Here is a 72089-nt window from a genome sequence, read left to right on the forward strand (position 1 = left end):
AAGCTGGGGAGATCTAGGGTCTTTAACAAGGTAAGGCAACAGGAAGTGGTGGGTTGTGGGGACAACCTATAGAAAGTGCCACAGGCAAGCACAGAAGGAGCACTGTAGGGAGCTGGGCACAGCTATGGAGGCTCGGAGGATCTGTAAGGACACTAAGGCAGTGTAGACCCCTGCACACATGCCTCCTCTCTGTGATGCCCCGTTCCTCCTTCTCCTCCTCGTACCCCGCTTCATCATCATTCTAAACACCATGCCCAGGTTCTGGGTACTTCCTACTTGCCAGGTCTGGTACCAGGCACTTACCATGACTTATCCATTCCTCACAACTGTCCTCTGAAGGAAGCACTGCTTCCAATGCCGTTTTGCAGATGAGAAAGGCTGGCCTTAGATCACTCAAAACAATTTGCCCAAAGTCATCAGGACACAAACCCTGCTGGTCTGATTCTAGAGTCTGGTCTTGACTACTGTGTACCGTCCCAGGGTATTCATTGTTACTACTCCTGGCCTGTCTCAGCACGTCCCCTGGGCCTGTTTACCTCTCCCGGCCCCTAACAATCTCATTCATTCATTCACCTGTCAGTCTGTCCAATCATCCACATGTCCATTCATCCATCCATCTATCCATCCATCCATTTACCTATCCACCCGTCCATCTATTTATTCATAAACATGTTCTGAGTTCCTCCCACATCCCAGACCCAGTTCCGGCCCTGGAACTACAACAGTGAAGACCAGAAGGCATGTGCCTTGTGAAGCACCCATCTGTGCAGGGGGGACAGTCACAGGAAGGTGGCACCCATGGGACAGGCTGTGACCGGCTCAGACGTTGGGAAAACTACTCTGACCCCAAGCTGGAGATCAACCTGGACCTGGGAAGAGTCTGAAGACAGAGAATGGACGATGAAAGCAGGAAGGACTGGGGTCATGGAAGCAGGTTTAGAGGCCCACGAGAAGAGAGGACACATGAAGCGTGTCCCCTGCAGAGGACCGGGCAGGTGGACGAATCTTAAACGAACTGGACTGACTTGACTTTTGAGCTGAACTCATCCTGGCTGCTCACAGCCCCTCTCAAAAAGGGAGAGACCGCAGTCAGATGACAGTTTCATTTCCCCCAGGAACGTTCCTGGCCCTTTCCTTCTTCTCTTTTCTCCCCTCTCTCTGGGGTTCGTTTCCTTCTACGGGGGAAGTGCGCCATGCAGAGCCCTGGCCCCTCTCCAATGTTCCAGGAGAAGCCTGGCAGCCGCTTGCTGCCTCCAACCTGAAATTTCTGTGAGGATGAAGAGATGGAACACCAGCCACCTGGTCTTTTACAAAACCTGAGCTGCATGCTGGGTGCCAAACGATGCTATCAATTGATTAAAACACAGCCTGCCAGTTCCTCCGGCTTGATACAGGGGAGCATAGCCGGACGGGAGGTCTCCAGCCCATCCCTGAGGTCGCCGCTAGCTCCTCCCCACGCGCCACTGGACAAGCTCTGCGCACAGGTCCGAGAGGAGTGAAGCACGGAGCATGCGCACAGGGAAGCAGCGGGGTGGCGGAGGCGGAAGGCGATCACCAAGGGCCAGAACCACAGCGGGCAAAGATGCTGTCACCGTGCACCGAGGAGGGGGGCAGGGGACAGGCTGTCGACTTCTCACAGCGCATGCCAGGCCCCCAGAGGGAACGCATCACTCCTCTTCCTTCCATAAATGTAGCATCAGGGCCGCCATGACAGACACTGCGGGAGGCGATGGGAACCGGACGGGGCCGAAGGAAAAGGAGGGGGCTGATTATTGCTGGGAAGAGGCACGCGGTATCACGAGAGCATATAACGGACAGGAGAGACCAGATTAGGAAGCTTCTCTGAGGAAGCAACCACTGAGAATGAAAATAAGCGTTTGCTCTGTTCTAGAAGAAGTGACTACAGATTCAAAGACCCTGCTGGAAGAGGGAGGTTATGCATTCACTTCATTCAAAGGTTACTGCGGCTGGGTCGAGAGAGGGGCAAAGGTGGCCGTGATTTGGAGCAAACAGGCACCAAGGTCCCCAGGGTCCCTGAGGAATGCTCTGGTCTCCATCCCAGGTGACGATCGTCCTGGCCCCTCGTGCCCTCTCTTGACCTGTCCCCAGGTGGCAGGGCAAGAATGTGAGCTGGCCCTCATAGAGCAGTGGCCTTCTTGACAAGTGCCAGCTGCCCAAAGGGTAGAAGAGGTTGGGGGGAGCTGGGGTGGAGACTGATAAAAAGGCTTAGGGAAGAAACGACACCCCACAGGCTCCAGCATGCTCCTGGGCAGTTTCCATTTACAATCTCATGTCATCACCAGCATCCTTTGACGGGGTCTGTTATTAAAACCCATGGCCCCACCCAAGGGACAAGGAGGCCAGGAGAGGGAGGGGGCCCTGCCCACAGCCATATAACAAGCAATCAGAGAACCAAGGCAGGACTCCAGGTCCCCTGAGAGCCAAGCAAATTCCCTCCTCACTCAGCAACTGGCAGTGGGGCTGGGGTTGGGGAGATGCTCATGGCTTCTCCAGGTTACCAACTTTCTTGGCCAGATCAGCCCTTACTTCCCCATACGCTGGAGCCAGAGTGCTCAGGTGACCCAGCTCCATGGTGACTGAGAAGGGAGCAGGGCAGGCTATCTGTAGATGACCTCAGGGGTGACTCAGCCTTTCCACTGGGCAGCTACTGGGCATTCTCTGGGCCGAGTCCTCATCCAAGGTCAGCCAGGCTCCCTTCTGCAGCTCGGGGTCCCTGCTCTGATGGGAAGTGGAGGGGCTGGCCCTTACCTTCAGAAAGGGATGCAGGAGACAGTTTCCCTTGGACAGTTTTTCAGGGATGTTCCCAGGGACAGCCCTGACCAGGTGTTGCCATGAAGGTGGAGATACCCATACCCTGGTCACTTGAGCTCTGGGCCGAGTTCTGATAGAGGGTCAGGTGAGGCCACTCCCATGGGCCCCTTTGTGACAAGGCTCCATATTTGGAATGAATTGAGCCACTGGCAGCTAGGAAAGAGATGTGCGTGTGTGTGTGTGAATGTAGTTTTACAAAATGCTAGTTAGCTAGAGAAAGAAGCTATAGACTTGGCTTAATGTGCACAGTGCAGCTGAATAGAATTTAGAATCAAGCAGAGCCAGATTTGAACCTTGGATCTGCCACTTAGATGCTCCACGACTCTGGGCAAGCTACTCAGCATCCCTGAGTCTCAATTCATTACCTATAAAAGTGGCTATAATACTTGCCTTAAAAGCTTTTTTGAAAATTAAACCAAATAGTGTGTGAAATAATTTATCCTGAGACCTGGTATACAGAATACACTCGATAAAAGCCAGTTTCCTCTTGAAAGCTGCTAATGGCCCCACCTCTGCCACTGACTAGCTGTGTGATCCCGGGCCGATGTCTTGACCTCTCTGTGCCTCAGTGTCCTCACATTTAAACAGAAATAATAATATTACGTACCTCACGGAGGGCTGAGGAGTAAGAGTCAGTACATTTAAGTGCTAAGCACGGCGACAGGTCGCATTAAACACTGTCTTTTCCATCAGCACCACACGTCTATGATTATTTTGTGAGTAGTTTTTTTGTTTTTTAACTATATGGCCTGAATCTCCAAACAAGCGTGTCCTCCTTGACAACCAGGGCTAAGGTTTCTCTTCCGAGAATCCCTCTTCAAATCCAGCACAGGATAAAAGGACTAAAAATGTGTGCTGATTATATATTGAATTTAGCCCATGAGCACAGATTCACAATCTGAGATAATAAAACGGTATATGAAGGCCTTCTTTTCTCAATCTCTTGCAAATGTTAGATCAGGTGATACAAAAGCATCATGAAACTTGCAATGTGTCTTCTTTGAGCAATAAAATCTGTTTGGTCCCCCCAGAACTTTCCCTCTCTCCGAAGGACTTAATACAATTAAAAGCAGCAAGCAGACTTCCTGTCTGGCCAAACAAAAGCAAGCTGAAAATGGGCCATGGATGCCCAGAGGCTGGCAGACCGCATAGGAATGAATTAGCAAATTAGCAGAAACAACTTCTGCTGAAAAACGACTAAGATGTTCCTCTGATAATGGGACAGATTTGTAACGGATGAAACTGTGGGATTCCTGCAGATGGGAAATCTGGGCCTCTGTGGAGTACAGGAGGAATTTTGGAAGCAATTATTGATTGCTCCAAAACACATCTCAGAGAAAAAAAAAGGTTAAAAGAGATGATAAACCCTGATTACAGACTGTCTCGCATGACTCGCTGATAACTATCACTTCCCCACTCACCCATGACCTTCTCTTGCCAGCTCAGGAGCCTTTGAGTTCCATTTTGGGCTCATTTCTCTTGATTTTTAGAGGCAGCAGTGTAGTTATATGGGAAAGAGAAGCCTTTCTGGTGCTTCTGTGATGCAAAATAATTAGCTTCAGAATAAAGTAAAATGAAGTTTACATAAAACCAATAAAATAAATTTCCCCCCAATGGGTATTTCCATTCATATTCTGAAAAAGTTTTGAAAGTGATATTACCTTCACTTTGATAATTTAAAGATGTTTTAAATCTCAGGATAACCTGAGAAAATAACAGATGGAGGCCTTATGTTTATCATAAAGTGAAAGTCGCTCAGTTGTGTCCGACTCTTTGTGACCCCATGGACTATACAGTCCATAGAATTCTCCAGGCCAGAATACTGGAGTGGGTAGCCTTTCCCTTCTCCAGGGGATCTTCCCAACCCAGGAATCAAACCAGGATCTCCTGCATTGCAGGTAGATTCTTTACCTACTGAGCTATCAGGAAAGCCCATGTTTATCATAAGTAAAATGTAAATGTAAAATTCTTCTACCCAAAGACTGACTTACTGACTGCTGGCTTTTCGTACCTAAGTTACAGGAAAATGAGTTCTCTGAGACAGAAAGAATCTCCATTATAAGAGAGTTCTGTGGTAAAGATGTTTAGCTGATGCTGACGCAACCACATCACTATCTTTTCAGCAGGACTTAGCAGCTTTAATATGCTAATTGACGATGAGCATTATAAATCTCCAAAACAGAGACAGAACATGAAATACTTCTCAGATTCACTGGACCACTAACTTTCCTCTACAACATCATTCAGAAGAATTGTTAACCCTCCTTCAATAAATAAATCCGTATTGTTACTCACCCTGGGTGGGCCAGATCTGCCTGAGGGAGAGACAAACTTTATCACCAATCAGGGCTCGCAGTTTCTCTTGGGTCATTTGGCTAAGTTTTTGAGGGGCCCATGCAGCTCTTCCAAAGTGGATTTTGAGTAGATCAGTTCATATACTTTAAACAATCCATCCTAAATAGGCTGCCCAGATTTGGTGCAGGTTAATCCTGTAGTTTTCATTTACAGGGGTGGGGGTCAGATCAGATCAGATCAGTTGCTCAGTCGTGTCCGACTCTTTGCGACCCCATGAATCGCAGCACGCCAGGCCTCCAAAGCCTTAGAGTTCCTCCCCTTTTTGCAAAGAAAATCAGTTGTTTCACATACTTGCATTAAGACCTTTTAACCAGAGACCATTGGTTATATATGGTTATGTATTTGGTTAGAGAACACCCGGCTTTCAGTGCTAATTTCGTGTCCAATGATGATGCAGCACCAAGAAAGCACATCCTGTGTGCTCTGCTTTCCTGAAGCTGGAACCAGACAAGACTAATCCATGATGATGGCAGTCAGAACAGTGCTTACTTGAGAAAGGGACATGGGGGTGTCCCCTTTTGCTTCTGGGAATATTCTACATTTTGATCTGGGTAGTATATGGTAAAAATTCACCAAGCTGTTATGCACTTAAGAATTGTACACTTAAAAAAAAAAAAAAAGAATTGTACACTTTACTGCATTGTACAGCTTATTAAAAAAATAAATGTAAAAGAACTAGGATGACTGGTCCCTGTTTGGGGCAACTCTGTGAAGTTATTTTAAAATGAAGAAAAAGAAGAAGTCCTTTATCTATTTGAATCTCTTCAAGAGATATGATAATTCTCAATGCATCTTTTGGGAGAAATCTTTATTTTATTATCTAAGATATAAAAGGTTAATGTGAAGGTGAAAAAAAAAAAAACAAACCCAAAATGCTCAGTGTCTACACTGACCTAATGCCTCTTAGATTCAGAAGATGTGACCCGTGGAGAGAACTCTGGGAGTCTCCGTGCACAGCTAGGTCACTAGGAGTCTCTGTGGCCACTCCCTTGTTCCTGATGATGGCTCTTCTCTCTCCAGCCCGCATCTCCATCGGAAATGAGAGCTTTCCAATGCAGAGGATCGGGCCCGCACTCACAGCGCTCGAGTGGAAAAGACACGGGGAAATTAGACAGCCTGTCAATCCATTTATGTGAGATGGATGCGGTTACAAATCAGGGAGAGAGCATTTGCATCAAGAATGGAAAAGTAGATGGCTCGGGACTTAAAAAGTCAGTCCCTGGAGACCCCGAGTGGCACGCTGGGGCACCTGGCACTGCCACCTGGATCCCTCAGCCCACTCATCCCTCACCTCTGCCCTCCAGGAAGAGCAGGCAGAGAGGAGGTGGCTGGGGAACACTCCCCAGCCAGCCAGAATCCTTTTTGATCCAGCTTCTTTCCCACTTAGTGGAGAAAACGAAACTTTCGGCCCAGAAGGATTCGATTCTCCTTCCTTTGGGAGCAGCTGGACGGCAGGTTCAGGGGTCGCACTGCTTAGGACTGGAGCCCAGTCCTGCTGCTTAATACCGGGGTGACCCTGGGCAAGTTCCACAGCCCCCAGAACCCTCGCTATAAACGGAAGGCTGTATCCTACGTGGTACCCACTGCTGGGGTCACCCCGAGGATGACAGGGACAGTGATGGGAGCGGGCGGAACGCGGTGTGGAACACACATCATGCGTGGTACAGAGGAGGTGCCTGTTATTACTTGATGGTTCATCTTATCACCATGATTAGAGAGACCAAAGGGGCCCGCCTGCAAGGGAAAAGCTGCCTTGGCCACTGGTTAGTTCACCTGTACCTTTTATTTCTGGCCCGGGCGCCATGACAGCTTGCATGGCAACCAGGGGCACCCACCTCCACCTTCTATTCATGAGCTTCCCACAGCTCATTGAGAAAACCAGTCCTTCCGCAGACACTGAGGGAGAGGCTCCCGGCGTGGTGCCCTAGACAAGGGGAAGACAGAATTATTTCTCCTTCCAGACTCTGCCACCCCTCTGCTGATCTTCCAGGGCGGAGGACATTGTGCCATGAAGCAAAGGGGAGGATTGGAGCTGCTTCAAATTACCCAGCTCCATTCCACTGATGCCTGAAACAGAGTGGCACAGGCAGGGATTCAGACTCTCCCATCCTTCCTTGCATCTTATCTATCCATCCACCCATCATCCATCCAGCCATCTGTTCATCCCGTGTACCCCAAAGATGTCTTACACATCGGTTCCTGTGACAGGAGCTGAGGATATAAAGCTGAGTAAGGCAGGGTCTTCCCCTTGGAGAATTCACACAGAGAGTGCACATGGATGGCTTCACTGCATGAGGTAAGGTCAGTGGTAGAGAGAAAGGGGCTGTCTCATTGGAAAACAGAAGTATCTAGTCTAGTCCAGGTGATCAGGGGAGCCTTCTTACAGAAAGAAGTAGCTTCTCAGACTTAAATAAAGAGGTGGGAAGGATGATCCAAAGAGAAGCATCAGTGTAGCTGAAGAGACAGCAGTGAGAAACTGAGCATCTAATACCGGTGCAGAGAGGGGGTGAGGGTCAAACAGAAGGCAGAGCGTCCGAGTAGGGAAGGCGTCCTGTTCTTGGGCTCTGCTCCGCAGGCAGTGGTGAGCCAGGGGGAAGGGGTCTCTATGGGATGTGGTTAGACAAGCTTCTCCTGACAGTGACTCTGCATGGGCTGGAGAAAGACAAGCGTGATCAGTGGCCATCATCAGAGAAGTGACGACAGGCCTGGACTGTGGGGCAGGCATCCTGGAAATGTGCTGGAGGCAGGGCATGCGGTGGATGGAGAAAGTCACCAAGGATGAAAGCCAGTGTCTTATGAGAGTCTAGGGAGTGGGATTCTGGAGAAGGGGGACCTTGAAGGAAGGATGGGTCACCTGCATCCATGGTCAAGATGTCTTACACCTGAAGGTAGAGAGGCCCAGGAGGCAGTTACATTTCAAACTCAGCAAGATGATCCAAGAGTTGAGGAAGTGGATGAGACTGTACAGAGTGGAAAGATAAAGGGGCCAAGGATGAACCACTGGAGGACTCTAATGTCTATGTGGTCCTGATTCTGCAGGCTATCTACCTGAACTCCTTCATGTCTTTAAAATATCCTGGACACGGGCACAGCTGGAAGTCTTTCTTGGCCTTGACTGAACAGCCAGTCATGAAGACGAGGCAGAAATGAAGACACCACCTCAGAGACTTAGATTCATCAAAATTGTCTGGACCAGAGGAAACCCAAGCCCTGTGTGGGCTGGGGCTAGCCTCCTGCAGAGATGCTGGAGAGAGAATTCCTCTGCCTGAAAGCACTCGCTGTGTTGTAAGATTCTCTGGGTATAACTGGATAAATAAACAATGATACACTTATACAGTGCAACTGACCACAGCCATTAAAAAGAATAAGACAAATCTCTATGTACTGACATGCAAGGGTATCTCAGATGTATGGTTAAGTGAAGCATGTGTGTGCGCGTGCGTGCGCGCACACACACACACACACACACACATACATGATTTGGGTGGGGCTTCCCTGGTGGCTCAGGGGTAAAAACTGCCTGCCAGTGCAGGAGACTCGGGTTTGATTCCTGATCCAGGAAGATCTCACATGTCACGGAACAACTGAGCCCGTGCGCCACAACTATTGAGCCTGGGATCTAGAGTCTGGGATCGGCGACGACTGAGTCCACGTGCTGCAACTGCTGGAGCCCAGGAGTGCCCTAGAGTCCCTGCTCTGCAACAAGAGAGGCCACCACAATAAGAAGCCCGCGCACTGCAACTAGAGAGCCACTACTCCCCATTCTCCACAACTGGAGAAAAGCCAGAGCAGCAACAAAGACTCAGCACAGCCAAAAATAAATAATAAAAATTATATTTATATAAAGATTTGGGTGAACATATACCAAACTGCTGGAGAGGCTGGGAAAGACTGCAAGGTGTTTTCACTGTCTAAGTTACGTACATTAAGATATACAGATACCTGTTTCCTAATGAGAACACAATGGTGACTATCAAGGCATGAAGATGACATGATCTGCTATTTCTAACTGTGCGGATCCCTTTCTTGGGCTGTCCCATCTTCCAGCCGCACGTGGGGCTCAGGGCTCTCTGAGCAGGGGAATGAGGAAGAGGAACCACATCCTGCAGCTTATCGAGGATGTCTGATCACATTCTTGTAGATGAAGCGTCCCAGCTGTGATAACAAGGGGAACCACTGTGTGAGCTAAAGAAATCACGTTAAGAATCGGAAAAAAAGAAAATGATGAGTCTACAAACGGGAACATGTCACACACAGTCAGAATTCAAGACAAGAATGGAAAGCGGAGGTGAGATGGGAGGGCGAGTGGCTAGACTTAAGTCGGGACTATGTGGGAGCCCACCAGCTTGATGCGACACAGAGCTGACTATGCACTCTGGGGTGCCAGCCGTTTCAAGCAACCGCGAGGACCAGACCCGGCACCGCCAGTATCACAGATGGCGGGGAGGGAGCGGACGGCTGGGAGCTGACCGACTGCAGCAGCTGCCTCGTGAAATTAACCAGAGCGCAGGTACGAAGACAGAAATCCCGGGATGATTGGAAACAAGCAAACAAAAATCCTTCTCTGTGGGGTGATGGCATTCTTGGTGCAGATTCTTCTTCGAGGGGTACAGAACAGAAGGACCAGCTTTGCAGCTCCAGGTTCCAATCATCTCTGAAGCCATCATGCCTCTGCCCTGCTTTCCCCCAGAGAAGTCAACCACCATCTCAATTAGACCCTCAGTTTCCAGCTCCGGGTCTCCCCCAGCCTTGAACGAGCCTGGATTTGCACACGCTGCTCAAGTGCTCAGAACACCAGACCACCGGCACGGAACAAAATAGAAAACGCTCTGCTCCAGACGAGTAAATTAGGCTGACTGATGAACAGTTTTTCTTAAGAGGATTTGCTTACCTAAACCCAATAAACCCAGCCCTGCAAAGTCTCATCCTATCAGGCTGATACCTGCTCCACTAAGCCGTGGGACAGAGCTGCCTAAAGAGACAGGAAATGGGTGATGGAGAGTCTCTTCGTGTTGAAGAAGCAGAGGAAAGGAACGTTTTAGTAAGCAGCGTCGGCCCTGATCTGGCTGTGAGTGCAGCCCCTCCACCCACCTCTACCCAGCCAGACCTTCCTAAACAGCATTTGCCCTCTCCCCTCCCCACTCTCTTTTCTAACAGTCCAGAAACCACTAATGCAGACATGAGAAGCCACCTTGGCCGCCCCAACCCAATTAATAAATTAAATGTTTCACTTGAAACAGTCCATGTCCTTCCTGCCCCCTCCAGGCCAACAAATTTCAAATCACCTTGCAAAGGTCTTTGTGAGTAAAAATGTGTATTTGAAAATAAAACGCGCCCTGCCATGAGGTCCTGTGGGCCCAGGCATGAGCTTTGAGGACCGGGGGTTTTTCTCACGCACTGTTTAAGCTGGTACAGCCCCGATGGATCTTTCGGGAACAGACACCAAGCTTTCAGACAGCAGGCAGCTACCGGGTGTCTTGGATCTGCTGAGGGCTGGAACCAGGGTGAAGTGAGTTGACCATGGGTGAAAGCTTCACCTTGGGTGCAAAATGTAGGGGAGCACCCCAGATCAAGATAACAATTAACACAAAAGTGAGTGCACAGCAGTCCTCCATGAGCAAATATCAGAATGTTAACTAAAGACAAGGACTTCCCTGGTGGCTCGGTGGTGAAGACCCGCCTGCCAATGCAGGAGAGGCAGGTTCGATCCCTGGTCCGGGAAGATCCCATGCGCCACAGTGCAACTCAGCCCATGTGCCGTAACTATTGAGCCTGTGCTCTAGAGCCCGGAACCACAACTACTGAGCCCACATGCCACAACTGCTGAAGCTCGTGTGCCCTAGAGCCTGCGCTCCGCAACAAGAGAAGCCACCGCAATGAGAAGTCCACGTGCTGCAACTAGAGGGTGGCTCCCACTCGCCCCAACTAGAGAAAAGACCACTGGCAATGAACACCCAGCACAGCCAAAAACACATAAGTAAAAAAATTAAAAAAAAAATACAGACAGGATCTGACCCTGGATTCGCATAACTCATGTCTCGCATCCTGTGCCGTCCCAGGTCAGCAAGTCCCAGTATCTAGGCAGAACAGGAAAGGATGCCCTTACCCCAGGAATCCCCCATCCCAGGTGTGGACCCAACAGAAATGCTTTCACCAAAAGACACGGACAATAACTTCAGAGCAGCACCGCTGACAACAGCCCCAAAGCAGAACAAGCGGCATGGCCATCAACGGGAAAAGTCTGAGTAAACTGTGGCCTCTCCATGCCACTGTCAGAGAGCAACAAGACTAAACCAGCTCTTGCTTCGGGCAACACGCAAGGAATCTCACGGGAGTGTTTCTACCACGTGGAAGTCCCCTGCTTTGTGCTTTTCCTGTATATTTGTTATACTTCTATACATGGATTATTTAAAGAAATGCAAAAGAGCAAAGTGAACGGCAGCCAACTCCTCTTTCATTAGCACTTATTTGTCACGGCTGGAGACTTCTTTATGCTGGACTAAAAGGAGGGTATCAATACTTCCTGAGACCACGCGTTCCAATGGAAGACTTTCTCGTCCCTATTATTTTATCATGAATGAAGATCTGATCCTGAGTCTCTAACACATGTGGATGGTATTAATAAAAATGGAATGTTCTTTTCTGAGGTCCACAATTCCTGGTTCTATCCAGACTTCCCTGAATATCAGGCTCTTTCAAAAGACCTGCAACTGATGATCCTCGGGTCATTTCCGTGGTCCAACCCTGGAACCACACCCAGAAAAGGCTCTCCCTTTGGACCTATCCAGAAAAATCCAAAATAATCCCCTGACTCAAGGTCCGTAACTTTAATCACAGCTGTAAAGCTCCATTTTTCCCAGTGAGATAACAACTTCAGTTTCCAGAGATCAGGGCCTGGGTATCTTTGCATGCTAAGTCGCTTCAGTCATGTCCAACTCTTTGCAACCCTCTGGACTGTAGCCCACCAGGCTCCTGTCCATGGGATTCTCCAGGCAAGAATACTGGAGTGGGTTCCCATGGGATCTTCCCAACCCAGGAATCAAACCCACGTCTCTTATGTCTCCTGCATCGGCAGGTGGGTTCTTTACCACTAGCGCCACCTGGGAAGCCCTTATTCTGCCTACATAACTGTTAACATAAATATTTTCTCCTAAATAGCTTTTATACTCTCTCAGCCTTTGACATTCAAAAATTCTCCAGGTTCATTTACAAGAAGAAAGAAAAGAAATAAGACACATGCAGGACTTCTCTGGGGGACCAAAAGCAGGCTCCACATTGACTCATTCATTTAACAAATACTTGCGTTCTTTCATTGGACAAACACCAGGCAGCATGGATACAATGAAGAACAAGCCAGAGAGATCCTGGCTCTTCTGTAGTTTTTATTTCAGTGGGTTAGAGATGATAGACAAATACATAATGTAAAATATGTAATTTGCAATGTGGCTTCTGAAATGGCTCCCACCAATTCCCACTGGATCCTTCCCTGTTTGACTTTTGGGATAGCCACAGTCCGGGCCCACACTTTGATGGCAGCCTTGTAAGAAGCCATGAGCTGCAGGATCTGGGCAGCTAAGTCAGAGGCAGGTTTCTGATCCACAAAAGTCATGTGGTAATAGATTTGTTGTTTCAAAGTCACTATGTGTCAGGGTATTTGTTACAAAGTATTAGCTGACTGATACACCTGTCAAGTCAGATGGTGATAAATCTTAGCAGGAAAAAAATAAAATAAAAATAGAGCAAGGGAAGGAGAACAGGGAATTCCAGAGGCAAGTTGGGCTGCATTTTGTAAAAGGGCCGTCAGGAAAGATTCTATATGCTATCATAACAAACCAAGGACTCAAGGAAGCCTTCTGGGAAGCCACAATTTCTGGGTAGAGTGGGGTTTGTGGGTATTGACTAATGCAATCAGCAGGCTGAGAAATGTCATACAGAGTGAGTTTCAAAGACACAACTTGAATTCTTTCACTGGACTTTATTACTCTCCCTGCGTGACACTCCCTAGGCTCTGTTATCACAGCTGCTACTAGAAATTCCCTGAGTTTTATTAACAGAGCAGTTTCTCACTGTGGTATTATATAACATGCTGTGAATATCTGCCTTCATCTATATAGGCTGAGAATTCCATATGGATTTAGTTTTCAAAGGAGGGGGTTCCCATAAGGCAGGTCTTCTCTTCAAAATGTAGATGACATAGCCCTCCTGGTGGTCTCCTGGCTAGGATTTGGCACTTTCAAAATGTAGACAACAGAGTCTAGAGATGCCTCCACTGCAAGGATGCATAATATACAACGGGGCTATGAAAAGAAACACACCAGAGGAAAGAGAAGCGGGTTTTGCCCAACATCCAGGGTTGTTTTAACGTACAAGCCCCCCACACATGCAAATTCATCTCCGTAGCAAAGTGTGTTTTGATTTTCCAGGGTCTGATTTTCCAATCATGATAAATCCTTCCGATTATTTCTTTTACTTGCAAGTTACAATTTAAGGTTCTTTCTATACGGTAGCAGTGGGCCTGAGAATATTGGTAGATGTGATTCTTCGTCTTGGTTGAGGCAAAAACTCAAGTGAGTGTAACGATTTATATGATCAAATAAAAGCTTCTGAATAATAATAATAATAATAAAAACATCTTCCCTGCATCTCCCAACTCTCTCGAGTCATTTAGTGCCTCTGCCAAAATGCAATGCCAGTGACTGTATTGAAAAGGGCCTAAACGGTGGCACATAAATTCTCTCTCTCCTTTAGGAAGGAAGCTTCAGAAATAGGCAAAGGATTCATTGAACTCTCTATGCCTCAGAATCACCGTATTTATTGATACAGAAACAGGAACAACAAAACCCCCAAAAGGCTTGCTCTGTAGCTATTTTCACTGCTATATGTACCTGCCTCCTCTGAGAAGGCTCCCCTTCTGAGGTGCCTCTTTTGGCTCACACAGGGCTGGGTCAGATGCTGCCTTGGGTGCCTTTTAATCCCTCCCTGCCTCATCCTCCATGTCTGTCCTGTCCCTGCCAGCTATTAGGAGTCCCAGGAGACTCAGCGCTGGCTACAGTTGTACGAATTGTGCCCTGCACAAGGCTGCTGGCCTAAGGAAGGGGGCTGGGCTGATACGCAAGTCGCTGATACGTTGTTACACGCGCTGAGCCATGAACCCTGCCCAGAGGAACGGGGTGCCTTCATCTAATTCACTCCAAGGCCCCATCTGGGCCTGCCCTGGCCCTAAGACCAGGAATTTGATGAGGTCTAGACCAGAGGTTCAGTCTGTTCATGGTTTGAGCCCCAGCACCCAGCATGATCCTTGGTGTGTGACGAGGACTCAATAAATATGTGCTCATGAATTACTGAATGGATTAGTTAATCAGCTGGAAGGTCTAATGAAGCAGAAAGAGCAGCTGGTGTCTGGGTGGCACTCCTGGCTAAGTGGCAGGAGGGCAAGAGGAGAGAGCGAAACCCACGAAGAATAGATACACGTACGGGTATCACTGAATCACTTCACTGTACACCTGAAACTAACACCACTCTTTGATCAACTCCACTCCAGTACAAAATAAAAATTTTAAAAGGAGAAAACGATGCATGAACACTTAGAGACAACTCCACCTACTGCCCTGCAAGGCAGTGCAAAACCACTTGGCTGGAAGCTAGTCTATCTGCACCAGGTCGGAGATAACGGACCCAACCAGTCTCCTTGAGAGGTTGGGTGGCTCCAGGTGGAGCAGGGACCCAAGCGGCTCCTCGTTCAGAGTCTCCTGTGCTTGGAGCACACTCTCTGGGAGGCCACTGGGGGCCCCTCTTCTGCCCTGCGTCAGCATCGCTTCAGCTCTTCACCCTCCAAGCAGAACCAGCATCAGCAGGGGTGCAGACTGGATTCCTGCCTGCAGCTCCAGGACTCACTGGGGCGTCTGCTCCTCAGTTACTGGAGGGGACGAGCAGCTGACGCTTCTCAGAGGGCGTCTGGAAGGATCTCTACTGCTGACCCAAGACACTGCAAACCCAGATTCCCTGGTAGGCAAAGTCACCTCCTGGATTCCGGGGTATTTCTACCTTGTGAGCTGGGGCGGGTTGTTTCCAGATGCAGAAGGGGACTAACATGGCACCGGTGTAAGGATGCCATAAAGGGCGCCCTTCATAGGTGGCCTCGAACAATGGAGATGTTGTTAGGAGGCCAGGAGTCCTTAATCAAGGTGCCATAGGATATCACCCCCCACTGACAGCTCTGAGAAAGGATTCTTCCTTGCCTCTTCCAGAGTCTGGGGGCTCCTGGCAATCTGTGGGGTTCCTTGGCTCACAGGTACATCACCCCAGCAGCCATCTCATCACTGCGCCCCTCTCCCCTCTGTCTGCATGTCTCTGTGTGTTCTCTTCTCAGTAAGACACCAGTCATCGGCTTTAGAATCTACCCTTATCCGGGATGACTTCAAGTAATTACATCTTTATTACAGATGTATTACAGCAATATTTCCAAAAACTGCTACATTCTGGGGTTCTGAGTGGACATGGTTTTAGAGGGGATGCTATTCACCCCACGACAAATGGAAACAGGTCTTTTCTGCCTTAACATTGGCAGTGAAATATGTAGAATATATACTTCTACTATCTATATATATATATTTGTACTACACACACACACACACACACACACGGTGGGAGACTATATTTCCCCACAAATGCATAAGCCCACACTGTATTCAAAGTCTAACTTAGATTTTTCTGATCAATAAATTCTCACTGTATAAATCTCATAGAGACACCCTGATTCCATAACTTCAGCGTGGATGCTGAAATTATGCTGAATGTCAAAATTACATCAAACAACTGCACTTATTTCCACCAGAAAAATTTGATTATTTCACTTTGATTTACATGGCATTCCCCCCACCCTACATACACGCTGACTTTGAAATCCCCTTCAGCACTGGACAGTGAGAAGCAGGCTGTGTGTTCGCTGGGAAAGAGAACTTTCATTACATTTGATACTGTATTTTTCTCTCCTTGATTTGAATGTTATAATTGGATTGGTGAGATATTTATTAGGCACTCTGTGTTTTTTTTTCCTCCCCCAACTGCTTGGAGGGTGTCCCTTAATTTGCTTCTGTCTTTTGACTTCTGAGAACTGGCTGTGAGGTATTATTCCCAACAAAACTCATTTCTTTCAAACATTTATTTAAGGGTATCATTTTCTTAATCATTCTGAGGATAATTCAAAATAATTGCCATCGCCACTGCAATTTTTAATTTCAGTGAAATGTGTGTCACAGACTCTCCCGCTGGTTCCTCTCGCAAGAGCCCCTCGGTCGAAAGTACCAAACTCACTCAGACAAGACACGCAGGAGGAGCAGCACCCACCCCTGGGGCCGGCGGGGGTCCACCGGCCCTGCTGTTGACCCAACTATGACAGGTCTGCTGGACTCGGTCTCCCTGCTGCTGGGGTAAGAGGGCTATTCTTCATGAGTGGCTTCAAAGCATTTATGTTCTGTTCCATTTTAAAAACAACGTGAGGGACTTCCCCCGTGGTCCAGTGGCTAAGACTCTGCGTTCCCAAAGCAGCGGGCATGGGCTCGATCCCCGGTCAGGGAACTAGATCCCACAGGCCACAACTAAGAATCTGCCAGCTGTGACTCAAGATCCCACATGCAGCATGAAGATCCAAGACCCCGCACACCACCGCTAGGACCCAGCGCAGCCATCTGTGAATGAATAAATTAAAAAGAACACCCTGATTAATTCCATCAAATAATATAATGTGTGTGTGTGTGTGTAACTAAACTTTTTTTTAAAAAAAAAGAACAACATGAAAAGCAAATTAGGAATCAGCTTAATCAAGGATCGCCTGAGGAGGGAGTGGGGTGATTCGGGGTGAAGAGAATTCTCTGAGAAGTTGGAAGCGCTCTGTGTCGTCTTTGGGGTGGTGTTACAGGGGGTAGTCCACCCATCGAAATTCATCAAGCTGTTCACTTCCACTGCGCACACCTTATTATATATAACTATGCCTCAATGATATTGATTAAAAAGTGATGTGCTTTTATCAGACGAAGTAGGTGGAAATATGTGAAAAAAAAATCAGGAAACCCTTGTTTTCCAGTGCCAGCCCTGTAGGAGTATCTGAGCATTACATTCAAGGCATAATGTTGCTGAGAGAAGTGGCTTGATGCAGTGACAGACACTAAATTCAGAAATCAATTTTTTCCTGAATTTGAAGAATTTCCAATACTCTACTGGACTCATCCTCTGTTTCTCTTTGCTCAACAGTTGCCTTGTTGATATTCTATTCCTTCACTCAGCAATTTTTTACTGAGTGTCTATGACGCTCCAGAAACTATGCTAAGTGACTAAAACTCCTCATTAAATGCCCTGATATATTAGCACAACCACAGAGTTACCAGAATTTTAGATGAGCTACAAATTGTATTTTTTACAAGCCTACATTTTCCAAGACCTTTTAAAAAAAATTTGCTAATAAAAATTTTTAGCTGGAAAATTAAAGTAAACCAAATTCCCAGAGACTGAGAACATAAGCCTCTGAGAATTCCTAGCTTAAAATCCCTCCTTTTCCATAGGAAACACATGCCCACGCTGGACTGAGCTCAGTGGTCACTGCTGCCTTCTTTTCATTGTTCTGTGGGAATCACTGTGTCTGGATTCTCGGAGTCTACGCGCTAGAGTGTGGACTTCTCTCCATCTTTGTCCCTAGAAAACTGCCCCGCTTTCTCTTTCTGGACTAGGGAAAAGTCACATGCCTGCCTGTTTCTCTTTTCACAGTGCTCACCAGGACGCTGCGGGCCGAGCGCGGGGACCAATCAGGGCGCCTGCACAGCACTGTCTGGCCTGCACGGCCGTCAGCCGGCCGTTCCCTGGTCTGACTCCTCTGCACAACGTGCTACTTCTGTCGCTCTTTTTGGTTTTCTCCTAAGCATCGCTTTGTTTCATGTATCCCATAAACCACATATGGAATTAGGCCAAGTGTTCAAAAGTGAGCGCCATGATTAACCTGCAGTTCCTGTCTCTAATGTACACAGCATGCTGGAGATACACACTATGCATTAATATGTCACACACACACACACTGTACACGGCAGGAGAGCACAGCAAGGACTCGGTCAGCATTTCCCAGCGTTTCCCCACTCTTCCCAGTTTCCACGTAAGGACAAGCACTTTCACTCGGGTTAAATACTACCTATCAAAGAGTATCTGAGAATTAGACATTCAGATGCGACTTTTCACCTCCTGTTTGAGCTATCTCAATGCAACCGGAATTTAGAGATACTTTAGACGTTAGACATTCTTTCTAGAAGGAGGCAGAACTGAACCAGCGTGTCTGCTACAAGCCTCCTCCTCCCCTTCCCCTTAACCTTTGCAGCTGACAGCACCCCCCGGTCACCTCCTCTTTCTGCTCAGCCCCCGGGCCCAGGAGAGCAGGGTGCCAAAGAAGGTGCTCAAGCTTGGAGTCAGACACAGGAGCCCCAATTCCACTTCAGCCTCTTCCAGCTGCGTCACTTGGACAGGTTCCTAACTCCGTTGAGCCTCTGCTTTCCTACCCAGCAGGAGACAACAAGTGTCTTACCTCCTGGGGTTCTTGTGAGGAGGCTTCAGTGAGAATCCCGTGTCACTCCCAGAGCATAATGTCTGGCACAGAACAATTACCAGTAGTTTTTCGTTGAGTGGGTGGAGGGAGGGAAGGATGGAAGGTGGATGGACGGACAGACGGACTGATGGATGGATGAATACAGAATGGACTATGCCCCCTAGACAGGCCAATGCTATACATCAGGTGAGGGATATCTTTGTACTTTCTTGCCAAAATCTGGAAGGGACAACACATTGTCTCCTACATCTCTGTCCCCATAGTTCAAGGCCGTGACTACGGGTGCGTGCTCACACACACGCACGCAGAGTCACAGTGTGGAGTTTCGCTCTCCCAGGGGCTCTGTGATTCTGTTTGGGAGCTGCCGTTTGTGTCCTCCTGGGGCACCATCCGTGGCATGTGTACCAGTGTGCATGCGTCTTGGAAAAACAGCAACCAAAGGGCAGCTGAGAGTGACGACCGCCACCTGCGTTTTCAAACCCCAACCTCACCTCAAAGGTGAGTTACTCGATTACCTCGCTTTTACCCTAAAAATTCCAAATAAGAGGCAAACGGGTGAAGGATCTCAACACTTAACTGAAATTCTGTCTTACAGCATGGACGCTTTTGTTTTCTGAGCAAAGATGACAACGCGCAGCTCAGAACATCCCCTGCAAATTCAGACGGTGGGTTTCGCTTCTGGCGCAGTGAGGCAGCCGGGAGGGTGCTTCCATGGGGGCAGCTGACAACTTGAAAGGTTTGATGGATGTCATGGGGCTGGTTCGCCCTTGTCCCTTCGTCACGGGACAGGGGGAAGTGTGACAAAGGAGGAAGATGAACATTTATAAAAAGGCCACGGAAAAGGGACCTGTTGTTCCTCGGGGAAGAGTCTTCCGATCACCAGTTGGTCCGGAAGCTCTTGCTTCCTGTCCCAAACCATGGTGCGGAGACCAGGGGCCACTCCCAGGGCACTGGGGCCGAAGCAGGCATACCGCCCGGCATGCCAGCGCAGACCCTGGGGCCCAATCCTTCACCAGGGCCTGTTACACGTCAGCAAGTGGTCTGCACCAACCATCAACCGAGACCCCCGGGTTCCGTGCCTGGTGTCCCCACAGCCTAGCCCTCCCCAGAGAGTGAGGAGGCCAGAGGTTTGCCCTTGGGAACAAGGAACCAGGGTACAGAGGCACTCAGGAGAAAAGAGAGATTCGGCCAACCAGTGGGCAAAGGGCAGCTCCTGGGACACACGCAGACTCAACCTGCACGCCCAACACGAAGGGCAATCGATGGCAGGAAAGAGCGGAGGAAAGAAAGAAGGGAAGGCAAAGGTGAAAAGGAGGAGAGAAGAGCAAGAGGAGGGAAAGAAGAACCATTGGGAAGACGCATTGGTTTTCCCTGGCAACTGGGAAGGAGCTGTCTCCCACTTAGTGGAATTCAGTGCCCCCACAGTGGAAAATGTAGTCAGACAGAGCCTGGCATTGGCCTCACGCTAGCACAGCATGGTCAAAGGGAGTGAAATCGAGTGGATGCCTGTCCTGTAACCAGGTGCCACCTGCATCCTTTCTTTGCACGCCCTTTCGAGCATCCTCTGAAATGGACACCTTTTTAAAGAACTTAATTTTCTGGCTGCACCGTGCAGCATGCAAGATCTTCCCAGGACTGGGGGTTGAACTGATGTCCCCTGCAGTGGAAGTGTGACGTCTGAGCCACTGGACGGCCAGGGAGGTCCCTGAAACAGACTCCTTCTTCTGCCCCATCTCAAGGCTAGGGAAGCTGTACCTCAGAGAAGCAAGAGTCCTTGGAGAGGTTGGCCTAACGTTTTTCATTTCCTGGGCGAAGGGTTTAGAGTTCACACAAGAGCAGCCAAACCTCAGAGTCCGCACCAGGACAGCAATCTCATCATGCCTCTGCTGAGAAAAGCAGCAGCTGGAGAGCCCCAGCCCAGCGCCCTTTGGGGTTAGGGTACCACGGCTGGGATGCTGGAGTGACGTGCCAGCAGTTGGGGATGGTGGGGATGCCATGATGCCAGCGGGTGCCTGTAGAACAAAAGGAAGATGCTGGAGCAGGAGCCCCAGAAGTGGGGGGCGGGGCCTGGAAGGAGACCAGGAGGACAACCACGGGAGCGTCCGGGTACGCACAGCACGGCCCCTTGTGGACAGCTGGACGGAGCGGAGCCAGGACCACTCTCAGGCTGCGAGCACAGGATGGGCAAGTGCGGGCCTGAGAAAGCCCCTGGGGGCTCCTGCCTGAGGGACAGGGGCGACCAAGGAGACTGCAGCTGAGGACCAAAGACGGGGGCGATGACGCCCGAGGTGCAGCCCTGTAGGCCATGATAAGATACCTGCATCTGACTCTTGGTGAGACGGGAAGCAACCAGAAGTGTGAGTGCCTAAGAAGTGCCGGGCTGATCTGGGGTGGGGTATACGGGAATGCTTTGTACGTGGTTCTCAATCTCCGGTATCCCCAAACTGTTCCAAATAACGAGTATAAAATATCCACCTATCCATTCTTCCTTCCTTCCTTCCATCCATCCATCCATCTATGCTTCTTATACGTATCGTTAGTGTTATATTTTTAAAAATCGACATATTTTGCTCACTTCTCTGCATCTAGACTTTTATTTTTTTGGTCATGCCATGCAGCTTGTGGGATCTTAATTCCCTGACCGGGGACCAAACCTAGGCCCAAAATAGTGAAAGCACAAAATCCTAACCACTAGATCACCAGGGAATTCCCACTGCCTCTCTACCTAACAGTGTATTTTGAAAATTCCTATAAATCAACTGTGGTAAAGCCTGGCTCATAAGTTTCGGAGAATGGACACTTACTTGAAAATTACTATGTGACTCCTAAATGCAGTTACTGTTTTTATTTAATTGTTAAAGTACTTTTGCTTACATCATTTTAACATAAAAATAGAAGGTTAGGAGGCTTTCTAAAATGATAATATGGAGGTCCATGCCCTTCAAATTGCATAGGAATACATGCAATTTATATAAATACACTATCCAGTGGAACCAAGTGAACCATATATTCCTAATTATCTTCCTTTCCATCTCTGATGGCTCAGTTGGTAAAGAATCTGCCTGCAATGCAGGAGGCCCTGGTTCAATTCCTGGGTCTGGAAGATCTAGTGGAGAAGGGAAAGGCTACCCACTCCAGTATCCTCGGGCTTCCCTTGTGGCTCAGCTGGTAAAGAATCCATCTGTGATGCAGGAGACCTGGGTTCAATCCCTGGGTTTGGAAGATCCCCTGGAGAAGGGAAAAGCTAACCCCTCCAGTACTCTGGCCTGGAGAATTCCACATGGGGTTGCAAAGAGTCAGATATAACTGAGCAACTCTCACTTCAATTCACTCCATAAATCAACTGAGAAACATATAAGTCATTGTACTAAGAGCTGCTAACATCCCATCTTATTTTAGTGTTCATAACCATTTTCCTTGTCAAGGTTTCTGTGTGAACATCATGAATACACATATAAAGGATATAATTATTATTATCTGAAACAAACTGGAATTGGGTTTCAGCAAAATTCCTTCTTTCTAAACAATTTTTTTTCTTTGAGGATTGTTGTATTTATTTTTTAATTGAAGGATAATTGCTTTATAGAATTTTGTTGTTTTCTGTCAAACATCAATCAGGTAAAGTGTCTGTGTCTAAACTAACATTCACGATCGCCACTGTCTGAACCTTTATATTTGTGCCTTTGTGTTCCCTCCAGGCCTTCATCCCGGACACCCACATGGGTCACATCACTGAAATATTCTGGCTTTTCTGCTGCTCGGGGAAACCATCTTCAAGGCACAGAAGTAAGGCGAGCACACCCCAGTGTCCTCAGCAGAGGCAGAATAAAAACAGGACACGTCTCTGCGAAGGGGAAATAGGGCCGTGCACCACGTGGGTCTCGCAGAAAGCGTGCAGGCCCGTGGCTGTGAGCGACGAGAGGCGGCGGCGGTGCCGAGGCAGGGAGGCCGCATGCAGGTCCGGGGAGGTGGGGAGAAGCCTTTGTCTCTCCCCCGAGTCACCAGCGCTGCCAGCAGCCCTCGGATGTTGACTCAGCTTGGCTGGCAAGCGCCTTGGCAGCGGGGCCCTTGCTGGGTGGGACGCCAGGCCCTGCTGGGGCTCGGAGACCAGCGTCCCTGAGGCCTCCTCCTGCCTTCCCGCCCGGCCTCCCCTTCCTGGCTGGATGCGGCCGGGTCTGGGCCAGCGCGGGGCAGGAAGGACCTGGGGATATTGGCCGAGGCCTCTGTTACCTTGGCCGAGCCTGCGGCTCCTTCACAGCGGGAGCCTGGGGCCCGGCTCGGTGGATGCCTAGTCCTCCACTTCCCTGGGGATGCGTGCTTTCTTAGGCCCTGCTGTTGTGATCCTCTTCCACACAGGGACCAGACCTATTTTGTTTCTTAGGTTATAACAATTCTCTCTTTTTCCCCCAATACCTCTTCTGTGTCTACTGGTGAGAATTCACTTGGCAGAAAGATCCATCTCCAGCTTTCACGGAGAGACAAGATGGACAGCAGATATCAGACTGCCCCAGAGCACACAGGTGGCTGACCGTAAGTACCCACAAAGCTGGGAGGAGAAACTGGGGACCCTGCCCCTGAACTGCCCTGGAAACGGCCAGGCACTGACCAACGAGGAATCCAGGGTCGGTTCAGAAGGCGGCTCCATCGCTGCGGTCAGCTATGTGATCTTGGGGGAATCTACTGAACTTGAGGGAGCCTCAGTTTCTTCTTCTGTGAAATGGGTCTAGCCGCCGTTGCTGACTTCCTGTGCCGGTTGTGGGTTAAACGCACGTAGAGTGCTTAGGGATGCAGTAGAGGTGAACTGCAACCATAGATAGCTTTCCCTTCCCTCCTGGCCTCAGAGGCCACACTTGGAAAACAAGACTGTGAGAAGAGAGGGCTTCCAGGGGCCTCCTGCAATCATAAACCTGTATCGTTCTGAGATTTTAGTAAGGATTGCTAATTCTTCCCCAGAGGTCTCCCAACACTCTGTGGACCATCGCTGAGCCGCCGCTCAGAACAGCCTTCTGCCTCTGCCCACGTGTGTGGGACATGGCTTCACTTCACTCGGCTGGCTTACGGGGCTCCAGGAGGGAAGGTTCTAGCGACTGCCACTCACCTGGGAGGTAGCTGCTGATCAAAGGGACCATCTAAAACCACCAGGCGCTGTTTGCTGTCACAGCCACAGGGCCTGTGGCTTTTAAAGGCAGCAGCTGGGGACGGCTTCCCAGGCAGTCATACGGGGCCCCTCGTTGCTAAGTTCTCCGCGCATCTAACGCTCTGCTGCTGCTGCCCTGGGTGTTTCTGAGCCAGGGTTCCCACATTTCCGGTTTGCACTGAGGCCTGCACACCAAGCATTGGGCCACTCCTGCAGGTGGATGCATGTCCAAGGTCACGACTGTCGACACTACCCTGTGTGTGTAGTCCTGGATGTGGTTGGGGAGACAGGAATCCTTTGGAATTTTAAGTTGCTGCACTAAAGAGATGCCTCTGTTAGCACCCCTTGCAGGAAAGCAGCACGGCTCTAGCAAGGAGAGTTCCCTGCACCAGGCCTGGCCCCACCGACAGGAGGAAGCCTGCGCCGCGGCGGCCTCAGCTCGGCACCCGGGGAGCAGGAGACCAGCTGACTCATGGAAATCTCCCAGCTCACGTCGCAAGATGGTGATTTTTCTCTGCCCAGCTCCTGTGTCTCTCCCAGATGATGTATGAATTGCCTTATTTACCTTTTCCCTCCAAACCTTCTCCTTTATTATTTTTATTAATGCCATGCCAACACTGAAAAGGTGTTTCCTTTGCAAAAAAGAAAAAAAGGTGGGGGGGAAGGAAAGAAAATAACCCTCAACACCTCATTCCATTCACATAGCAGAGGGAACATCTATTTAAAAATAGTAATATTTATCTGTGTGTGTGTGAGAGAGAGAGAGGACTTAAAATGGGTTGGTTATACGAGAGTCTAAAATCGGAATACCAATAATAATAAATTCAGGTCTTTATTTCCAAAAGGCCACAATACTCAGGAAAGTTTTACTATCTTTATTGACAATAAAAACGTTGCTGCATTTAATACCTTTTACTTTTAGGAGGAAGGGGAGACATGCTGCCCTTAGACCCAGGGCAGCATCATAAAATCCACGTTTTTGGGTGCCAGTACCCACCACTCCAGGCCCGTACCTGCATTTATGGGTGCCAGTACCCACCGCTCCGGGCCCGTACCTGCCATGGTCATCTGCCACTAAGCACTGGAATTTATTGGCCCATTAAATCTGCGCAACTCCCCATAAGACAGGTGTGTCCCGATGTCTAGAGGACAAAGCTGAGGCTTAGAGACACTCAATAAACTTCCACGAGGTCACCAGCTCCTGTCAGAACCAACACCGGAACGCAGATCCCTCTAGCCCAGAGGTCACCACATGAGTTCTCACTATCCTCCTTGGCCTGGGTTTATAAACAGGAGCTACTCTGATTGTCTATGGCAAAAGCAACAGTCACAGGAGCCCTGCTCAACAGGACTACTGATCGGTTACAAACGCAGCATCTCCGGGGAGGGAGACTTGAGAAGCCATTGTTCTAACCTGCCCCTCAAAGCATGGGCTTCTCCAATGCGTCCCACTAGAAATCCTTCCTTTTTTGATTCTTCCCCATGACAGAGAGCTCACCACCTACAGAGGCAGCCTCTTTTGTGACCCATAGCTCTGTGAGTGAGAGCGTCTGTCTTCACCTTAAAAGACACATCTTTTCGCCTCTGCTCTTAAATCCAAGCTGGAGGCACAAAGATCAAGCAAACCCTTGTGTTCAGCAAAGGCTCCCCTCCAACCCCCCTCACCCCCAATGCCCCCCACCCCACCCTCCACCCACCTCTTGGACTGGACATGTCCAAGAGGACATGGAGCCTCCTTCATGCTGCCTACCATTTTCCCCACAAACCAATCACCAGGCAATTTTCAAACCAATTCACAGTACCCATCTCTGGCTGAAAAAGACGTTCCCAGTTCTGCGTATCTGCATGTAACCTCTGGGATTTGTGGGTACATACTTGGGCCTCCATTCCATGCAGGGGATGTGACCCAGGGCTTCTGAGGAGGAGGGATTGCTTGGCTTCTGAACCCTGAGCCCAGCTAGAGCCACAATTCAACACCCAAGCTGCATTCTTCTGAGTGGAGACCCCTCTCTACCTGGCAGTGGGGAAGCCCTTCAAGGACCCCGGAAGGTGAGGCTTTGCCAACTGTGAAAACGCTTGTTGGACAGAGCCGAGAGCATGCCTATTTGAAGAGGGGAGGGAGGGGGAAATTATAAAAACATCAGAAAGAAACAGATGTGCCCGAGTCAGGTTTTGTGGCAGGAAAAACTGTGGGTTTGCTGGTATCGATTCCATTCTTTCAACGGAGGAGGATGAATGACTGTGCGCTCCCGGGACACAGGGTCCCGCGGAGCCCAGCTTCCCGCGGGGCGCTCCAGGCGCACACGCCCACCTATGCGCAAGCAGCACCTGGGTCAGTGGCGAAGCTGCCTGGGGCAGGCGTCGGAGGGGGCTGATGTCCCATACGAAGGTGGTAACTACTACCCCAGAGGCGTGCCTTTCCACCTTTTCCTGATGTGCATCGCTGCCAGCAGCAGCAGCAGCGACGGAGGAAGCACAGCGATCACGGGGACAGGGGTTGAGAGGGACCATCTCTTCCCCCCAACCCCCAATCAGCTGGGTCCCTGAGTGACAGCAGTAGAGGCCCCCCCCGCCCACACAGACATAGTACATTTCCACTGTCCCTCAGCTGAGGTTGAACAGAGAGAGAAAGGTCCTGGCTCAAGGTCACGCAGCCAGACGGTGGCACAAGTGACTGGCTCTAGAGATGGTCTCCCTTACTTTGAGCTCAAAGTGACTCTGAGCTGGGGGCCCCCTGAGAGGCTGCAGGAGGAAGACCAATCACACCTGAGCAAGATGTGCTCATCTTGTGCAGGGACGGGGGAGCCACAGAGGGCCCAGTATCGGGGGCGCTGTATAGTTGTTTCCTAGACAAGCGGGAAGGGCTTCCCACTCCGACAGTAAAGAATCTGCCTGCAATGTAGAAGGCCTGGGCTCCATCCCAGGATCAGGAAGATCCTCTGGAGAAGGCAATGGCTACTCACTCCAGTAGTCTTGCCTAGAGAATCCCATGGACAGAGGAGCCTGGTGGGCTACAGTTCATGGGGTCACCAAGAGTCAGAGAAGACTCAGAGGCTAACACACACACACACACACACACACACACACACACCTGTCCCCCCCCCACCCCCCCCACCCCCACCCCGCGCCCTGCCCCAGACAAGAGGGAAGAGGCCTTTAGAATGTTACTGAATGAATGAATTTCCCTAAGGCTGATATCTCAAAATGCACTCTCAGGCACACAGAAGGAACATCAACTTTAGCCCAATTTCTGAGTTCTCATGACGAAGAGGGAAAGGACGAGATGCTATGCTAAACAATTTACAAATCCTTCTTGTTTAAAAGTTTCTTTAAACAACAAGACAAGGTGTGCGATCCCTGTCTATACATAGAGCAAGAGGCTCAGAAAGGCTAAGGAAATCTGCAAAGGTCACAACGCTAGTGATAATAGACACAGTCATGATTATAATATAAAACATAATTATTTTGCTGACATTTATCAAATACTTACTCTGTTCCCAGCATTGCTAAGCCCTTCCCAAGGATTAGCTCATCTATGATATGCTTATGAAATGTGCTTATGAAGATAGCAATTTTATTATCACTATTTGACAGATGAAAAAACTGATTCAATTCCTGCTCTCATTTTCCAAGCTCTTTGCCACTATGCAGCGGTTCCCAAACTGTGTTCCATGGAGTTCTAAGGGTTCCATGGAATCTTCTTGGGCGCAAAGGATGAAAGACCTAGTCTCACGGCCCAGTTCCTGCCCTGTCTTACATCAAAGCAGCTAAGCTTTCATCTATTTTATTTGTTGTTGTTTTTCCATAAGATTTTCTTTAAGCAAAGGTTTCCATACCTAGAAATGTTTGAGAATCTCTGAGCTAGAGGCTGTATCAGGCACATAAAATCTAGGATTCTGTGAATGGAATCTCTGATTTTCTTTTGCTAGGGTCTTGAAACCTTGCTTTCTTGTGTGTGCATTCCAGCCACATAGTACCAGGTGGCGCCACCCAGGTTTCTGTCCTTCAGTCTATGCGGTAGGACCTATAGCCACAAAGATCTGACTCTGGTCGTGGTGCCATGGCCCTGAGCTTGCAAGTGTGCGTGCTCAGTCGCTTCAGTCGACTGAGTCTGGCTCTTTGCAACCCTCTGGACTGTAGCCCGCCAGGCTCCTCTGTCCATGGGATTCTCCAGGCAAGAATACTGGGGTGGGCTGTCATGCCTTTCCAGGGGATCGTCCCAACCCAAGGACTGAACCCGCCTCTCTTACACCTCCAGCGCTGGCAGGCGGGCTCTTTACCACTAGCGCCACCTGCGAAGCCTGGCCCTGAGCTTAACCACGCCCAGTTTCCTCTGCAAGATGAAAATCACAAAGGCCAGCCGATCCCACCTGGCTTTGGTCTAGAATCATCAAACAGTGCTGCTCGGGACACATCTGGAGACAAAGAGCTGCCTACTAACCCAGCAGCCGTGCGTGCTGGCGGACTGCCTACTGCTCACCTACTTTGTTCCTGTATTTTCACTCAATTACATATTTTCATGGCCTGGGCCATTCACCCAGAGGCCCCAGGCAGCAGACAAATTTTAAACAATTTAAACAAGCAAATAAAATTCAAATAAGTGACCATTCTATCCTTCTAGGTCTAATCTGCCCCCAAGGCTTGGGGTTCTTTTTCCACTCTAGGGGTTTTGGGGAGACAGTTGATTTAGTCTCTAACCAAAAAGCCAGGAACCTTTTTGCCAGGCCACAGAACTCAGCGTCCATCACCTGGGAGCTCTAGAGTGGCTTCTCTCCTCAAAGCATCAAAAAAGTCCCCAACTAACTCTACTCAGTCCTCTGCAGCCACCTAAATAGAAAGGAGACCCGAAGAGGGGATATATGTATAAGCATGATTCGCTTTGCTGTGCAGTGTAAAGAAACTATACTCTGATTAAAAAAGAAAAAAGTCCCCACCTGTGTCGCCCTCCTTGTGTTATTGGGTAATCACATATACGGAGATGTACATGCGTCGTATGTATGCACAGAACTTAGTTCAAGCCTTCTAAACATTATTGTATTACATTCTCTTAATGACAGCTTACATCTCCTGTTTTACTAATGAAGAAACAGAGACCTGGAGAGGATGAGTCAGCTGCACAATGTCACACTGCTGGGAAGCAAGGGACCTGAGCAGTCACCAGAAGCATCTGAGTGCTGAGCCGGGGCCCATCACCACAGCACGATGTGGCCAAGGATGTCCTGACTGCTCCTCGGGGAGCCGACCGGGTGGCGGGCCGTGGAGTCCGGTCATCCTTCTCTGGGCTTCTCAGGGGTGGGCTCCCAAGGTGGCAAGGGGAAGTGATTAATGTAATACCCCAAGCTTTGAACTCAGGGGGCCACATCTTGTAGGACTCTCTTGGGGAGGCTTGATAACCCCCAGTGGGTGTTCTTACTCAGCAGACCAGGTGGAGTGGTGGTTAGGAGTTCAGTTCCACAGCCAGCTGACCTGAATCCGATCCTGGTACCAATTCTTACCAGCGGCTGAACTTTGGGAAAGTCACCTGGTCTCTCTGTGCCTTGGCTTCCTCATTTGTGAAATGGTGATGAGTTGCTCCCAGAGTAAGGTTATCATGGGGATCAAAGAGTTAATATACACAAAAGACAGAGTACAGTGCCCAGCACATAGTAGGTGCTTTGTAAGGGGTGTGTGTGTGTGTGTGTGTGTGTGTGTATGTTTGTGCACGCACACACACACACACTCAGTTGCTCAGTCACCTCTGACTCTTTGAGACTCCATAGATGTTACCCGCCAGGCTCCTCTGTCCATGGGATTCTCCCAGCAGGAATACTGGACTGGGTAGCCATTTCCTACTCCAGGGGATCTTCCCAACCCAGGGACTGAACCCTCATCTCTTGCATCTCCTGCATTGGCAGGTGGATTCTTTACCACCAGCACCACCTGGGAAGCCCTTGTGAATCTCACCTATTATTATTAACTCTGTTATATACATGAGGACTGTAAACTCTTGGAGGTGAAAGACCCGTGTGCCACACATCTGTGCTCCTAGCACCTCGTATAGAGCAGATGTTCAGGAAGCATGAATAAGCCTGCTGATACTAGTTTACTGCTTCTGTCATTACTATTACTAATAATATAGCTATAGCTACTTTGCAAAATCCCTCGTGCCTTTCGTCTGGGTTGATCCTTACACCCTCCCTGTGGCAGCGCCTCTGTGATCATCCCCTCTGCAATGCACAAGGTGGTGGAGGATCACGAGGCAGAAGACCTGACTACAGCACAGATCAGAGAGGCTCAGAGACTCGCCCGAGGCCCGACAGCACAGACCAGCAAACCTGAGGGTATCAGCCGAAGCTCAAGGAACCTGTAAACGATAATGTGACCCCCCTCAGGGACATCCAAGGAGGGAGGACCCCCTAGGAGATGGGGTACGAAGCCTGCGAGGCCCTGCAGGCTGGCTGTGCTGTTATAACCTGCAGAGGGGGCAAGCTCTGCCCCTGACATCGCATCTGAGGTTGTGACCCGCTTTGTCTGAGCACGGGAGTCTCTGCCCCCAATGCCCCCAAGGAGAGCCATTCCCAAGAGCCCTCAGTCTCCACCTTCAAGGCTGCGTGTGCCAGGTGCTATCTCTGGCACCCGTGGAGAACTGTCACCTCTGAAGCAATGAGCTCTGGCTCCCCGGCCTCTCTCTTTCTCCGTCCTTGCTGGCTGCAGTACAAAACCCTGTGCCTTATCGCTTGTCATCGCTGACTATCCCTGGCCCGGGGGACCGGGAGAGCCTGTCACCCGGGTGGCCTGGCAGCAGGCCAAGCCAGGCGACACGCTGCTGCTCCGCACACCCAAGTTTCCTGCCTGTGGTTTCCACCACCGCGACCGGGCTGGGTCGCGTTTCCTGTCCTAACGCACAGGCTGGCATGACACTGCGTTCCTCCGGGACGCTCAGGGCTTGCCGCTCAGGTAGCCAGCTTGGTCCTGCAACATGTCTCCAGGAGGGAAGAGGAACCAGAGCCCCGGGCCCTTGCGGCCGTTCACTCATCTGGACTGCCCCATCCTCAGAGCGTGGCCGTCCCAGGCACCCTCTCCTGCCGGAGCAGCTTCTTGTCTGTGCAGGTGACACAGGGCGCCGACGGGGAGACAAAACTGCATGGAACGAATACCTGGGTGTAAGCATCCGCTCTCAGAGCCCAAAGGATTGCACGCATGATACAGGGAGCAGGGGTCTTCTGGGTCCAGGATACTCACTGGGAAACGCGTCGGCAATCGTGTGCTAACTGTTCTGACCCCCTCCTGCCAACCCCACCTGCCTTCCCAGAGGGATCTTATAATACAGTAAGCGTCCTACATAGGAACCTTCAAGACGGAAACTTTCAAAGCTGCTAATGTGTGTGACCCTCTATGCCAGCTGTTGTACTGTATTAATGTACTCTTCAAGGTACTGTGTGTAAGATTAAAAATTACATCTTATTAAATCTAATTAAAAATGTTTATTTGTTTGCTTTTTGCATACATTACAATGTTTATCTTTTTTATGTATTATGTGTGTGAAAATATTATAAACTTATGACAGTACAGTACTATACAGCTGATTGTGTAAGTTGGCTACCTAGGCTAATTTTGTTGGACTTAATGAACAAATTGGACTTACGAACCTGCTCTGGGAACAGAACTCATTTGTCTGTAGGAAACTTCCCGTATAGATCAGATCAGGTCACATCCTCGTTTCAAGTCCTTCAGTGGGTTTTCCATCTTTTCCAGAAGGGAGACTAGAGTTCTCATCATGGCCCTTCAGTGTGACAGCTGTTTCCTGACCATGGATGTGTCTCACCCCCGTGAGGCCACACCAAGCTCCCTGCCCCCTCCAGGGCTGGCCTGGGGCCTGCAAAGGGCTCTGTAAGACTGAACACCTTCCCCTACACCACCCAAGCACAGCCTCTCACCCACAAGGTTCTGAAATCTGGGTAAGTACATGGAAACACCCTCTTGTATTTGCTAATTGGTGAGAAGGCAATGGCACCCCACTCCAGTACTCTTGCCTGGAAAATCCCATGGACGGAGGAGCCTGGTGGGCTGCAGTCCATGGGGTCGCTAAGAGTCGGATACAACTGAGCGTCTTCACTTTCACTTTTCACTTTCATGCATTGGAGAAGGAAATGGCAACCCACTCCAGTGTTCTTGCCTGGAGAATCCCAGGGATGGGGGAGCCTCGTGGGCTGCCATCTATGGGGTCGCACAGAGTCAGACACAACTGAAGCGACTTAGCAGCAGCAGCCCCCAAATCAGTGGTTGATTTTTGAGAGAAAACCATTGTTTCTGGAGTTAACAGAGTAGGAAAGAGCTCTGGAGTGATCAGATTCGGTTCAAGTCCCAACTCTGGCACATGGGTGGCCCTGGGCCACATTCGCCTTACCTGCTGGAGCTGTTTAGCACCAAGGCCTGCCCACCCAATAACCTGTAGGTGCAAGTGCTGGGCCAGCTCTGGCCAAACAACCAACTGGGCAGGGACACAGCCACACCTGTCAGCAGACAAGCTGTCGAAAGACCAGAGGGCCCACAGCTGCCTCCGGACATGACCCTGCCCACCCAAAGGCCAAGACCCACCAGTGGGCAGGCGCTGGTCCCCCTCCTCCACGGAGCCCATACATGCCTCCAGACCAGCCCTGCCCACCAGCGGGCTGATACCAGAAGCACGAAGACTACAGCCCTGCAACGCCAGCCAGACCCTACTCCAGGACCAGCCGGCTCCTGGCTTCCCTGCCCACTAGCAGGCAACTGCAACCTTCCGGACACCCGAGACCAACCTGCATCAGGAACACACTCCCTGCCCGCCCCCTGACCGCACCCCCCATGCCAACAATGATCTGAAGTGAGGTCTGGAAACCCAGGGTCCTGCAGCCAGACTCGAGGAGCCAGCTGCCCACCAGCAGCCTGGCACCAACCCCAGGACCTGGCTCCACCTGCCAGGGGGCAAGCAGCAGCTCCAGAGTCTTCAGGACCCTGACTCCCCCTGCCAGCAAGCCAGCACCAGAGCTGGGACCCCCAAGGACTCTGAAACCATCCACCTTGTGATCAGCCTCACTGAACAGCAGGTGCCACACACGACAGGGCCTGGCAACCAGCCAGACTACCAGACTAACCAAGCCTACCCAACCCCCCTTGCAGTCTGCCTGCCACCACAGAAGTACTCACACAGCCCTCTTACAGGGAATGGGGGGTGCCCTGCTGGGACGTACAGGATGCTCCTTCAGAGGCCCCTTCTACAAGGTTGAGAAACAACCAACCTACCACACACACAAAAATACAAATAGCAACTCAGACAAAATGAAGTGGCAGAGGAATGCGTCCCAGGCGAAGTGACAAGATAAAATCCCAGAAGAACTAAGTGAGGTGGAGACAGGCTGTGTACCTGAGAAAGAGTTCAGGGCAATACTCATAAAGATGAGCAGGGATTTTCCTGGTGTTCCAACGGTTAAGGCTCTGTGTTTCCAATGCAGGGAGTGCGGGTTTGATCCCTGGTCAGGGAACTAATATCTCACATGGCATGTGACACAACCAAAAAATAAACCAAAAAGTCAAACAATTTTGTAAAAATCCAATTAAAAAAAAACAAAAAGATGATCAAAGAACTTTGGAGAAGAATGGACACACAGAGCGAGAAGTTAGAAGTTTTTAACAAAGAGCAGGAAAATCTGAAGAACGACCAACCAGAGATGAATTATAGGGGCTCCCAGAAAGAGAAGATAAAGAGGAAAGGGCCCCAGAAAATATCTGAAGAGATAATAGCTAAAAAACCTCCCTAACCTGGGAAAGGAAACAGTTATCCAAGTCCAGGAAGCACAGAGAGTCCCATACAGGATTAAGTCAAAGAGGAACAGAACAAGACACACTGTAATCAAAATAACAAAAATTAAAGATAAAGAGAGAACACGAAGGGCAACAAAGGAAAAGCCACAAATAACACACAAGGGAACTCCCATAAGGCTTTCATCTGATATTTCAGCAGAAACCCTGAGAGCCAGGAGGGAGTGGTGTGATATATTTAACATGATGAAAGGGAAAAACCTCCAACCAAGAATACCCACCCAGCAAGGCTCTCGTTCAGATTTGATGGAGAAATCAAATGCTTTACAGACAAGCAAAAGCTAAAAGAATTCAGCACCACCAAACCAGCTTTACAACAAACGGTAAAGGAACTTCTCTATACTGAAAAGAAAAGGCCGCAACTAGAAAACAAGGAAACTGGGGAAGGAGAAAGCTCACTGGTCAAGGCAAACATACAGTAAAGGTAGGAAATCACCCACACACAAAGCTGGCATGGAGGTTAAAAGACAAAAGTAGTGTCTGCATGTGCAATAAGCAGTTAAGGGATACACAGAACAATTAGATGTAAAAATATGATATCAAAACCAGTGATCGTGAGGGGGGCAGAGTGCAAATGCAGGGTATTTCAATTGCATCTGAAATTAAGAGATTAGCAACTCCAAACAGTCACGTGTATATATATAGCAGTCTATATAAAAACCCCATGGTAACCACAAACCAAAAAATCTATATTTACATACACACAAGAAAGAAAAAGGAAAATGCTTAGACATTGTTCAGGGGGGAAAAGGGACACAGACAGTTACAGCCAAACCCTTGTCCTCCGGAGACCAGGAGTTCCAAACCCGAGCTCCAACAGCAGACAGGGTCCCTATTTACTTTTAGTTAAAAAAAAAAAATCACAAAATATCATTGGATCTAAATGGGACCCCGAGGGGGTTAATTACATGGTAGAGAATTGTCTGAAAGCTCAACTGCCATGGGTTTAATAGATGTACCTTCAGAAAAAAAAAGAAAAAGAAATATAGCACATTGATCTCTAAAAAGGAAAAGTAAAGATCTCCCAAATGCAGATGAGGAAAGGAAAAAGTCCTCGCTCAGCATTTCACCCCACCATTAATCCTCAGGACACATTTCCTGCAGGATCTCTGGGTTCTTCCTGTTGTGGACTCTGGAATTCCAGGGCTCAAGGCTCCCAAACGGAGCTGTTTTCCAACCACTCTGAACAAGGGCCACCTCCCTCTTCTAAGTCTCTTAGAAGGAGGGCAGGAGGTGGGGGTGGGTGGGGTGGGTGGGTGGAGGAAACAACCTTCCCACCATCACCAGCACAAGGAGTGTCTTTCTATTAACAATAGAAGAATTTCTGACAGGCTTGTGTGTCTGAGACTCGGTTACTTCCTCTGCAAAATGGGGATAATATCATCAATTTCAGTAGAAATGCTCACTTCAGATAGTGATTGAATAAACTCTGACAAGTTTCCACATGCTTTCTGTGTGGAAGAGGCCCCGTATTAAGCATGTGAATAGATACAGCTCTATCTTATCATCATATGTGGCAGTTATTAGTGTGGTGTATGTGTGTGTTCAGCTGCTCAGTGTCCCACGCTGTGCGACCCCATGGACTATAGCCCGCCAGGTTCCTCTGTCCATGGCATTCTCCAGGTAAGAACATTGGAGCAGGGTTGCCATGCCCTCCTGCAGGGCATCTTCCCAACCCAGGGATCGAACCCACATTTCCTGCATCTCCTGCATTGACAGGTGGGTTCTTTACCACTGAGCCACCTGCAAAGCCCCTGGTATTAGTATTACCATCTCCATTTGCCAGGGAAACTAAAGGATAGATAAAATGTAGTTACTGCCTCCAAAGTGCTCAACTTTTAGGTGGGAAAGGAAGAACATTGAGTCCTGTCGAGAGAGAGGTATGTTTCCTTAGGGTGTAGCCAGCACACAGGCAAAGAATCTGAGATGTGGAGGCAGCCCAAGACATGCCCCGGGCTTATGAGATTCAGAGAGGTTAAGTATCTTACTCAAGGACACACAGCTACTTAGAGGTAAAGCCTGGATTGAAATTCAGGTGGCTTCTGCCCCGAAACCACGGACGCTCCCCTGCTCCAGGGTCAATTCCACTTTCAGCTTGTCTGGGGTAGAAGCCACACTTCTCCTTTCTGCAGCAGTCTTCCTGTGTAGGCAAAACAGTGCCCCAGTGATTCCATTACATGCAAGGATAATAAGCTTGCAAACAGAAGCCCGTTTCCCCTACACAGAGCTGCTAAAGGAGCTGAGTTTGTAGTTTCACCTCCAGTTGCCTGCACCAGAAGAAGGAATCGCCACCAAAAAAAAAAAAAATATATATATATATATATATACGTATGTATATATGTGTGTATGTATCTCAATAACCCACACTATTCCATAGACATATACGACTATCTGCGTGCCTCGTACAGGGTAGGTATGTCATGGCCATTTGCCCCTGCCCTTTGGGAGTTCACAGTCAAGCTGGGGAGATAAATGCATGCATAGTGCATGTATCTGAAGGTAGAGCAATGCTGTGAGCAAGGTCTCAGCAAAGCGCTCTGGGAGTCCAGAGAAGCCTGTGATTAAATCAAAGAGGCTTCTTGCATTGGGATCAATCCAATGATGGCTTTGCTTGCTGGGCTTTGGGCAAAAGGCATTTAATATCACCCGATGTTGTAAGGCTGAATTTGATTAAGACCTGGAAGGGTTGGAGCCCCTTGCTTCATAAATACCACGCAGCCAGAGAGCTCCGAGTAGCACGCCTCCCTGGGAGCATTGTGTTTGGATTTCCAAATTCCCAAGAGCAGATGCAATGTCTTCCTCCTCAAAATCTTACCCAGTGTGGGGAGACAGGATGATGGAAAAATAATCAAATTTTGAGGGTTTTCTGAATGATTATAGTATGGCAGTCATTGTAAAAATGCTACTCTCAAGATTTCTCTTCTAGCATCTAATTATTTGTTTTTGATTGTTTTCTGGCTGTGCCACGGGGCATGTGGGATCTTAGTTCCTTGACCAGGGATTGAACCTGCAGCCCCGCAGTGGAAGCACAGAGCCCTAACCACTGGACAACCAGGTAATTTCCCAGGTTTTTTTTTTCCCCCCTTGTGCTTTTCCTGATCCATTGGTCAATACTGTTTGACGGTCATATTGTCATGATGCTAGAGCACAGGGCTTTCTATGTGGCAAAACCAAAGTGAGATCAATTTGATTCAAGTGACGGTTCCTCTTTCATCCATCATTGTTCTAAGAGGAATTTCCCACCACAGCTAAGGAGAGGGCACCCTTCTGCAAGCCACTCCCAAGGCAGGCAGGGAGAATTCATCTCCCACTGCGGACAAGGAGACCAGACCAAACTCCAGCACAGAAGATGAAGTTATGCTGAATGTCTAAGTCTTGAAAGAACCTTGACCTATGTTGCTTATCTCTACTCTCACAACACTCTTTAAGCATTCATTCATTCTACAAATATTGACTACTAACTGTCTACCGTGGCCAGGCATGTTGCTGAGTGACAAGACTGGTGAGTAAGAAACACCGGTTCCCTGGAATGTTTAGTGAGGTTTACCAAGAAGTAAACAGAGAATTTCACAGGAAGCAAAGCCAATTCTTGAGGCAGTAGTGACAGAGGTGATGCGTAATGGGCTTGACAAATATTAGAAGCCCCATTGTACAGATGTGGAAACTGAGGCACAGAGCCTGACTCATCCATGCCACATACTGTTCAAGCGATAACACCCCCAAACAACATGTATCCTCATGGCCTGTGACTGAGTCAGCCCTGTGGAAATGAATTCTGGTCAGCCAAATGAGAGCCAAATGAGGCCAATGACAGCCTCAATGAGATGACTGATTTTTTTTTCAAGTTTGAGGAGACTTGAAGAGTTTTCTGTAGTTTATTTCCTCTTTTGTTCCCTACCCTGGAATAATAGGGCTGGGATGACCCTTTGAGCATCAGCATGAAGTGACCTCCAGCCATCTAGTATAAATACAGACACGCACCTATCTGGGAGACGCCTGAATTTCCCCAGATATCCTCACGCCAACTCAGGCCCTGAGGGATTTGGGGAGCTTTTGAACAGATGCCCTGGCACCCAACTGTGCCCATCAAGCATCCCCAGCTGCTTTTCCTCCTCAATAAACCCTCTGATCCCTGTTCAGGTCAGTTTCAATGGGCGGACACGAAGCTTGGAAAGAGATCTGAAGGGTTTAACCCTTCCCCGGGGTGGGGGTGGGGGGGTGCGCAGTTAATTTGCTGCATTAGCTGGGGGCCACACGGTACCTTCTTGCTCGGTTTTCCCCTCCTCTCTGACCCATCTCTCAGGAGGATTATGCCGTCCTCTGAGACTGGACTCTGCAGCCCGTATTTCAAATGGGGATTTATTTGAGACAGGCACATCAAACGTTATCTAGCCATGAGTCTGTTGCAGTGATTCCTGTCTGGTCAGCCAAATGAGAGCTCAGCTGGAGATCCCAAAGGTGGAAGTGGGCTATCCAACAGTCGGCCACGATTTTGGAATTTCCAGGAAGAGTAGTGGGACGGGGACGTTTTATTAGTCGTTCATTCCCCACTAATCGCACGCGGTCGTGTTGCAGTTTTTAGTCCGGTGATGGGTTTTTCTGTTTGCATGGTGATTTCCTCGACAGCTCATTGTCGACACGGGTACTTCTCGGGAGAGACATTTTTCCGTTGACCAAATATAGAAATCATTGAGTTATTATCTGGCGAAAAATATGTCATTACTTTCTTTCCCCCGAATTCTCTATCCCATTGGATATGGGAATTAGATAAGATTAAGTTCTTAGGCTACATCAACTTAGGGAGCAGACAGATTCTGTGCTGTTCAACTCTGTCAGGACAACGTTTATATCTACTTAGATAGAAGACAATGTGACCGGCGTACACACAGAGAGGGCCTGCGTGAGGTCTGCTCTAAGTAGAGCAGCGTTAGGTTACTTTAAGGTGACAATTTCTAAATGAGAGCAAAACTGTGTAATAAGATTTAAAAAATTGGACCCATTCTTAGTTCACCAGCTCCCCAGCCAGTGACAAAATATGCCATTAGTGGCCACAGCACGATTCTGAAAATATACCTTCCTTACGATTTAACGTTTTTTTTTTTTTTTTTACCCTGTGAGCTAAAAATTACAAAGCCCCGGATTTCATCGCTCTTGCAATCTATTCTTTTCCCCTGACTTCCTGTTTTCATGAAATTTTAATCAGGCACTTAAAATAAATAGCTATGCAGAGCTTCGCTGCCTCCTGCAATAGCCAGGATGGATGTTTTGGGGAAAGTGATAGTCCAGAGACGTTGAGAACAGTGAATCCCATTCTGACTTGGCAAGACTACAGAAATTAAAATGTAGCTCTGTCCACGGCCATGCACTCGGAGGGGACCGACTGGAATTGGAGGAGTAAATGAAGACATAGTGCATTGGATCTTTAAAAAAAAAAAAATCTGTCTTCAAATATTGACAGCAATATGACCAATTTAGGAAGGGCAAGCCAGATAAAGGAAAACTAGATTACTCCAGGAGAGGGGAAAAAGGAAAAAAAGATCATAGTAAACTTTTCAAATCCCCTTAAAATTGAAATATTAATTATTCAATTTAGGCTACTACTCTTCTTTGCTAATGGTTTTTGATGATGTATATCTGAGTTCCTTTCATTTCAACCAAAAAAAGATGTCTGGTTTTAAACCTGCCCAAGGGTTTTTTTTCCCCCGCCATATAATGAGGATATCTACAAATGATATTACAGAAAAGATCAATATACTTGTCACAAAACCATCATGTTCGGGAGTCAGTGTCTTTTCCAGCAGTAACTTCAGATTTCACAGAGAAGGCCATGTACCAAGAGTGGTAAGGATGCTATGGACATTTGTACCCTAGGAAGAAGACTGCTGGAGATATAGGAGGAACTCAGCTTCCTTGTCTGAAAGTGCCAAGTGTGTGTGTGATCGTTACAAAACATCACGAAAGGCTCTTAATTCATTAGTAAAAACAAAATGACACGTGGTGAGAGTTAACATCTTCGACCTCATGAACCACCATCTCCTGGTCTCTTTTGACTCAAGTGTGAATAGATAGCTACGAACAGCAGGTTCAGACAAATGGCCATGGACATTCGCCCAGACACACATCTCCTTGGCTCCGGAGGACCAGCTTCTGGTTTTAAATATTGGGAGATGGGTCCTGAAGGGTGGTGGTATGCTGGTAAATGTTTCACAACGGGCTCTCCCAGACAAGGGCTTTCTGGGTGGTTCAGTGGTAAAGAACCCGCCTGCCAATGCAGGAGATGTGGGTTTGATCCCTGGGTCAGGAAGATCCCCTGGAGGAGGAAATGGCAACCCACTCCAGTATTCTTGCCTGGGAAATCCCACGGACAGAGGGGCCTGGCGGGCTATAGTTCGTGGGGTCGTGAAGATTTGGACACAACTTAGTGACTAAACAACTCCCAGACAAAAACTGGGGAGCTATTTGTAGCGTTTGCTCACTTCTGTGATGTAAACTGTCCCACCATGGCTGTGACCGAGCCTGGAGCTGGGAAGGCAGGTAGAGCAGTACCCCAGTATACAGAGCAGCAGATGCAGATTCAAGAGAGAATAGCGTAACACAGCAAGATAACTAGGAAGACACAGTCTTTGAGTACTTAGGACCTTTTCAAAAATAGAATTTATTTGACAGTAAGTTTCTACACGATTCATTTTTTAATCATGGCTGTGTATCACAACCAACTCACAAAATTTCTGAAAATTTAACAATGGGCCCTTGTGAGCCAGTACCAGCCAACTTCAACACATCAGTGCGGCAGGGGAACCTGGCTCCATTCAGTTGGAAATGGCTGTGTGTCATTTGTGGTTGAGTAAATTTGCCTGTTTCCAGCGAGAGACCGTATTTTTGGATCTGGACTAGAGACACTCGCTTTGGTTTTGGTCCCCAAAGCTCTCCCCCCTCAAATACAACTGCCCACAAAATCTCAGAGCTGCCTGGTTTCTTTGATATGAAGTTTCATTTGCTTCATTGTCTCCAAATATAGCTCTAAGCTGGCTTTCTTACCTTGCTTAAGTGGAATCGAAATAACCTCAAGAAGAGAGCTATCGGCTCCTCAGACAAAGGAAGTCATTCAGCTTTATGGCATCTCGTGTTGGAAGATCTTGTAAATATTTCCCTTTCTCGAGACCCAGAGGATAGAGTTCCACTAGGGAAAAGAAAGGAGACTGAATGCTTGCCAAATGTCCTTGCTAACTGCCAATATTTGGTGACCTCATTAAACAGGAGAATCTGGGGTGCGCCCACCCTGGTCAACTCTCAGCAGACCTGCGTGCTCTACCCTGATGGGGTCCCGGGAGATGTGCGTGCTCCCACCCTAATGTAGGTCTTAGCATTTCATCTCACAGCTCTCAAGACCACATCTCAGAGATGATTATGGGTGGGGCTGGGGTGGGGCGAGGCAGGGGCCGGCATCCAACAGCAGTTTGAAAAGGAGAGGCTACCAGGTAATCTGGGGCAGCCTCCTGGGAACTGTCTTCTTGGTAAGATGGCACCAGTGATGTGTTGGTGTGGGACCAGCAGGAAAGAAGGCAACAGTTTCAAAACGTGAATTTGAGGATTCAGTTCAAGTCTTGTATTCCAAGAGTTTTTCTGGGCCCCCTTGGGCTCCTTGGCCACGTCCAAGTCCAAGGTGCCAGCAGCCCCTTGCTCCGTCTCACGGCAGTCCCGGGAGCAACGGTGTTGTGATTTTTCTGGAATCCCATTCGTGGAGAAGACAGCCAAGCTCATGCGGTTGGATGCATCGAGCTTCTGTGAACCACCCACGCTATCAACAGACACTGTCCCAGTGGCCGGGAAATCATCCTGCTCTTGGCAGGAAAAACCCCTGCCACTTGGGTAGGAACTGAACGGAATCATCCAAGCCAAGCAAAACGGAGCAGAGCAGGGCTCTCTCCACAGTGAAATTCAGATTCGGCATGAAGGATCTTGGCAGAACTACAGCTGGGCCCGGCCCTGGTAAATGTCACAACCGTATCTCAAATAACCCATTCTCTTAATAAAACACAGTTTGACTTAAGGCTCTGAAATACCAATTTGAAGGCAGCAAAGAGGCGAAGAGGGAAGGAGCTGGGGGAGAGCTTCCCTCTATATTAGTGCTGTTATTGGATACATATGCTCATATGCATTTCTCACAGTATAATCCAAAACTTGGAAAATGAAACTGGCTGTCCCGGCTCCTTTATTTACAACTGCTAACTGCTCAGGGATTCTCAGAAATGCAGTGGTTTCTCGGAGCTGCCTGCCTGCAGTAACGTGCCTTCCCTTCAGCCCTGCTGAGGTGGTTGAAGACCCGGGGCAGGACTGCCCCGCGTCTGTTCATTTTGCAGGCTCTCCTCGAGCTCCGCTGATCCGAGCCTGGTGCCAGCAAAGGGAAATCAAGCTGTCAGGAGTTTCTATTTTTGTTCCCACCTATAGTCTTCGTGAGCCAACCCCAGTTCTTCCCCTTGCTGAGATGAAACTACCCGAGGACTCAACTACCCGATCAGGGGCGTCCTGAGGCCGGGCGCGGGTGGGAGGCAGCTGACTGGCTCCCTGGATGCAGATCAAGAGAGTTCAAACTCCACCTGCACTCTCATTCATCAGGCACACCTCCCCCTGAGCCAAAGGTGGGAAGGGCGTTCGTCTGGATTAGGATTCAAATGAGTAGACCCTAGCCTCCACACTCCTTTAGCCGGGTGGGAACACAGAGGTGAAAACACAAAGACACAGAGGAAAACATACAGATTAAAGTCACAACCACTCAGGCGGGTGGACTCTTTTTAACTAAAAAAATAAACATTTCATGTTTTTGTATCTATTTCTAAGGCATATATAAGCATGTGTGTCCATTTGTATCTGCATAGCTGCCTAGAAATACACTTTATAAAACTAATAATGCCTTTGAATACTATAAGGACTTCCCTGCCAGCAATGCGGGAGACCCAGGTTCAATCCCCGAGTTAGGGAAGATCCTCTGGAGAAGGATAGGTTACCCACTCCAGTATTCTTGGGCTTCTCTGGTGGCTCAGATGGTAAAGAATCCACCTGCAATGCAGGAGACCTGCATTTGATCCCTGGGTTGAGAAGATCCCTTGGAGGATGGCATGGCAACCCACTCCAGTATTCTTGCCTGGAGAATTCCATGGACAGAGGAGCCTGGCAGGCTATGGTTCATGTGGTCACAAAGAGTCACACGACTGAGTGACTAACACTTTCACTTCGAATACTTTATCCTGGTATCTTGAATATCAGCTTACTTGTGTTTTTAAAAAAAAGAAAGAAAAATGGGAGGGAAGGAGGGAATAAAGGAAAAAGAGAGAAAAAGGAAGGAAGGAAGATTAATTCATTCACCATTAGGGAGAATTTGGTGAGGGCACGCAAAACTTAATGTCTATTTTAAGCAACCCTCTGCTGCTAAGTCGCGTCAGTCATGTCCGACTCTGTGCCACCCCATAGACGGCAGCCCACCAGGCTCCCCCGTCCCTGGGATTCTCCAGGCAAGAACACTGGAGTGGGTTGCCATTTCCTTCTCCAATGCATGAAAGTAAAAAGTGAAAGTGAAGTTGCTCAGTCGTATCCGACTCTTAGCGATCCCATGGACTGCAGCCTACCAGGCTCCTCCATCCATGGGATTTTCCAGGCAAGAGTACTGGAGTGGGTTGCCATTGCCTTCTCCAAGCAACCCTCTGTGAGCCTATAATTACTTAAAAATAGTTTTGTAAGGGAGCATTAATAATTACAACAACGACAGTAATACTCAAAGGGTGTTTCTGGAAGGGTCACGTGGCATCATGTAGGTACAAGCACCCAGCACAGTGCCTGGCGGTGGGGGGGAGGGGGTGGCGGTGATGTACAGTAAATGTTGGGTGAATGTGCGCATGGGTGTGTGGACACTAAGCGCTCAGTAAATGCTATTTTAACATTATTTCAAACAAGGGACGATGCACATTAGGTTCATCAAGCATCGGGAGAGATATTTCCTCCCAAACCACTAGAACAATATTTGGGCCCACAAGTGGTTCCCAAACAGGCAGGTTAACAAGGCTGTGTATTAATGGAGCATCCAGCCTCAAAGACATCCCACATGCTTTCTTTCGCTGTCCTATTCATCTCTGCACTCCACCCAGCTCGAGGAAGGACAGAGCATGTCCCTGCTCCCCATCTGGGCACACTGATGGGGAAACAAACAGCTGGCTGACACAAACAGCTGGCTTCCTGAGGCCTCGCGAGCAGCTCAAAGGGCCAGGCAGTGGACACTCCTCTTCAACCACCCAGAGCTTTTTCTACTTGGCTGGCCATCAGGGCCCTAAAGGGTTTACTGAAAATTCAGAGCCCCCTGAGGACATGAAAGGCAATAGACGTGTGAGTTGGGCAATGTTTCAACCCCATTTTCTCAGACCATTTAAATGCCCTTGAAAAATGCATATGGAGTATGTATGCTAAGGAAAAAATCCAGATGAAAGATTTAAGGACATTTTAAATTTTATAAAGCACGTTTCTAGGCACTTAAACAATTATGAATGGACACATGTGTTCAGGTGTGCCTCAGAAGAGCAGATACAACCAAAAAGACCCAAATGTTGTATGATGATTATTATTTTCATCTTTGTGTCTTTCTGAATTTCATAAACTTCCTCTAGCGTAAATAAATAATAAAAATAATCAATAAAAGAAATTAATGATCAACCGTGGTTTACTGTCTTCTTTCAGAATTAGTTACAGTGATATCCTTGCATAATTATTGATACTATTGTGGAGATAGTAAAATGGGGGGATCAGGGGAGGAAAAAATGACAGTTGATACCTTGAGCCATTTCCCCGAAGCCAGAAACAGCGCAGGACCCAGCCAAGCACTGTGTCTGTAAGGAAACCGGGCTAGGTGTGGAAAGGCCCGGTGGAAGAGAAACCAGAAGTTTGCACAAGACCTGCCCCCCTGGTAGTCAGCTAATGCTCTGGGCAGAGTCACAGCTTCCCAAGATCTGTTTTGCTAAAACTCCTGCCTCGCTCAGTGTTTGGAGGATCAATGGAGTTGAAGCAAATCACTCAACACTCTAGACGAAAGACAGGTGTTGTCACAAGGCATTGTAATTCTCTGGCTGTAGAGCTGTCATCATCCCAAACTGCTCTGCTTGAGCATTGAGGGTAATGGCCAAACATTAAACAAAAGGAGGGCAGTGGAGTGGACCGAAACAGTCCCCGTCTGCTGCTTCTCTGTCCTCTAAAGGGTCCTGGGAGTCATTTCCTAGGCCAGGGAACCTTTAGGTCCTTGTGAGGACAAGGAAATCGGCACCAGTGGGGTCTAAGGGGTGTGAGGTACCACTCTGTTTCCTGAGAGCCCAAGGAGGGGCTGGGATGGGCTGGAGAAGGTGTCCCAGCACAGGGCATGCACAGCTCAATCTGAATTTCAGATAAACAATGAACACTTATCAGCATGAGTAGGTCCCAATACTGCACAGAACCTACTTAAACACTCGTCATTTATCTGAAATTCAAAGGGAACTGGGCATCTTGTGATCTCAGCGGCTAACCCCACAAACCCACCCCGGGGGTAGAGAGAGCAGCATCGTGGGCTGCCCAGCCTCCGCCAGCACCAGGGGGCTCTGACGACTGGGACATGGGATGTGGGGTAGAGACGGGCCTGCCTCTGCTTTTGAGAGAAGGGGCGGGGGGGGCATGGATGTGAGACCACTGCACTCCACGGTGTCCCCTGTGCCAGCCCCAACCACCTGGAGATGAGTCTTCTGGGCAGAGAGGTAAGCCTTGAGAAACAGCTCAGATTGGAGTTCCACTGAATCAAGGAATTGGACACGAAACAGATTCTGCAGGGGACACAAACCTGAATCATGCAGTCCCATAGATTTTCAACTGCTTGAATCATGCAGTCCCATAGATTTTCAACTGCTTGGAAGCCAAATCCAGGGTGCTCGGCTCCAGTGAGAAGCCACAAATTGTCTGGCCTCTATAAACCCAGATGAGATTTAACTAGTGAGAAACAGTGTAAATAAAGAATCCTAATCAGATCATTAGGAGAGATGGGGGGTCTCTTCTGCTCTTTTAGGCCTTTAATAAAAGTTGAACTGCAATTGTGTGAGAGTTGGGGCCACCCTTGCCCCTCCCGAAACAGGCTTCTGGTGGGTGTGTTACATCAGAGAATGTGCATAATAAACTCGGGTGTGTGTGCACGTATGTGTGTTGCCCAGGCCTAGAAGATGCACAAAAATAACACAAAAGGATCACCAGGGCCTTGGATGTCTTTGAAGAAGCACATGGGTCTTGTCTCACCGCCCCAAGTGGCCAACATGGCCATGTGGGCAGTACCAGCTCTGCGCAGTTAAAATAAAGAAAACAAATATCTAAATATCCAATATCATTGCTGGGAGCCGGCCTCTGGGTCTTTGCCGACATCTGAACTGCTTCACATAACCTCCTGGCCTCTAAAAATAGATATTCTGTGGTACATATAATTTTCATAAGATGACTAATACAGGAATGCCCTTTGGGATAACTTACTGTCTTAGTTTCTTTCTTTTTTCTATATTTATCTTCTCTTCACTGGTCTCTTTGTGTAAAAGTTAGACTGTAGCCATGAACCGAGAACACTGGCCAAGAAATGATTCCTCTGTTCCTCAAAGGGCTATCCTTTTTATCAACAGAAAAGAAGCTTCCACTGCTAGAAGGGGCCGGGTGATGCCTTGGACCTGTGTTTTGTTTCTGTCTCTAAAGATCATTTTTCCATACGGACGGCCGGTCTGAAGGGGTTTCTAGCTAGCTCGCGGCTTCTCCATTTCTGTGCGGCTGAATCAGAAGTGGAAGGTACATGGATGGACTCTAGAAAACTCCTTACGTTAAAGCTTGCAGCTCTAAACACGGGTCATGAGAGATATGGTCATCCACAAACACTGAAATCTGTAGTCTGGATTTTATTTGTCTTCTGAATCAAGAGAAAAAAAAAAGGAGGGGGGGTGGATAGGAAGAGAGTTGGCCATCTGTTGGATAGCCTTCAGGGCCCATGGAGCGCATAGCCTGATCTCTTGTTCAGAGGTGAGGGTTCCAGAAACGGAAGGAGAGGACGCACTGGGTTGGGGGGTAAGTAGGAGCCATCCAGCCTCACTTCCGGTCCCCTCTATTTCAGCAACCTCTACATGACCTCTGGGGCGGTTAACTGTGCTCCTGGGGACCTGGAGAAATAAATTTTCTTATCCAGCGGGGTCCTCCCTCCCTTCCCAGCATTCTCCCTCCTCCCTGATCACCAAAAAGTAACTGCTAAACCCGGTGTGCCAGGCCAGGCCGGGCCGGCCCCATCTCCTCCCCAGATGGGAGTGTGGGCGGGGGGAGTGAGAGGGCAAGGTGGGGCCAGGTGGTGGGAAACCGGTGCCCCCAGCTCCCCACACCCTGTCCCGCTCCCCTGCAGGGCTCCCACTGCCATGGTCTTTACAGCCGTGGAGCCTTCTTGGTCTTCGGTTCTATTTTAAACTACAGCCCTCTGAGGAGAGAGACCAGAATCAACTTGGGTAGATGACCGGTTAGAAGTTGGCTACAAAAAGTACAACTCGAGGACAGAGAGGCAAGGTTTCATTCCGTGCCTGTGTGTTTTATGCTTTCCAATGAAAAGCAAATCCAAGTGTAATTTATTCTTATTTTTGTTTTAGTAATAATAAAAAGAATGTTAGGTGCTATGCACACCTTGGATTCTCCTTCTGCCTGTGTCCCCCGTGAAGTCACCATATTACCCTATGGTTTTGCTCTTAGAAATAAAGGAGGCAGGCCAGTGGGCACCTAGATTTAAGAGACGGTGTATTGCTCTGGGAAACTGCCAGAAAGACTGGAAGGCAACACCACAAACTCACTAAATACTCATGAACTTGTAGTCCTCAATACATGATGTCCAATATCCTGGATCCCTGATTTTTAAAAAATACTGCCAACAGCATCCTCTTTAAAGACCAGTGACCAGATGCCACTTCCTTATCTATAAGGAGCCTAAACCTGGAAGAAAGCAGAGTATTTTTTTGTTTGTTTGTTTTAAATCCTATACTTGCAATTTGAAAAACGGATCCAATCTTAGACCAGGTTCTTCCTGGACAGTGGACTGGCCTCTTAGTCTCTCCAGGAATCAATTTCAATGTTCTCATTCATTGGTGGTGATGACAAATGACACTGAAGAAAATACAAACTGTTTCACAAGCTTGCTGTGAGGATTAGATGAATTGCTCCTAAGGTACTTCCAATCTTGCTTCAAAATCCTGCTCAAGGATTTTTAACCCTGACCAACCTAGACAGCATATTAAAAAGCAGAGACATTACTTTGCCAACAAAGGTCCATCTAGTCAAGGCTATGGTTTTTCCAGTGGTCATGTATGGATGTGAGAGTTGGACTGTGAAGAAAGCTGAGCACAGAAGAATTGATGCTTTTGAACTGTGGTGTTGGAGAAGGCTCTTGAGAGTCCCTTGGACTCCAAGGAGATCCAACCAGTCCATTCTAAAGGAGATCAGTCCTGGGTGTTCATTGGAAGGACTGATGCTAAAGCTGAAACTCCAGTACTTTGGCCACCTCATGCGAAGAGTTGACTCACTGGAAAAGACCCTGATGCTGGGAGGGACTGGGGGCAGGAGGAGAAGGGGATGGCAGAGGATGAGATGGTTGGATGGCATCACCAACTCGATGGACATGTGTTTGGGTAAACTCTGGGAGCTGGTGATGGACAGGGAGGCCTGGTGTGCTGTGGTTCATGGGGTCACAAAGAGTTGGACACTACTGAGCGACTGAACTGAACTGAACTGGGTGAAGATTTCCTTGACCCTAATGCCACAGCATCAGACAGGAGCTCAGACACTCCCATGTGACTCTCAAATGCTTCCACCCAGAAATGTCTCTAGCTACTTCTGCCAGTCTTATGGGTCACACCAAGTTAGGTGATCATAACTAAAATCTACAAGTGTGTGGAAGTACTGTTAGGTCCAGGAAGGGAAAAAGAACTGGAAACATTAGTGAGCATGAACACTTCTCATGCATTTGTATATAATATTCATTATTCATGAAAGGCTTGAAGATAGTGCCAAGCTCTGCTTCTTCCTTAGTAGAGCTATCGCCCTGTGTGAGATCGGAATGGAAATCAAGATCATAAATGCGGGCATGGAAGAACATGTCTGTTACTTGCTTATATGCTTGCCTCCCAGGGTTAACAGTATTTCCAGAATCAGGATCATGTTCAGCTCATCCTTGGTTCCACATGCTAGGTACACCATAGGCACTCAATAAATACATACCAGACAGATGGGTGATAGAGAGACAGAGATAGATGATAGATGACAGACAGAAAGGATAGAAAAATAAAGAGAAGCCCTGTTAAGCTATGAGACATCACAATACTAGCACCTTATTCAATATGTAGGGAAGCTCTCACCAACAGTGCCTTGAGTAGGCAACATACTTTTTATAAAACTCTGGCCCAGACACAGACTACAAAATTTCATTGCCCATTTCTGCCAGTAAACAGCAACAAAAAGCACATATTTCATAAGGGTGTTTGTAGGGAGACTTTCTGTGTGTACCCAGGCTTAGGCTCAGGCAGCAGCGTGCATCTCTATGGGCATGTGTGTGTGTGTACATGCACATGCACACACGTGTGCACCCAAAGGCTCCCCGTGGCTGCATAACTGTGAGATCCCTGGGAGACTGTGATCTCGACATGCCAAACCAATGCATTTTCCCAAGTGATAAAAGCGGGTCACTTGGTGAATCTATTATTCTCAATGCGAGCCTGCTCACAGTCAGCATGGAGTCACACTCGAGACAGGCTGTTCCCACTTGGGAGACGCCCGGCCTTCCTGGGTGAGGCTGTGCTCTCAGGTCCACCCAAATACACATGGACAGCCAGTAATAACGTCACCAGTGCGCACCTTGAATACTCAGAGTATTTACTGCACCAGGTGCCTTGGTGAATGTTTTCTATTCAAAACCGTGTTTACCTCTCACAGGAATTCTAGAAGGAAGGCATTCCTGCAAAGAGCATTTTGCAGCCGAGGGCTCTGGCACTGAGAAAGATTAAGTAGTATGCTCGAGGTCACACAGATGGACATCGGTGGAGCTGGTCAGCGGGCTCGGCCGGCCTGACTCTGTAGAGGGAGGTGGCTCTGGAGTGCGCCCTGTGGGCTCTCTGAACCCCGTCACTCTTTTCTAACTAGGAGCACGTTGCTGTTTGTGGCACATGGACTTGAGAACAGATGGCTTCTAGAAATTCTTCAGGTGCCATGAGATCCGCCACCTTGAAATGTCAAAGCAGCAAAATTCAAACCCGGGGCCCTGGGTGCCAGGGAGACAGCTGGCATCTTTTTCACCAGAACAGATGAGGTCAGAGACGGAACGTGAAACCTCTGAATCTGAGAATGGCAGTCGCCACTGATTGAGCACCATCTATATTTCAGGCCCTGAACTCCAGGCGTGATGGAGGTGCTCAGGGTAAACATGAGATACAGATACCCCCATCCCACTGCACAGGTGAGCACACTCAGCCTCAGGGAGATAAAACAGCTTCAGCCTGCCGTTAGCAATCTGAAAAGTCAGACTTTGAGTCCCTATCTGGCTGAATTCTATTCTATGTGCTGCCTTGCGAGAAAAAAGTAGAAGGCATTATTTTTCTTTTAATTTCCAAGACAGTTTAAAAAAAAACATAATGTGAAGGATGAGCACTCTAGAATATATTAAAATGTATCATAAAGATAATAAAATATGTACTATTATAAGAATCAACAAATTGATCAAGGAAGTAAAGTACCCTTGAAACAGACTAATCTGTAGGTGTGAAGTTAAAGCACAATAAAAGATGTATCAAAGCCAATGGAGAAAGGAAGATTTTTTGACAAATGCTGCTAAAAGCTGGTTATCTTTATGAAAAAAATCAAGTCAGCTTCTGAAATCAAATGTCAAAAGAAATTCTAGTTACAGAAGGTTTAAAAGTTGGATTCAGAATCATACAAATGAAAACATGGGTGAAGAATTAACTGGAGAGGATGGAAAAATCTTTCTAAACATAAAAGCAAAGAAAGAATATTTAAGCTTGAATATAACACACATGTTATTCATGTAAAAATACATACTTAAAATGAAAGAGACACATGGAAAAGATTGTGCCATGATGTGAAAAAGAATTAATACACAATATATAAATAGCTATGAGAAATCAATAAGGAAAACACCAACAATCATGTAAAATGGAAAAAAAATGGGAGGTGGAAAATAAAGGGCAGTTCATAAAAGGAGGAATAAAAATGGCTATGAGTAAGAACAAGGAAAGATATTCAAGTAAATAAAGATGTAAGTACAAGAGATTATATGTTACATATAAGATACTACATTGTGGGAATTCCCTGATGGTCCAGCATTAGAACTCTGCACTTTCCCTACCAGGTGTCTGGGTTCAATCCCTGGTTGGGGAACTAAGACCTCACAAGCCGTGGGGCCAAGAACTAAATACAAAATTATAAAATGCTACATTTTACAGTATAGATAATATAAAGATACTAAGACAATACCATATTATATTTCACTCTCAAAGAAAGTTTTATTAAATGATTTTAATAGTTACACTGAAGTCTCCTTATAGTGTTTGTGATAGTATAAACTGGTTCAGTTTTTCCAGAAAGCAATTTTATTTTGTGTACCAAATTTAAAATCATGGTTTAACAAATAATGTTACTTGTTAGCATTTATACTGAAGAAATAATCAGAGATTCCACCACAGATTCAGGTGTAAAGATGTTTAGTACAGTGTCATGTGTAATACAGAGAAGGCAATGGCACCCACTACTCTTGCCTGGAAAATCCCATGGATGGAGGAGCCTGGTAGGCTGCAGTCCATGGGGTCGCAGAGAGTCGGACACGACTGAGTGACTTCACTTTCACTGTTCACTTTCATGCATTGGAGAAGGAAATGGCAACCCACTCCAGTGTTCTTGCCTGGAGAATCCCAGGGACGGGGGAGCCTGGTGGGCTGCCGTCTATGGGGTCGCACAGAGTTGGACACAACTGAAGCGACTTAGCAGCAGCAGCAGCAGCATGTGTAACAGGAAAAAAATGGAAGCAACCTAGATATTCAGCATGAAGATTAAACTGCCGTGTTCAAAAAAGTTCAAAAAAGTAAATTATTCATCAGACTTTCAAAAATAATTTTTTGACAATGTTAATTATATAGAGCCTAGCACTAAACAGAAAAATATAGGCTGCAGACCTGTATAAATGCATATGTCCAGTATGCATATACAAGGCACACCTGTGATTACAAAGACTCTACAATCATCTGTAACAACAAACGTTCCCCGAAGTAACGACAGTAACTTTTTTCTGATGGGATGATGAGTGATTTTTGGTTTCTTTTTTGTCCTTTTTTTCTAAGTATGAGACTGTACTACTTCAATAATTTTTTTTTAATTTTATTTTATTTTTAAACTTTACATAACTGTATTAGTTTTGCCAAATATCAAAATGAATCCGCCACAGGTATACATGTGTTCCCCATCCTGAACCCTCCTCCCTCCTCCCTCCCCATTCCATCCCTCTGGGTCGTCCCAGTGCACCAGCCCCAAGCATCCAGTATCGTGCATCGAACCTGGACTGGCAACTCGTTTCATACATGATATTTTACATGTTTCAATGCCATTCTCCCAAATCTTCCCACCCTCTCCCTCTCTCACAGAGTCCATAAGACTGTTCTATACATCAGTGTCTCTTTTGCTGTCTCGTACACAGGGTTATTGTTACCATCTTTCTAAATTCCATATATATGCGTTAGTATACTGTATTGGTGTTTTTCTTTCTGGCTTACTTCACTCTGTATAATAGGCTCCAGTTTCATCCACCTCATTAGAACTGATTCAAATGTATTCTTTTTAATGGCTGAATAATACTCCATTGTGTATATGTACCACAGCTTTCTTATCCATTCATCTGCTGATGGACATCTAGGTTGCTTCCATGTCCTGGCTATTATAAACAGTGCTGCGATGAACATTGGGGTACATGTGTCTCTTTCCCTTCTGGTTTCCTCAGTGTGTATGCCCAGCAGTGGGATTGCTGGATCATAAGGCAGTTCTATTTCCAGTTTTTTAAGGAATCTCCACACTGTTCTCCATAGTGGCTGTACTAGTTTGCATTCCCACCAACAGTGGAAGAGGGTTCCCTTTTCTCCACAGCCTCTCCAGCATTTATTACTTGTAGACTTTTGGATCGCAGCCATTCTGACTGGTGTGAAATGGTACCTCATAGTGGTTTTGATTTGCATTTCTCTGATAATGAGTGATGTTGAGCATCTTTTCATGTGTTTGTTAGCCATCTGTATGTCTTCTTTGGAGAAATGTCTATTTAGTTCTTTGGCCCATTTTTTGATTGGGTCATTTATTTTTCTGGAGTTGAGCTGTAGGAGTTGCTTGTATATTCTCGAGATTAGTTGTTTGTCAGTTGCTTCATTTGCTATTATCTTCTTCCATTCTGAAGGCTGTCTTTTCACCTTGCTAATAGTTTCCTTTGATGTGCAGAAGCTTTTAAGTTTAATTAGGTCCCATTTGTTTATTTTTGCTTTTATTTCCAATATTCTGGGAGGTGGGTCATAGAGGATCCTGCTGTGATGTATGTCAGAGAGTGTTTTGCCTATGTTCTCCTCTAGGAGTTTTATAGTTTCTGGTCTTACGTTGAGATCTTTAATCCATTTTGAGTTTATTTTTGTGTATGGTGTTAGAAAGTGTTCTAGTTTCATTCTTTTACAAGTGGTTGACCAGTTTTCCCAGCACCACTTGTTAAAGAGATTGTCTTTAATCCATTGTATATTCTTGCCTCCTTTGTCAAAGATAACCCTAACTCTACACCTAAAGCAACTAGAAAAGGAAGAAATGAAGAACCCTAGGGTTAGTAGAAGGAAAGAAATCTTAAAACTTAGAGCAGAAATAAATGCAAAAGAAACAAAAGAGATCATAGCAAAAATCAACAAAACCAAAAGCTGGTTTTTTGAAAGGATAAATAAAATTGACAAACCATTAGCCAGACTCATCAAGAAACAAAGGGAGAAAAATCAAATCAATAAAATTAGAAATGAAAATGGAGAGATTACAACAGACAACACAGAAATACAAAGGATCATAAGAGAGTACTATCAACAATTATATGCCAATAAAATGGACAACGTGGAAGAAATGGACAAATTCTTAGAAAAGTACAACTTTCCAAAACTTGATCAGGAAGAAATAGAAAATCTTAACAGACCCATCACAAACACGGAAATTGAAACTGTAATCAAAAATCTTCCAGCAAACAAAAGCCCAGGTCCAGACGGTTTCACAGCTGAATTCTACCAAAAATTTAGAGAAGAGCTAACACCTATCCTGCTCAAACTCTTCCAGAAAATTGCAGAGGATGGTAAACTTCCAAACTCATTCTATGAGGCCACCATCACCCTAATACCAAAACCTGACAAAGATCCCACAAAAAAAGAAAACTACAGGCCAATATCACTGATGAACATAGATGCAAAAATCCTTAACAAAATTCTAGCAATCAGAATCCAACAACACATTAAAAAGATCATACACCATGACCAAGTGGGCTTTATCCCAGGGATGCAAGGATTCTTCAATATCCGCAAATCAATCAATGCAATACACCACATTAACAAATTGAAAAATAAAAACCATATGATTATCTCAATAGATGCAGAGAAAGCCTTTGACAAAATTCAACATCCATTTATGATAAAAACTCTCCAGAAAGCAGGAATAGAAGGAACATACCTCAACATAATAAAAGCTATATATGACAAACCCACAGCAAACATTATCCTCAATGGTGAAAAATTGAAAGCATTTCCTCTAAAGTCAGGAACAAGACAAGAGTACCCACTTTCACCATTACTATTCAACATAGTTTTGGAAGTTTTGGCCACAGCAATCAGAGCAGAAAAAGAAATAAAAGGAATCCAAATTGGAAAAGAAGAAGTAAAGCTCTCACTATTTGCAGATGACATGATCCTCTACATAGAAAACCCTAAAGACCCCACCAGAAAATTACTAGAACTAATCAATGACTATAGTAAAGTTGCAGGATATAAAATCAACACCCAGAAATCCCTTGCATTCCTATACACTAATAATGAGAAAACAGAAAGAGAAATTAAGGAAACAATTCCATTCACCATTGCAACAGAAAGAATAAAATACTTAGGAATATATCTACCTAAAGAAACTAAAGACCTATATATAGAAAACTATAAAACACTGGTGAAAGAAATCAAAGAGGACACTAACAGATGGAGAAATATACCATGTTCATGGATTGGAAGAATCAATATAGTGAAAATGAGTATACTACCCAAAGCAATCTATAGATTCAATGCAATCCCTATCAAGCTACCAACAGCATTCTTCACAGAGCTAGAACAAATAATTTCACAATTTGTATGGAAATACAAAAAACCTCGAATAGCCAAAGCGATCTTGAGAAAGAAGAATGGAACTGGAGGAATCAACCTACCTGACTTCAGGCTCTACTACAAAGCCACAGTTATCAAGACAGTATGGTACTGGCACAAAGACAGAAATATAGATCAATGGAACAAAATAGAAAGCCCAGAGATAAATCCACGCACATATGGACACCTTATCTTTGACAAAGGAGGCAAGAATATACAATGGATTAAAGACAATCTCTTCAATAATTTTTTTTAAAAATTTAAGCCAACAGCGGCTGATCAGTCTCTCCTGGGCCCCCTTGCTGGGTGAGGCTCTGATGGTGAGGTTGTTGCTGCTAAAGGCAGGAACTGAGACCCAAGCCCTAGGGTCACTGCCAAAAGGAGACAAGTGGCCCCTGATGGCCACCAGGCAGGGGGAGGTTCCTCAGGAATGGTGGGGGGAGGCAGATTATCAGACAGCTGGGAAAAAGAGACACCAAGGAAAAGGTGGCCACCTGACTGGAATGCAGCATCTCCTTGTCACCCAGAGACTTGGCCATCTCTGGACGGGTCCAGGTGACTGCTCAGGCATCAGCGCTCGGAAGGTCTGCCTCCCCGCTTAGCCGCAGAGTCGTGAGAACCAAACAACCTGGGCAGCAGCCCACCAACCGCTCAGCCTCACGTGCAATCAGGCACTCTGGGCGCAAGGCTGGTACGTGCCACAGCGTCTGCTGGCCGCCTAGAGATAACCAGATGAGGGGCTGGGTCTGCCCCCCATGAGGTCCCTCCCGCCCCTGCCCCCACTCATCTGCGACAGGCGCCTGATACCCCTGGTGCGCCCCCCGGGGCCGCCTTAGGAAGCCGCGCCACCCTGCTGGGCATCTGCTCTGTGTGTATCTCGGAGATGGCAGCACAACCCAGCCAACTTCCAACAAGGTGGCTCCTGTTGAGGCGTTTTTCCAGGACCCAGGAGGAAATGACGGGTTCTGCATTTCACCACGGGCTTCACAACCAGGCATTTTCTGATGCCCGTGAGGAGGGCGGTTATCTTAGGTCTGCTGGGAGAACTAAAGGAGGTGGTCCTAACCAGGCTGAGCTGCTACTCCTGCTTGTCACTAGTACACCTGCGGCTAGTACTATTCCCACCAGCGAGGCTCCAGCACTGCAACAATTAGCTCCGATGTTATTACTGCTCCCACTGCTGCTGGTTTAGTACAGCGCCACCACTAATCCCGTCACTGCCTGCCTGCCGCTACTGGAACTGCTCTGCCTACCAGGGGGGCTGTCACGACCACCGCGATTTTCACTATTGTTACTGCTCCTGTTGCTCCTCCCAGAAGCCCACGTGTGCTTACAGTAATCACACATCCCTGAGCTGGAGGAAGGAACCCTGATTTGAATGATCCTGCCTCACCTGCAAAAGATCTCTCACGACTGTCAGATGATGTACCTTTGGCTGCACAAAATATACATGCCCACAGTCCAAGTCCTCGCTCAGGGAGACCAATGCTGGGGGCGGGAGGAAAGCCGTGTTGGTCCCAGTGGAAACTCTACATCTGTTGTTACTTCACTGCCACCACCGTGGCTGCCACATAGGAAGGACTCCCCTTTTAATGGCGAGGAAACTGAGGCTCCCAGGGATGCGGCCACATGCCCATGTTGGCTCGTGCGTTAACAACAGGACCTGAATTCAGAGCTCCCGTGGAGCTCTTGCCATCGCTACGCTGCCAGTGTTCTACGCGGTTTACAAAGAGCTTCAGGTGCCGGCACGAGCCGGCATCTCAGGGGTCCTGAGATGGTTGGGGAGTAAGAAGCTGAGCTGGCTCCTCCCAGGTCTCCTGACCTGAACACCGCTGTCTCTTGGTGATGAATCCCCCCTCCTCTTACAGGAGTTCGGGGAGCAAGGTGCCTGTCCATGCTGGGCACTGGGCCCTCAGAGGGACACCCGTGTGGGGACAGTGAGTGCACCCTTGGTGCGCTGGGGGGGCACCAGGAGGCTGACGGCTGGGAAGGCAAACAGGAAGGCGGGTCCCCGGGTCTGTGGGGGCCCCCGCTGGCGGGGCCTGGCATCCCCAAGGCCCCCAGTGCCTGTTATTTTTGGACCGAGCCACGTAGTGAGTAAGTGCCTGTTGGATTAGATAGAGTCAAGGCTGGGCTTCAGACTGGTGTCGCCCAAGCAAACTGGGTCAGTGGCTCCAGGGTTGGGCCTGGGGCGAGATTCCAAGCCACACCACCCCCACTCCCCCCAGAGCCCCCCCAAAGGCCAGAGGATGACAAAGGGAAGCAGCTAGAGGGAGGCGGAACTGCACCCCACCCCTCCCCCAGCGCTCACAGGCCGGGCCTCATGACTGCGGCCAGCCGCCTGGGCCTGGGGATCTTGCAAGCTTGGACTTTCTGGGGCCTATGCTCTGATGGGTCAACTGTGTTTCCTGGGTTGGCAGGGGGTGGATGAGCTTCCTTCCCCTGTGGGACTTGGGCCTTCCTGGTGGCTCAGGCGGTAAAGAATCTGCCTGCAGTGCGGGAGACCAGGGTTCGGGCGCTGGGTCAGGAAGATCCCCTAGTGAAGGGCATGGGAACCCACTTCAGGATTCTTGCCTGGAGAATCCGATGGACAGAGGAGCCTGGCAGGCTGCAGTCCATGGGGTCCCAAAGAGTTGGACACGACTGAGAATCTAGACCACCACCCGAGGGACTCACACCTCAGCCTGCAGGGATCCAGAGTGCTGCCCTGGCCTTGGTAATCCGCAGGGACCACAGCAAGCAGGTCGTGAGAGCCCTCAAGACGCCGGGTTTCTAAGTCCCTGAGATTCGGCGTGGCCCTTCCTATCTCAAGTTGGCAGACTCTTTCCTCTAAGAGAAAAGAAACCACCCTGCCATTTGAGATTTCAGCACTGTGTGTGTGCTGGCGCTTGCCTTTTTCTGTCTCTCTCGCAGCCATGGAAGCAATAAAAAGTCAGTAAAATTTTTAAGATTTCTTTAAAAAAAGCAGAACTGTGTCACTGTGAATTTTGCATTCCACGGGACAGTTATTCAAGTGACAGCATCGTGAACGCTGACAACAGCAATACAAGAAGACCCTTCCCAGGCTTCTAAAAGAGGACCAGAGACAAAGAGAGTCCTGCGCAGACTCCCTGCGTCTGTGAGTCTCCCTCCCTGTGTCTGCCATCAGGTCGGTGCGGAGACAGGATGGGTTTTGGAGGCGACAGAACAGAGTCCAGTTCTGTCACTCTGGTGTGTAAATGACATCGCCCTGGTGGAGTCGCCTTCTCAGTTCTTGCCTTCCTCACATGCAATGTGAGAAAGGCACCTACACGGAAGGCTTGATGCGAAGATGACAAGGATGCACGTGCAGAGTGTTTGCATCTGACGCAGAGGGGATGGGGCAGCCCCTCCCCACTTTCCCTTTACTCCCCGCCCCCCATTTCCATAAACCTCTGTGACCAGGAGAGAAAGCATGGCTACTCAGCAGTGTCCTCTGTCTCAGTGTCCAGCTTCTGAGACGTCAGGATACGGTACTCCTCAAGCTCGGCCGTATTTCAATGGTGAGCATGTAGCAGAGAGATCTTCAGGCCCTATCTTCTTGTGCAACATGTGGAGCCTATACTAGGATCCTCCATTATCGAATCCTGGACTAAAAGACCGGGAAAGGTCTGAAAAATGTAAATTTTTAAAAGGCACAAGGCAGATAGTAAGATGTGGTCAACTATGGAAACATACAAGCTTGGATATGGACTAAAAGAGCATATACAAAAATAAGAGGAACAACTCTGCAGTGCTATTCAACACAGTAAGTAAGCACCAGCTACATATGGATACTCAAAAGTGAGAGGAAGCCAGAAGACCCAGACAGACATTGCTTCCAAGAAGACATACAGATGGCCAACAGGCACGTGGAAAGATGCTCAACATGGCTCATTATCAGAGACATGCAACTCAAAACTGCAGTGAGGCGCCGCCTCACACCAGTCAGAACGGCCATCATTAAGAAGTCCACACACAGTAAATGCTGGAGAGGGCGTGGGAAGAGGAAACCCTCCTAGGCTGTCGGTGGAAATGTAAATTGGTGCAGCCACTATGGAGAACAGTATGGAGGGTCTTTCAAAAACTACAAATAGGAGTTGCCACATGATCCAGCAGTCCCACTCCTGGGCATGCATCCAGAGAAACCTCTAATTCAAAAGACACCTGCACCCCAATGTTCATAGCAGCACTATTTACATTAGCTTAGACCTGGGAGCAACCTAACGTCCATCCACAGATGAATGAACAAAGAAGGTGTGGTACACATGTACAATAGAATACTACTCAGCCGTGAAAAACATGAAATAACGCCATTTGCAGCAACATGGATGGACCAAGAGATTCCCTGGTGGCTCAGATGGTAAAGAATCCGCCTGCAATGTGGGAGACCCAGGTTTGATCCCTGGGTTGGGAAGATCCCCTGGAGAAGGGCATGGCAACCCACTCCAGTATTCTTGCCTGGAGAATCCTGTGGACAGAGGAGCCTGGCAGGCTACAGTCCATGGGGTCTCAAACAGTCAGACACAACTGAGCGACCAAGCACACAGAGATTATCCCACCAAGTGAAATCAGTCAGAGAAAGACAAATACCATATGATATTGCTTACATATGGAACCTAAAAAAAAAATGCTACAGATGACCTTACTTACAAAGCAGAAACAGACCCACAGAAACAGAAAACAGATTTATGGCTACCGAAGGGGAAAGGTGGGGGTATGAGGGATAAATTAGGAGTTTGGGATTAACAGATAGACACTACTATATATAAAACAGATAAATGACAAGGACCTACTGCAAAGAACAGGGAACTACATTAGCTATCTTGTAATAACCTGTGATCGAAAAGGGTATGGAGAGGAATACGTGCGTAACTGAGTCACTCTGCTCTACACTTGACGCTAACACGACATTGTCACACTTCAATTAAAAAAAAGAGCATATACACAAATAAGAGCAGTAACTCTCTGGTGCTGTTCAACACAGTTATTAAGTGCTAGCTACACGTGGCTGTTTACGTTAGCTAAAGTGAGCTGAAATGGAAGATTTGGTTCTTCTGTCACTTGAGCCTCATTTCAAGTACTCACACGTGGCAGGCGGCTGTCACCGGGGGCAGCTCGGATGTACAACACCTCCTTCACCAGAGAACGTTTCGTTGGCCAGTACCGACTTATGGATGAAGACACTCTGAGTGATTTCAAAGTGCTCCTCTCCCAAATGATATGTTATCTTTTCTCATATAAAACTTAAACATCAACCGGCAAAGGGATGTACTAAAACACTGCTTTGTCTTCCATCTTCATCCATACTGAACATTTATGATATTCGTATCTGTAAAATGGATATTATTATCCCACCATTACCTAAAAATGGCAAACTTGGCCATGGCAGAAGGAAGTGTTAAGCTGATAATACCAAATAGGGTGAGACTAGACTCTTGAGTATTTTTAAGTCTGGCGAGTGCTCAGGTGAGTCTCATAAAGGCCCAAGGCTGTCCTGTACGAGCTCAACCTCTGGCCTGGGACCCGGGGCTCCCTCAGAGCAAGGTGTCGCTCATCACTTCCCAAGAGGCCATCCGGGGGGCAGCGCTGTTGTCTGTTTTCCTGGTTAACTCTGAGAACAGTAAACAGAGGGTCTTTGAGTCTTCCCGCCAGGGTTTTAAATTCTACCCTTAAATAGTGTGAGGGGAAGAAATAAGCCTGGGAGAAGAAAGGACTGCAGAACAGACATCACAAAACATACCAGAAAATTCAGAGCAAGGTCAGACCTCAAAGGCTAGCAGATCAAACCTGAGAAGTTACATATGTGGTTAGAAGTGCAGAGTGCTATATGGGACTGGCTGCATCAATTTTGAGACTTACGGCAAAATGACAAGTCAAGATCCTCTGCTCAAAAATTATCAAGAATTTCAAGAGTTTTTTATTGTTAAAGCAAATGTGACGCATTTCTGAGCGGGGAACCCTGGAGGACTGCGCGCGTCACATGGCCATGAAGCCAGCCCCAATAACATTTTAATTTTCCACAAAGCACCAGGGGGGAAAAAGTGATTCCCGGAGTAAACAGTGGATGCTCCAAAATCTACTGGTAATTTATATATACATACATATACCTACCAATGTCATCGAAGCGTTAAGGAGACTGAATGACCCTAGCTTTTCATTTCATAGAGTAAAAAGCAAAAAAAGAAACAGACAAGTCCTGTAATTGTAAGCACAGGGTTATGACCACCTTATTATAAGATAATCCGAGACATCTTATTCTAAATGTTATCCTTCAGTAACACAGATGAAAATCAAAGTCGACCAGAGAATTATTTTCTCTTCTCTGTAACACAAATGAAAATCAGAATTGACCAGAGAATTAATTATCTCTTCTCGGAGTGGGATCTTGCAGACTTAATCTTGAAACTCCACTTGGAAAATAAGCTTTCCAATCACATACCATAATTTACACCAGTTTCTGTATGAACTGCGGTGACTTGGGATGGGAGAAGGGCTAGAAAATGTTGGCAAGTTTGAAAAATGCCAGAAGTGGTAAGATCACTTTTAAGGTTCCCAGCAGCAGAGTCTATCTTTATGGAAACTTCTAAAAATTAAAAGTCTTCCATTTCATCTGAGACCACGATGGTGTTAAGAGAAGCAACCTGCTTTACGTGAGGATATGTTACCTAGTTTTTACAAGCACTGGTGGAAGTTGTCCATCAATCCTATCTCTTAAATTTTATTGCTGGTCTCAGGCAGCAATATTGTGTGGTCTAGAGAAAGACGGGGGTTTGGGATCTAGCCCTGAAGACAGCACCAACCTGACTGTATGTTTATGAAACAGTAAAGATCACTGAACGTGGGAAGGGGAATAAGGTCCAGGCTAGGAGCACACAGTGCTTGAAATCCTGCCTCTACTGTTCCCCAGCTGTGAGAACTCGGGCAAGTTACTTTCTGCCTCAGTTTCCTCCTCTGTAAAATGGGAGACTGAGTACGTGCCTCATGGGTACCAGTGTGGACTACAGGGACAAAGCACATAATGTGGTATATTGAACATAGACCACAATATCACACTATAATTATGTGCTGTGATAAATACTATTATAATGACAACCCATGCTACAATATATAAATGCATCGGAGAAACATGCAGTGCACTTTAAATTTATACAATGTTACGTGTCAGATTTATCCAGTAAAAAAAGAGGACTTAACCTGACAACTACTCATACTATTACTGGAAGTTACTATAATCCAGTGGGAAGAATGGACTCCTATGACCTATTTCTGAACTAGAAACTAAGGCGGCCTCTACATACAGGGACATAGATTTCTAGGCCCAGATATGGGGACGTATGATTTGACAACTGCAAGATCTCTTTGAGGGGCAAGGAAGCAGAAATTTTAAATTCATGTCTCTGCTGGGAAACTCAGGACACATGGCTGGATAGGACATGGGTACCAGTCTAAAGTTTTTTCTTTGAAAAGTTCCCTTCTGAAATCAGGTATACAGTTCTATGGGGGTAGAAAATAAGACAGAGAGATGGAGAGAGACCTGGTCACTCAGCAGCACCCTTCACACACATACGTACATACACACACACATAATCACACACATACACACCAATCCATGCACATACACATACACACGCACATATATCCACACAGACACACACACAATACATACACACGTGCCCTGATCTCAAAAATATACTTAGAAATATCTTTGGGGAAAACTCTTCAAAATTAATTCTAGATGAAGTGAAATATATTCTATATACTGCTGTAGAGATGCAAAAAAAAAAAAAAAGTCCTTCTGGAATTGATATAACTTAATTCACTGTGAAAGAGTATTTAAGATTCATCAGATACGCCTTGGATCCCAAGAAATTCAATGCTGATGTCCTAAAGGCTAGTGTTATATGGATGTCTTATGTATAAATAAATCCTGGAGATCACATGAAAGTGAGGCTGGTGTCGGATGTTTGTCTATAATTGATCCTTTCTGTCCTCCAGCTCTTCTATCCCCCTGCAGACATCCTCTTTTGGTTTACAAATTATATCTGTGTGTGTTATATGTACACACACACCTCCAACAGCATAAGTATCATATATACGTGTGTGTAAGTAAACACACGTATAAGTATCTTATTTCTTAAATACTGAATACATTCCTAAATGGGCCCAGGAAAGGCACAGGTTCACAAAAAACCGAGATCAGCTGCTCTAATAAACGTATCATGGATTTGATATAGTGGTTGTTTTCTCTTTTAGACTTGATTTATCTGTCACTTTCATTCCAAATTTGATTTATTGGTCAATTTCTTTTCGAGATTTGATTTATTGGTCAATTTCTCTTCAAGATTTGATTAAAACACATTACATAAGTCTTTTCAGATCTATTTCTAAATATCATATCTATTTCTAAGTATGGATGTTTAAAGTCTTTATCCATAAATGTTCTTGATTGATGCCTGTTTTTTCATTAGTTTTTTTCTTTAACTCCAGGTAGTCATTTATTCTGTAATCGGAATCAGCATAAACAAACCATAAAGTCCAATTCTGTAATGAATTACTCTTATCACAGATTCACGGAGAAAAGAAGCTTAAGATATAACAAGGTAAGGAGAGTTTGTGTGTGGGGGAGTGTTCATCAGTTGGTTGGTCTTCAGTCTCTAGCTTTATAGATACACGTATCATAAAACACTTGCAGAAGACAAGCTTCTAGCATAACATCTCCGGTGATTGTTTGTCTGTGGCTGCGCGTGCGGCCTTGAAGGCGGAGGCTTGTATCGCTCTGGTAAAACAGGTTATTTTAATGGACTCATGATGTTCTGTTTCTTCTCTCCTCCCTAGTGCTTCTTCACAGACTTCCAGCGGAGCCAACGCCTGGGTCCCCTGCCCACCAGACTCGGGCCTCACGACAGGACAGCACAGCGGGACCCTGGGGTGCTGGGTGCCCCAGGGAGGGGGTCCACACCCCGGGAGGCAGGCCGCAGCGTGGCAGAGTGGGACCGTCTAGGGCTATGCTTGACAGCCCAGAGCCTCACACCCGCTTCTGGACCTCAGCCCTTAAACTTCGCTGGATAAGGAGGATTCCCGCTAACTGGTTACCAAGCGTGCACCTCCTGGGCTTCCCAGGTGGCACTAGTGGTAAAGAACCCACCTGCCAATGCAGGAGCCATAAGGGACGTGAGTTCAGTCCCTGGGTCGGGAAGATCCCCTGGAGGAGGGCATGGCAACTGGGCACTTCGCATGGAGGGCGGTTGCAAGGATTCCATGAGCAAATGTACACAGAGCGCTGAGCCCAGGGCTGGGCGATGGCAGCTGCGGTGATCTCTTTCAGAGGAACAGGCTGGCTAACCACACAGGCCGTTCAGAGAGTGGTGGGCAGCATTTGGGCACCAGGCGCCTGAACCACACTGTGAGGTCATTCTATAACCCACGCCCCACGACCCTGGGTAAACTCAGCAAGGTCTGTTAGCAGCAGCAGAGACAGACCCCACTCCAAGCTGGGGCTAAGCCCCTCTTCAGGAGAGCCTCCCATACGAGGAGAAGCCCACAGGACAGTGCCTATGGAAGCAGGCTGGAGCTCTAAGTTACTGAGCTATTCAGGTCATCAGGAGTTCAAATTTAAGGTGAGGATCTTCTGCACTTTGAGTAAGGACTGAACTTAACTGATTCTCTGCCCAGCCCTTGCCATGGACGGCAAAGCCCAGCTTAGATTACGCTGGCCCCGTCCCCAGCATGGAAACCTCCCTTCCAGGTTGACACTCCTCTGAAAGCGATCCTCTGTGGTTCCATTTGGTCTGTCTGAAGCCTGACACCCGTGTGGGTTATCTTGAAGTGCCTGAAAAGGCGCCACAGCCAAAACCCTGGCAGGAGAGGTGAGCTGCAGTCATCTCCTCTTAGCAGCCCCGAACTCTTACTCACCCAGAAGGCCACAGACCGTCACCCCCCTTTCCCCTGAATCTATGGATGAAAAGGCCATTTCCACCACGGCACCTTATAGGATGATGATTCCGTAAATCAAGGAGGACCCTGAAGAACAGCTAGAAGGAAAGCAACCTCCTAAAGAGTTCCATTTCAGGAGCATAAGCTGAGCTCTGAGACACCAGCGGCCATCCCGACGCAGGTGGTGCAGAGAGGGGGTGGAAGCTCCTCCCACCATTGATGCTCCGCCCACCATCTCCACCCAAGCCATGCCCACCTTTGCTCCTGCAAGCACCGCTCCCCCAAACCCTGAAACCCCAGGAGGACGGCTGCTGCCCAGCGCCGTCTACAGAGCCTAGCATCTGCACGTGCTGGCTAGATGGATGGAAAAATGAACCAGAATGAATGTCAACATTATGACCAAAGAAAGGGGTGCAGAGAAAAAAGGAAGGCAAAGATGAGATCATCAAAATCTGTAGGGGTTTAGGGAGGAGGGCGGGGGTGGGGGGAAGGGGGTAACAGATTTATTCCCCTGCAGGAAGATTACAGGAGTCGGGGAAGAGAGAGAGAAACTCCCCACTCAACAGGCTTTCTAGTTGGGTGCCTGCTCTGCTTTCAATGCTGGGTCAGCTAATTAACCATTATTTCCAGCTCTCGGACTCTTTCCTTCACAAAGCCCTGCAAGGCCTCACTCTGGACAGCTCTCCATGTGGCCCCCGAGATGGACACTCTCTGGGCTACCTCTGCAGCCAGCAGAGTCTTATCATGGGCAAAAACAGACAGCTTAAATCAGGGGCCCCACCCAGCAGAGGAGGTCACCCTCCCCCGTAAAAAGGTCGAACCTGAAACAGAGCCCCTCTCCCTCCTTCTCCCCACCGTCCTTGCCAGTCTCGCTGGCTATCTCAATGGGTTGAATGCACCCGGGTAGGGGACGGTAGGATTTTGTACCCTCTAAGCCATGGCTGGACGAGGAGTCTCTTCTGTTAGTCTGCTGAAGTTGCAGGCCCATGTAAGATCCCTTCTGTATGCGGGTTTCCAGCCAAATTATAAAGGGAGGCAGAAGCCAGAGGCCCCTGGGGGAGGAGGGCAGTGACGGTTCACAAAATAATCTCTCTAGACTGAAGATCACCCCCAGAAACATGGCACTGGGGGCCATGGACCACAGCACATCAAGCAGACCCCCTGGCCCCACAGACGGCAGGGCTGAGTACTCAAACATTTGTGTGCATGGGCCCCATCCGGAATCACACAGCAGCGAGACCCAGGGTGCCCTCCAAGGATCTAAGCCAGTCCCTTCCCCTGAGAGACCATTGCACCCCAGCTATTCAAAAGGAGTCACCAGGGATAAGACCACTACAGGAGTGCTGGATCTCCAGCCGGGATCCGACCCTGCCTCCCCCTGCCCTCTGACTCCATGCAGCATCTGTGGTCCTTGAGTGGGTTTCCCTTCCTCTCCATCAGAAGGCCAGGCAGCCAAGGGCAGCCAGTGCATTGATGCCAGTTCTGACACAGGTCTGAGGTATGGCGCTCTCTCATTCATACCTTCTCTCCCTCCTCTGGTGGTGTTTTCATCGCAGAAGCGCACGCCCTGTGGTCTCTTAGAGAAGCCACAAGGGCCCCATCAAGCTTGGGTCCGGCCGTCTCCCTTCAGGAGATTTAGTTGTCCCTGACAACGGCAAGTGGGAAGACTTTGCTGGCTCTAGGATCTTGTGAACAGAGGTCACACCCCTCACATCCCTGTTTGTAGCGGCATGCCCACGTTGTAATCCTCTTTCATGGACCACCTAGTGGCCCAGAGCAGGAGTCAGAAAACCACTGTCCCTGGGCCAGAGCCTCACTGCCCAAGAGCGAAGGGTGGTTTTCACATTTTAAATCTGTTTTTAGAAAGCCAAAGAAGAGTATTGCGTGGCACGTAAAAGTTATGTGAAGATCAAACTTTCAGTGTCTGCAAAGAAAATGCATCCATGCCACGCCCATTCATTTACATATCATACAAGGATGCTTTCTCACTCCAGCGGCAGAGCTGAGTAACTCTGACGGAGCCAGCTGAGAATACGAGCTATCCGGCTGTTTGCAGAAGAATTCTGCTGGCTCTCAGTCAGGGCTGGGCCTTGCTCTACCGAATTCTGCCTCCTGCTTCGACGTTTGCTGCTGTCTTTTCTATATACTGGGTCCTTTTTTTTTTTTTTTAAGGTGATTTTAGTATTTTCAAGTCTTTATTGAATCTGTTACAATACTGCTTCTGTTTCATGTTTTGAGTTTTCGGGTGGTGAGGCCTGTGGGATTTTAGTTCCCCGACCAGGGATTGAACCTGCAACCCCCGGCCCCACATTGGAAGATGAAGGCGTAATCACTGGACTGCCAGGGAAGTCCCTGTAATCGGGTTTCTAAGGAAGATACATCTTCAACATGTTTGCAGGATAAGATGCATCCTCCTGAGCTTGGTAAAAAAGACCAGAGACCTACCTGCTCTCAGCCCTGCCTGGCCTGTCCAGACAGCCTCTCTGCTGCCCCCTGCTCTCAGGACAAAGGGGAACGCGGGCTACCCCCACAGAATGTCCTGCTCCCTCCTGCTCTGAACCTCTGCACCTGCTGCTCTCTCATCTGAAACCCCTCCTCTGACTGCCCTGGGGAATTCCGACTCTCCCAGACTATTTCAAGTCTTACCTCTTTCGTAACACTGTCTCAGCTCCCCAGTAACGTGACCCTCCCTCCTCCCCCACCCCAGCCCCCCCATCCTCTGCTCCGGACAGGATCTCAGCCCTTATCATCTGGCCTCTGAAACCATGGGCTGCTTGCTGCCAGACAGCTGCCCCCGCCTTCTCCCCACTCAGGGCCACTGCTGCTGCTCCGCGACGTCCTGGAGGGCATTTTTCCCTTGTGGCCATGTTCACGGTACTGAGCTCTGGCTGTGGGGCGGTCAGCCAGGGCTGATGGATGAGAGGTAGCCCCCAGCCCTGATCTCCCACATTCCGTCTGTCACACCAATTAGATTTGTGGGCAGGCCCAGGGAGAGGGGACCAGGGCCCCGCACTTAACACGAGGCAGAGCTGAAGGCACAGGGCAGTCTGGGATACGGGCAACTTGGGGTCTGAACTTCCGACTTTTGAGTCTCAATTTCTCCACCTGTAAAATGGGTTATTAACACCCCCCAACCTGGCAGATCTGGGAGGATTAAATGAAGCAGGAAAACAAAGTGTCTGGCACACAGCCGGTGCTCAAAGATGCCAGCTGTCACCCTGAACTTCTGCCTTGGCAACAGCACCCACTGAGCGAGGCAGTCATTCCTCACGGCGCAGCATCTGTGAGTCTCCATAACCTCAGAGGAGCCCAGAGAGGGCCACTCGCCTCCAAAGGCCCCAGTCCCCCTGAGCCCTGGGCCCAAAGCCAGAGGCCACTGAGAGGGCCGTGCGGGTACACCCGGGGGCTTCTGGAAGCTTGCGCCACCCCGCTTACAGAAGTCTCCCTCGGGGGGAAGCTCCGGCAGACAGCCTGGCGTCGGCTTGCGTGCAGGAGGCACCTTTGTCGGAGATACGCCTCAGTGCACGGTCACCGTGTCTCTCTGACACAGGCTGCTGCTTTCCAGGAGCCTGGGGGCCCACCGGCGCAGCTGAAGAGGGGTGAGGGCCAGCCCTGCACCCAGCACCTCAGAGAAAGCCCTAGAAGACTAACGGCCCTCGGGGTTCTCGTCCCAGCCTTCCTAAAGGGCCCACTGACCAGGCACACAGGAAAACACCAAGGGTCCATGGCCGCTGCCCTCGGGGAAGAGATGGTCCTCTCTTAGCGCTCCCCAATGGTTAGCAGCAACAACCAAAAAGACGACAGGAGCAAAACCTGTGTTCAGTGGCCACGGGCAGAAACGGAGCAAGCGGCAGCAGCGGGATTCCCCAAGATGGCCCTCTCAACAACCCCGTGAGGTGGGGACAGGGTCTCTGGTTTACAGATGAGGAAAAGGTGGACCTAAAACAGGTGAAAAGACAAGAAAAGCACACCACACCTGTGTCTGCAGCTACACATTCCTGTACAGCCTTTACCACTCGACTCAAGCCGCTGATCGTAGCGTATCCTGAAAGGGTCCATCAGCTTTACCATGAGGGGGCCCAGCATACTGATTTTTAAATAGAGAATTACGTTGGTTCTGCTTTCCCTGGTCCCTGGCCATTACCGCCTGAACCCACAAGAAGAGACCTTCAGAAGGAGTTGTTTAAGCCAAGGGATCTCATAGGAAGCAATCACAGCTTTAAAGAAGCTGAAGCCCTGGAATCTGCGGGTGATGTCTTGTGGCCAACTCAACAATAAAATTACAGAAATGATGGGTGAGGGTTGAGCTGGAAGGATGGATATTTAAGTAGCCTTTGAAAATGTTGTTCTGGTATTCTTCATCCCGAGCCCAGCTGTCACCTTCCCATGTGAGCTATGTGACCAAGGCTACTATATCATCCTTCTGTGTCTAATTTACCCATCCAAAAAATGGGGATAATGAATCATAACCACATTGCAGAATTGCGCTATGGACTTAATACATGTGAAGAGCTTAAAACAGGGCTTGACACGGGTGGGCTGTGTTGGTGATCTTCCCTTATGGGTTCTTTGCCATCTTGCACACACACAAACTCTCTACAGCCAACACTCTATCTAACAGATAGACTTAGGCTAGTGAGGTTTTGTTTTTGTTTTGTTTTAGTTTTTTTTTAAATCCAATTCCATTGCTAGTGCCAGCCATATCAATGCTTGGGCTGCTGGGGAAGAGCTAGGAAAGACTTTTCTGCCAAGGTAATTTCCCGAAGTTTCCGTTTTTGGAGGAGAAAATTAGACAATGGCCAAGATCAGCAGTTTGAGGGTGGAGGAGGAGAAAGCTGGAGCGTCTCTCTGCCAACGATCTTGTCACAGCATTTTCCAGGCCCCCAGGTGCAGAGTAGAGGGAAAATATCCCTGGCTGTGAACAAGAAGAAACTGACCCACCAGGAGAGTCAGCCCAAATGCAGAGCGCTAATGGACGAAGACTGTTTCGGTTGCGGGCGCTGGCTGTAGCCGCAGTGTGTACCCTGGCAACTCTGTTTACTAGCTATGTGGCCTTGGGCATGTCAGAAGCTCTATGACTCAGTTTTCTCATCTGCAAAATAGGGATCGTAACAATGGCCAGTGAAACAGAATAAAGAGCCCAGAAATAAACCCACACACTGACAGTCAATTAATCTTCAACAATGGAAACAAGAATATTCAATGGAGAAAAGATAGTCTCGTCAGCAAGCAATGTTGGGAAAGCTTGACAGCCACATGTAAATCAGTGAAGTTAGAACACACCCTCACACTGTACACAAAAATAAACTCAAAATGGCTTAAAGACTTAAAATACAGGACACCATAAAACTCCTGGAGGAGAACACAGCCAAAATGTTCTCTGACATAAATACATAAATCACAGCAATGTTTTCTTAGATCAGTCTCCTAAGGCAATAGAAATAAAAGCAAAAACAAACAAATGGGACCAATCAAACTTACAAGCTATTGCACAGCAAAGGAAACCATAAGCAAACTGAAAAGGCAACCTACAGACTGGAAGAAGATATTTGCAAATGAGGCAACCATCAAGGGCTTAATTTCCAAAATATATAAACAGCTCACTCTACTCAATAACAAAAAAACAAACAAGCCAACCAAAAAATGGGCAGAACACCTAAATACAGATATTTCTCCAAAGAGGACATCTGGATGGCCAATAGCCACATGAAAAGATGCTCAACACTGCTAATTACCAGAGAGCTGCAGATCAAAACTACAATGAGGTACTGCCTCACACCAGGCAGAATGACCATGATTAAAAAGTCTACAAATAATACATGTGGGAGAGGGTATGCAGAAAAGGGAACTCTCCCACACTATTAGTGGGAAGCCAATATGGAAAACAGTACGGAGGTTCTTTAAAAAACTAAAACTAGAATTACCATGTGATGGAGAGACCTCACTCCTGGGCACATATCCAGAGAAAACGCTAATTTGAAAAGATACACGCACCCCAGTGTTCATAGGATTTAGAATTAGCTGAAACACACTGCTGTTGCTGCTGCTAAGTCGCTTCAGTCGTGTCCGACTCTGTGCGACCCCATAGACGGCAGCCCACCAGGCTCCCCCATCCCTGGGATTCTCCAGGCAAGAACACTGGAGTGGGTTGCCATTTCCTTCTACTGTATATAAAATAGACTTAAAAAAAAAAGAAAAAACAAGGTGCTACTCTTTAGCATAGGGAACTGTATTCAGTATCTGGTAATAAACTCTAATGGAAAAGAAAACAAAGTAACAGTGACCAGCGTCCTGAGTGCTGCAAAGATCACGTGGGATAACTTGTGTTACAACTGAACACCCTATCACTGTGATCCTTCAGCACTGCTAGTTATTATCACAAAACAAGGCTCATGTGCCGATTCTCATTTCTTCAGCTAACACACGTGAAGCGCCTGGCACATGCTGAGTGCCCTTTGAGCAGCAAGGACACAGGAGAAACACGGGTTTGTACCAGGCAGCTGAGCTGCGCACCTGCAGGGGACAGGCAGGCGGTCTGGGGCCATACATTTAACCCAAAACCTAAGTCAGGCAGCCAGAGAAGGCTCCCTGGGGGAAGGGACCCTCAAGCCAAGATGCTTCAGGGAGGTGGCAATGAGCCTTCCAGGCTGTGATGGGAGTGGCTCAGGGGAAGGTCAGCGGCCTCTCTCAGCCACTTTCTGGCACAGGTTGGAAACCGAACCTCTGTCCCAGAACCTGAGCACTGCATGGAGCGGGCCAGCCAGGGACCCTCCAAGGCAACATACCTTACAGCTGGATCCCTCTAGCCTTGGGTTTGTGGGAGTCATTCCACTGGCACAACAGTGTCGTAAAAAAGCCAGAAGGCAAAGTGTTAAAGGGCAAGGTGTCCATTCATGCTTGAGTTAGACCATCCTGGAAGGAAAGGAGGGAGGCAGGGAGAGAGGAAGCA

At 47.9% G+C, this 72089-nt stretch overlaps 1 long non-coding RNA gene across 2 annotated transcripts; it reads right to left on the reverse strand.

Annotated features, from left to right (window-relative positions):
* Nucleotides 1-16333: 16333 nt before the first annotated feature.
* On the reverse strand, nt 16334-45709 carry LOC129630789 (uncharacterized). Of its 2 annotated transcripts, none has more exons than XR_008703755.1 (3): nt 45592-45709; nt 40782-40923; nt 16334-16874 (listed from the first exon to the last, which is right to left on the reverse strand). It is a non-coding gene; the product is annotated as an uncharacterized LOC129630789 (long non-coding RNA). The 2 variants fall into 2 exon arrangements; XR_008703754.1 differs by lacking the exon at nt 16334-16874 and adding an exon at nt 38166-38444.
* Between the last annotated feature and the right edge of the window lie 26380 nt (nt 45710-72089).

Source organism: Bubalus kerabau, chromosome 17 (assembly GCF_029407905.1).
Source record: "Bubalus kerabau isolate K-KA32 ecotype Philippines breed swamp buffalo chromosome 17, PCC_UOA_SB_1v2, whole genome shotgun sequence".
Taxonomy (NCBI): Eukaryota; Metazoa; Chordata; class Mammalia; order Artiodactyla; family Bovidae; genus Bubalus; species Bubalus kerabau.